Source organism: Prionailurus bengalensis, chromosome X (assembly GCF_016509475.1).
Source record: "Prionailurus bengalensis isolate Pbe53 chromosome X, Fcat_Pben_1.1_paternal_pri, whole genome shotgun sequence".
NCBI lineage: Eukaryota > Metazoa > Chordata > Mammalia > Carnivora > Felidae > Prionailurus > Prionailurus bengalensis.
The window spans coordinates 127,566,713-127,632,377 of NC_057361.1; the positions used below are offsets into that span (position 1 = coordinate 127,566,713).

Here is a 65,665-nt window from a genome sequence, read left to right on the forward strand (position 1 = left end):
GTAGCTGGGGGCGGGGGGGGGGGGCAGGGAGGACGAGAGGCAGAGGCTAGTCCGTTTGATCCCACGTCCACAACACGCTCGTGTGCCACGTCGCAGAGCCACTCAGGTATTTACGTGGAGAAAGCCTCTCTAAGTCTGGAGCAAAGGAACCCACGAGAAACCCCGGAAGCCATTAGGAAGAGCCTGGAAAGCCCGATGACACAGAAACTAAACGCGTCTGCCTGGCCCGAACAAACCCAAAACCACAGTCAAGAGACAAGTGACAGCGCAGCTCGGGGAAAGATTAGCAAGACGTGACTCAGGCCTCGTAGCATTACCCTATAGAGAGAGCTTGAAGCGGTCCAGCAGGAAAAGCGCCGAGACCCGGTAGCTAGAGGCAGGGGGCGCGAGCAGGGAGAAGGAAAGGCAGAGGCTACACCCTTTGACCCCACGGCCAGAACACGCTCGTGCGCCGCCTTGCAGAGCTGCTCATTCTGGAGACAAATGGCGGCCGGTGCCGGGCACTGCACTGCCCCCACCAGCCGGGGACAAGCCACCGCGGAGTCAAACAAACAGCGACCACCAAAGAGACCGGCCCTAGTGGGTGGGTGGGTGGCGGTCGTGGCGCCGGGTGCCGAGCAGCTCCGGGCAGCACGGCCGGGGACCTGGGAGGCCATGTTGCTGGAGAAAGGCAGTGGCTTCCCAGCAGCTAGAGGGCCGACGGCACCCACGGACCAGACGACTGGCAGGGCCGGTCCCGCCCAGACGACCCCCTTTCCCGTCTGCACGCTCCCCCCAAATCCACGTTCTCGGTCTCAGGGCCCAGGGTCCTCCCCCGGCCCCGAGCTCAGGGTGCGGCTCTGTCCTCTGCCTCATCCAAGGGTTCTTTGCATCCCCACTGCCGGGCCCCACTCTGATCTCCGCCCCTCTCTCTCCTACGTGTCCGGACCTATCCGCTCCGGTCTGGGACTTGCCGGGCGCCTGTACAAACCCGACAGACACCTTCTCCCCGCCCGGGCTGTGGACGGTGCCCTCCAGACAAACCGGGGCAGGAAACGCTGACTGCCCCTCGATGGGAAGTCCCCGAATCCTCGAGGGCTAGCAGCCTCCTGGCGTTTCCCAGGCCCGTGGGGACCCGGCCAAGGGGCCATGCCCAGGTAGGGAGGGCACGGGGCACGCACACACCTAGGAGTGAGTCTCAGGTCTCCGCAGCAGTGCTCCTCACAGAGGGGGTCCCGGACCCGTGGTGGTGGCAGCAGCGTCAGCCCGGAGCTTGTTAGAGTCACAAGTTCTCAGGCCCCACCGCAGATCTGCAAGATCAGAGACTCCGGGGTGGAGTCTGGCGTCGCGAGGTTGAACAAGCCCTCCAGGTGTTCCCACGCGGCCGTCCAGCCTGAGAACCACGGGGACGGATGGTTCCTGATGGCACCCACTTGTAGAGAAGCCACGAGCTTTCTCTGCCTCTGCGGGGCCGCCCTTGCTTGTGACCTCCCCAGGTGACAGGCAGGGACAACCACAGCTGGTCCTGGAGAACAGGGTGACTCGGGCAGGACTCTCTCCCAGGGGGACCACACCTGTCAAGTGGCGTGGGAAAGACTGTGTTACCTTCCTGCCGTCCTCATCTGCAGGAGCCTGGAGAGCTCCCCTGGCCAACACCACACTCGCGGGTACGGGCACCAGCTCTGCCCACCTTTTCCCGGGTACCGGGTACTAGGCCTGTGTGTGTGTGGAGGTGGGATCCATGCTTTAACAGAGAACTGTCCCAGACGCACTCAGGGTCGCTGGAACACACAGCGCGCCGGGCAAGGAAGGGGTGGAGGGGGGGGGGAGTGGGGCGGGGGTGCCGCGATCCGGTCCCCGGGAGGCTGGATGCGCCCCGGACCGCACAGCAAGGCCGCTCTCCGAGGCCAGGGCGGGGAGGGGCTGCAGACGCGGTGACTATGCCCTTGGTCATCCCGGTGGGGCCGCCGCCCCCTTCTCCCCTCACTAGGCCCCCGGGGGCCCCGATACACTGGCCCTGGCCATCTAGAGGGCCAGACACCGTCAGGTCGGCCTCGCCCCGGCGGAACGCACAGGTCCCCAGGCCTCGGGGAACGGAGACTCTGGCAGGGGCCAGGACCCGGAGAGGCGGGGGGCGGAGCCCAGGGACGGAGGGCGGAGCCCAGGGACGGAGGGCGGTGTCCAGAAGGCCGGGGCGTCGTCCGGGCACGCCGCGCCCGCCCTCACCGCCCCGGCACCGGTCTCCTCCTGTCCCTCAGCGCGCCACAGGAAGCCCCGCCCCACAGGTCGCGGGGCACCGCCTTCCTGCCCACCCCTTCCGGCTAGCTCCGCCAATGCCCCAGCTCGGCTCAGGACGGGGCCGCTCCCAGGCCGCCCGCGGAAGCCCCGGCCCCGCGGCCTGACGGACGTGTCCCCTGCCCAATCAAAACAAGCCGGTCGCCTGCGCGCCCCTCTGGGCTCGGCTCCCGCGCGCTCCTTTCTAGCGGTCGGGCCCGGTGGGCCGCGCGACGCCTAGACGTCCCGGCGGGGCGAGCGCGACGTCTGCGTGCAGAGTCGCGCAAGTCGTCGTGTCCGTCCACGCCAAGCCCTGCTTGTGTGCTTTCGGCTGGAACTTGGATCTTGAAGTGACGGACCTCACGGGGAGTTCCGGAGAAGCGCCAGGGCGCCTCCCGCAGTTCCCTGGGACCGGCAGGGTGCACATCTAGTGCAATCGCACACCCGGCTTTGGCATTGCTGCCGTCCGAGAGCTGCTCCGTGTGTGCCGCACCCGCGTGTGCGGCCGCGCGTAGCTCTGCACTTTCGCCACGCGTGTAGATTCAGGCGACTCCCACGGGCATCCGCGTCCAGTTGGTTCCCTCCCAAGGACCCCTCCTGTTAACCTTTCGTAACCACAGCCTCCTCCCCTCTGCTCCCTCCCACCCCGCGACCTCCAGTGTTGTGTGCTCGCTCGTGTACAAGTTGGTCATTTGAGCACTTCGGTAAATAGAACCATGATGCGGTATGCAGTAGGTCTCAGTGACTCCGGGTGGGCTTTTTTCCCTTCACTCTCATAATGCCCTTGAGATCCATCCAGATGGTTGCGTGTATCCATAGTCAGTTCTTCCTTCGTATTGCTAGCTACGGTCCTTGGTGTGGATTGACCGGTTGCTTCAAACATTCACCCGCTGAAGGACACGCTGCTCGTCCCCAGTCCTAGGCTGCTGCAGATACCCCCGCTATGGACATTCACATACGTGTTTTCGCGTGATCCTAAGCTTCTGTTTCTTTGGCCTAAATGCCCAAGAGTGCAATTGCTGGGTCCTATGGACATGGATGTGTAGCTTTAAATATTTCATTTAATTTTAGGGTATTTATTTAAGTAATCTCTATACCGAACGTGGGGCTCCAACCCACCACCCCAGGATCAAGGGTTGCACGCTCTTCCCACCGAGCCAGCCAGGCACCCCTGGATGTTTAGCTTTAGGAGAAACTGCCCACTTGCGGGCCACCCTGGCTGTTATCATTTTCCATTAGCACCCTGCACAGTTTTAGAGCGCATCATCGAACATTTTTACAAAGCAACATTATATTAAGCAAGATTGTTAACAATTTTGTCTCTCTCTTCTACATATAGTCTTCTAATGCAATCACCAACATAGTCATTTACAGAGTTTTACAAAGCATATACCCTGGGGCGGGGGTGGGGGGCGGGCAGGGAAAAACAAAAATGAATAAAAATAAAAAGCATACATCCTATATATTTAATTGTGATTTTCTCTTACTTACTTACTTAGCAATAGGTCTTTGAAAACCTTCCATGTCACTAAACAAATGTCTAGCTCATTTCTCTTCTGGCTGCGTGGTCTCTGATGCATGTACTGTATGTATGTACTATATGCAGGTACTACAATTTACATAATGAATCCCCAACTGGATGGTACGTTTACCTTTCCTCTTCTCTCTGCCATTGGCATTAGCACCGCAAGTACCAACTGTGAACGTGTGTCAGCCTCCCTCTAGGATAATTACCTCTAAGTGAAATTGACAGGCCAAAACCTATGGGCGTTTGAAATGTCAATAGATACTAAGAGATGGCCTTCCCCACCGAAAGACCCCACTGGTGGTACACTAGGGCTGTTAGTTCTTTGTTACCTATGTTGCAAATATTTTGCCCCCAGTATGTCTTTTGTCTTCAAGGACAAGGCTTGCCGGTTTGGGCAGTCAAGAAGGTATACATTTTTTTTTTTTTAAGTTTTTATTTTACTTTTATTTTTAATTACTTATTTTCTTTGAAAAATTTTAACGCGATTTATTTCTGAGAGACAGAGACAGAGAACAAGCAGGGGAGGGGCAGAGAGAGAGAGGGAGACACACAATCTGAAGCAGGCTCCAGGCTCGGAGCTGTCAGCCCAGAGCCCCACACGGGTCGAACCCACGAATCGTGAGTGAGATGGTGACCTGAGCCGAAGTCGGACGCTTCACCGACCGAGCCACCCAGGCACCCCAATTTTTAATTATTTTCCATGTTTGTTTATTTTTGAGAGAGAGGGAGAACGCGAGTGGGGGAGGGGCAGAGAGAGGGCGTCAAGAGGATCCAAACCGGACTCTATGCTGACAGCACAGAGCCCCATGTGGGGCTAGAACTCACAAACCGTGAGATCATGACCTGAACCCAAGTCGGAGGCTTACCCGAATGAGCCACCCAGGCGCCCCTGAAGTTTTTGTTTTTAAGTCATCTCTACACCTCCCCCCTTGGGGCTCCAACTTCAAACCCTGAGGTCAGGAGTCACATGCTCTACAGACTGAGCCAGCCAGGCGCCCCAAAGTTACACATTTTTATACCACCAAGGGTATTAAACTGTCAATTGGCGATTTCTGGGTTGCGTATCGTGGGCACGAAGGCCTCCTCCCACGTGTGATGACAGTAAGGAGACTCGGGGTGGTATCGATGAGCCTGTTGCCAAGTCCTCGGTGACCCAGGCTGGTAGGTTGACCCGCTGGGCCAATGGCTGTGGCCCTGGGCGCCGGTCACATGATGCAGGGCTGCCTAGGCTGGGGGCTGGGGGCGGTGCCACTCTGACAGCCAGCCCCTGCCCTCCAGGGATGCCAGTCCAGTTTGGGAGAAAGACCAGCGAATACGGAATGAGAAACACGCATAGGTGGCTTGCGGGTAAGCAAGAGAAATCCCGGGGAAGAGGACGCAGAGCAAATGCAAAGTCAGGGGTGGGTGAGCAGGGATGGGCTAGGGCCGTGGGGAGGAGCTCCCGGGGTAGGGAGGAGCTCCCGGGGTGGGGAGGAGCTCCTGGGGTGGGGTTCCCAGGTGCCAGGAGCAAATGGCTTTCAGAAGGTCAGAGGGCAGAACCGAGACCCCACCTAAAACCCGTGTTGGTGAAGGGTGACCCCCGCGGGACAAAGGCAGGATGGTGCTATAAGGAGAAGTGGGTCTGAGGGAGCGGGGACGAATGCCCCCCTGACTCCAGTCCTAGCAGCCGCGAACAGGGAGGGGCTGCCTTTCCCCCACCCCTAGCTGCAGGCTGAGAGAGGAACTGCTCCCCCTGCATCGGCGTGGTACTGCTGGGCTCCGGGCCGGCCGAGCACATCCACCCTCCCTGGAAGGGTAGCTCACCCCAGGCTTCCGGCCCAGGACCCCCAGAGGCCCAGCGGGACACGCGTCAGCAACCTCGACTTGAAGACACGGCCCACCTTGGTGGAGAATCGGCAGGCCTGTCGAAGACAGGACTGGCCCTGTGGACCTTCCCAGGGTGCAACTCTCAGAGGCCAGAGGACATCGTTTGCGGTCATGGCATTGCGAGCTTGCGGTGTGCCTCGGGCGTGATCCCCATTCACGGCTGTGCCATCCCGCAGCCCTAGCGGCCTGTTCGAGGCGTGATCCCCATTCACGGCTTCTTCCGCACCACTAGCTGGCAAGTGGCCCAGGCGGGGTGTGGATCAAGGACGTCGGGCTCTAGCCAGATCCCCTTCTGTGGGGCTGTGCTCTACGGCGCGGCTCGCTCCCTCACTTGGAGGTCCCCGGGGAACGTGTGGCACACTCAGCATGTCCTGGAGGCTTGAGAGGTGAGCCCAGGTGGCCATCCCCCACGGAAGCCTCCTCGGGCCAGCACACAGCAAAGGGGGCAGGGTGAGAAAGAGAGCCGCCTTCCCCTCTTGTGCTTAACTGGGGTGGGGCGGGGGGGGGGACTTCAAAACCCAGACTGGCATTACCTTTGATTTCTCAGGAGATCAGAGAGCGGCGCTCGTGGATATCTACGCGTTGTTTGCGTTATTGTGATAGAAAGCTACTCCACCTCCCCAAGTCTTCAATGGCCTGTGAGACACAACAAAATAAAAACACAGAAGAGGGAATCAAACAGATAAGAATAATTTTAAAAGCCCAGGCACGGGGCACCTGGGCGGCTCACTCACTAGAGCACGCAACTCTGTGTCTCGGGGTTGCGAGTTCCAGCCCCGCGTTGGGCACACAGAGGTTCCTTACAAGAAAAAAAAAGCACCCAGTCAATTTTGAAAAAGAACTGTCGAAGTCGGGCGCCTGGGTGGCTAAGTCTGTTAAGTGTCTGACTTTGGCTCGGGTCATGATCTCTCGGTTCGTGAGTTCGAGCCCCACGTCGGGCTTTGTGCTGATGGCTCAGAGCCTGGAGCATAGATTCTGTGTCTCCCTCTCTCTCTGCCCCTCCCCTGCTCGTGCTCTTTCTCGGTCTCTCTATAATAGACATGAAAAAGCGTAGGAGTAACAAGACATAGCCTTTGGAATAAAATCCGTCAACAGACGGATGAAACCACAAACAGATGCCACTGAAGAAAGAATTACTGACCTGGAAGATGGTCCTCAGAAATCATCTCCTGCCCCATATCCCCTCGTGGTGGATAAGGTTGCTTCCGCCTTCCCTGAGAAATTGTGGCAGCCCCTCCTCAGAGATCCAGGCTCTGCCTCTTCCAGGCCCCTCATCCTGGCGTCTAGGTGTCTGCTCAGCCCGACCTCTTCCCCGCTTCCCCTCGCCTTAGGGACGGCAGCTTTCTGCCATACGATCTGTTTCTTCAGCCCTCCGGGCCCTGAGCCACCAAATGCTCGTATTCGATTTCGTCTGCTGAGAAACCGTGTCTATTTCTCGTCTCCTTCTCCTGCCCGACTGCTACAGAGTCGGACCTGGGAGTGGTCTCAGAAGAGGGGCCCGCCAAGTGGGGATGTGGGGATGGGTGTGGTCGCGCCCTTGGGCCCCAGGGCAGGGCTCGGGCTCCCTGCCAATGGGAACTGGGCACGTACGTAGCACCCGTGGTCTGCGGGGACCTCTTCCTTCATCAGGCTGTCACCCGCAGTGAACCGGGATGAAGGGCCACCTGCGGGAAGCCCTGAGGAGCCAGCGTGGCTGCTGTACTGTCACGGCGGTAACGACGGCTCTGAAGACTGTGGTGTGGTGATCCCGGAGCGCGCAGAGAAAACAATGGCAACTTTAGTTCCTTACCTCTCAGCTCCAGTCACAGCACGACACGCACAGAACTCCCCCGACAGCCCTAAAAATTCCCTTCCTTCCGTACCTGCAAGGGTTCCTCGTGGTGAAAATTAAACACAAGTTTATCGGTGCGGGTTACAGAATCCCAAAGTCCACTGAATTCCCAGCCTCTCTGTGTTTCTCGTGTGAAAGGTGTGGCCGTGGTTGGAGGAGTGTGGCCCGGAAACCTGGAACTGGGACGTCTGCTTGGCCTCAGTCGAAGCTGAGAGTCGGGATGCCATCAGCCCCTCTGAGGACCCCCATAGTGGTTCAAGTAGCTGCCCCGTGTCTAAGGGACTGGTGTCCCATCGCTAGAAGAATGTGTCATTATCTCGTGTGGGCTTGGTCCCTTGTAATGCAATTCATGTTGTCCTTGAGATCCTGTGCAACATCCCGCTTGCCATTCAGCCCATATGTAGGGTGCAGTCACAGTATGCCCCACGGCTAAGTCTGAACCATGTGGAAATAGCTCACGTGTCAAGAAAAATTCCCAGATGTAACTGGTATCTAACAGATTAATCCTATTTGAACATTTGTGGGAATGGATTCTCAGGCTACCAGGCTAAGGAGGTGAGCTAAGGCACTCACTGGGGTAGATTCACTGATAGGGATGTACTTACTAAATGTTACTGACAGAATGTGGAGCACTTGTAGCTGGTAAGAAATACAGGCCCGTGCTTGTTTGGTTGACTGAACTTGGACTCACTGGTGGCCTGTAGTTGATCGGTTTCAATGCCAGGACTCTCTTGGCATGAGGTGGAGAAGGGAATCTAAAGTGTTACGAGAAAAAGAGAAAAAAAACCCAAGTGTTAGAGATAGAACAACTTGGGAAGTGTTAGAGGGAGAAGATCACGTTGGATCTGAACACTCCACACCCTATGTTCCACAGGATGGTCCAGAAGCAGCTCCTTTCAGTGAAGCTTTGAGAGAACCATTAGAGTAGGAACAGTTGCATCTTAGAAAAGCTCTGGAAAGATCACCATGGGGGCCCCTGGCTGGCTCAGTTGATAAAGAATGCAACTGTTGACCTCTGGGTAGTTAGTTTACCACATTGGGTGTGGAGCCTCGTTAAAAAAAAAAAAAAAAAAAAAAAAAAGATCAGGCGCCTGGATAACCCAGTCGGTTAAGTATCCGACACTTGATTTTGGCTTAGGTCAGGATCTTCAAGGTTCGTACATTCGAGCCCTGCATTGGGTTCCGTGCTGACAGTGCAGAGCCTGCTTGAGATTCTCTCTTTCTCTGTCTGGCCCTCCCCTGTGTTCTGTCTTCTCTCTTAAAAATAAACATTTTTTAGAAAAGAAAAAAGAAAATGAATGAAATAAAACAGGCCAAGTGCTACAGCATGTTTGATATATAGAACTCTAAATGCTCCAGGTATGGGAGCCAAAAATCTGGCTTGAGCTGCTCCAGTGGAGTCACAGACTCTCACCCAGTTTCGAGACCCAGAGTCCCTTCATGGACTGGGAGGTGGGTCCCCTGAGACACACACTGCACCATTGCTCCGGTGGAAACCACAAAGGGATCTGCAGGCCTGTACTCAAGTGACAGGTTGTCCCGGAGAACAGGTGTGCTTGAGCAAGCAGGCCTCCCTCCTTGGCAGGCCACACCTATCAAGTGACATGGGAAAGGCTTTGTTACCTTTCTCCTGTCCCCACCTCCAGAAGTGTGGACAGTTCTGGGATTTACGGAGATCGCTGGTAACTCAAGCACTAACTCTGCCCACCTCTCTTGGATCCTATTCTTGTTGGGGGGTTGAGGGGCTTATTGTGAACCATCTCAGGGGCACACTTTCGATGTGCTGGAACACAGTGGGCAGGGAAAGGAGTGTGTTGAGGAGGCGTGGGGGTGTGCCACAATCTGGGCCCTGGGAGGACGGAAGCGTCCAGAACTGCACCGCAAGGCTGCCCTCAAAGGCTAGGAGTGGGGCACAGCCGGAGAAGGAATGACAGTGCTCCTTTGCCACCCTTGGTGCGGTTGTCGCCTCTGTCTCCAAGTCACCCTGGGGAGCATAACGTCTCTTTTCTCTGCCTGGTCAGGGTGGGCCCAAAGGTGTACACGGGGTCTGCCATGCCCTGGATCATGAGGGAGGCTTCTCCTTGCCCTTTCTCCAGCGAGAGGGCGCAGCTCTGCCACTTGTCTTCGACGAACCGGGAAACTGTGCATGCCTTACAGCAAAGGCAGCTCCGGAATCTTCGGTTAATGCGGGGGGCGGGGTGGTGGTGCGGGGGCGGGGCGAGCCTGCCGCTCCGCCGACAAAGGGACGTGGACCTAGGCTCCAGCACAGCATGTGCCACGGGGTCCTGGAGCTCAGAGGGAGGCTCGGGGGGGGGGGGGGGGCGTATCCCAGCCCCGTGACCCCCGGGAACACGCAAGCAGCCACAGTAAGCCACACTCAGGGGTACTTTCCTTCTTTCAATCCCAGGAGTATATGGCGTTCATAGTTAACGGCAAAGCCTCGGGGAAGAGTTCTACACCCAAGATGGCCGGCCGGAAACAGGCTTCTCGTGCCGATGTGGCGAGGCCAGATTGGCTAGCTGGCCGCCCGTATTTGAACGCTCAGCTGGGTCCCGGTTCAGCTCTGGAGCGGAGCCCCGCCCGCACGCAGGCGCACAAAGCTGCTGCATCTATGGTCCGGAAGTGTGACAGAGCGTCCACCCACTCTGGCCAGGACTCTATGGTTCCTATGCGCGAAGATCGGCCGCCTATATAAGGCATGCGCAGGCGTGGGAGCGCCTCTTTTCCTTCGGCGCGGTGAGTAGTCGTGGTTCTGGAGTTGTGCGTTGTCCTTGCTGGTTCTCTGTCCCGGTTTGAGGCCTGTCCGCGTCTTCTGTTCCGACTTTATCTGTTTCGTTGCAGCCACTGAAGATCTTGGTGTCGCCATGGGCCGCCGCCCCGCCCGGTGGTGAGTGCCAAATCCGTGCAATTTCGCTGATGTGAAGAATGGAGGGAGAACTGTATTTCAACGCTAAAATTAACCGTGGGGTGGGGCCTCCGGGGCACCTTTTCTATATTGCGAACGGACTCCACGTTTTTACTGATATTCCGGGTCGCTTGGGGACTTCGTTTACACTGTCTGTTTCTTTTAAGGTTCAGGCCTTTCTTAAGCGTTTCTTCTGTTTTGTTGGGGTGCCAGATTTACCTTGGCCTGCATGTGTTCCGCCACTTACGGGCTGAAATCGACGGCCGCCTTACATCTAGTCTCCGTCCTGGAAATTAGCCACCTTTTCAGACTCGATACCCTCTCAGGGCCTTTGTGTGCCATCCCCATCTTATTTCCGGGCGACATGCCCGTTCGGCCTCGGTCGCCAAGGGCCGCCCTGACCAGAGGGCTCAGCCACCTCGTGTGCCCTGCAGGGGGCGTCAGATTCTTTTCACATGTGGTTTCGAAGGCGGATTTATTGCCACGTGCCCAAAAATCAGTGGCATGAATTATGTTACTAATTAGCAAGAAATTTGCAGTGCCTTTGAGATGTTTCTCTTATGTAACTGGAAAAGTGCCTTTCCACCTGTTGACCTTATAGGAAGCATGGAACCATAATAATACGGGGTTGAAGGAGATTTTTTGCTTCTATGTTTTCTGTATGAGTGTTCTCTAATTTTTGGTCACTTTGTTTTGACCGTGTTTTGCTTAGAGCCAAATTCCAGGAGTGGAGACAGCTAGAGATTGAGCTGTTGCCCCCGGTCCCCATTCCTGCCCTCCTTTGGTCTTAATTTAAGGGAGTTCTCAAAGTGCTTATTGGGTTCACTTGTGAACTATAAACTTGGATTTCTCCCCTCCCCACAGTTACCGGTATTGTAAGAACAAGCCGTATCCAAAGTCTCGTTTCTGCAGAGGTGTCCCTGGTAAGTAGTGGGAGAGTTCCCAAACTGGTTTGGCTGCACTGACTCAGTTGCCTCCGGTGCCCCTCCCCCACATACTTATCTCCATATTTTTCAGATGCCAAGATCCGAATTTTTGACCTGGGGCGTAAGAAGGCAAAAGTGGATGAGTTCCCACTGTGTGGCCACATGGTGTCAGATGAATACGAGCAGCTCTCCTCTGAAGGTGAGGCCGGATTCGTTGTTAATCCCATCCTTTCTAACTGCTCCCTTCCCCCACCAGACCCAGAACAAACTGCTGCACCAGATTCACCATTTAATCAAGAGTATCTGATGGTGAGCCTTTTTATGAAGTTCACCCAGTCGGTACAGATGTACACTGAGGGCCAGGGACAGTTACAGTAAGTGGCTCTGTCCTATTTTGTCTCACTGCTGCCTCCCACCTGCCCCCAACCTAGCCCTGGAGGCTGCCCGAATTTGTGCCAACAAGTACATGGTGAAAAGCTGTGGCAAAGATGGTTTTCACATCCGGGTGCGGCTCCACCCTTTCCATGTCATCCGTATCAACAAGATGTTGTCCTGTGCTGGAGCTGACAGGTGAGCTGGGTCCTGGGTGTCTGTCTTTTGAGGGGTTTTCCCATAACTTGAGGCTTTTGTTTGCCTTGTTTTTTCCATTGGAACAAAGAGATGGTCTCTCGTACGGGACTCCCCCATAATAAAGCCAAGTTAAAGGTTCCCAAAACAAAAGGTATCACAACTAAGTCTTAGCCTCTGGGTGACAGGTGGAGGGAGGTGCTTTTGAGGGAGAGGCTTTAATCCTGATGATACCCATCTGCCAGCAAGCAGGTAGCTGAAGCAGCCACCAGTTGGAATGCTTTCAGCTGAGCCCAATGACACCTTGTAGGGGCTGCCTAGTCTTTTCAGGTTTTCCATTTTCTGCAGCCAATTAAGCCGACTGTGCTCTTTCCCCATGGGGCCCAGTGTGCAATGGCTGCGAACAGCAGCCTCCTTGGTAGTGTATGCAGCCTGTTGGTTGTACGGGTTGCCCTAAGGGACCTTGGAGACAGTTTTGTTCCAGTGGACATTGAGGGTTGGCCTCATGCTTTCTCCAATTTAGGCTCCAGACAGGTATGCGGGGTGCCTTTGGAAAGCCCCAGGGCACAGTGGCCAGGGTCCACATTGGCCAAGTCATCATGTCCATCCGTACCAAGTTGCAGAACAAGGAGCATGTGATTGAGGCCCTACGTAGGGCCAAGTTCAAGTTCCCTGGCCGCCAGAAGGTAAGTTGTGCCGAAACCTTGGTCCTGCTTTACTTGTCCTGGTCAGTGTCCAGGTTTCCTAATTCTGTTATTTTCATCTTATCACAGATCCACATTTCCAAGAAGTGGGGCTTTACTAAGTTTAACGCGGACGAATTTGAAGACATGGTGGCTGAAAAGCGGCTCATCCCAGATGGCTGTGGGGTCAAATACATCCCTAATCGTGGCCCCTTGGACAAATGGCGGGCTCTGCACTCATGAGAACTTCAGCACTGCCCTTCCCCATTCATGCCCACCAATAAATCCTGCTTCCTGTCTATTTGTCTTTGCATCTGGATTCAATGGTGGTGGGCTGGGAGGGGGACTATAGAGTCACTACCTTGTCTTTTCAGAAGAAGGTTGACGAGCTGGCCAAGGCCAGCAAGGAGACAAACCTAGCGACATGGCCTGGGACCGTCATCCTCTCAATTGTCCGGTTGGGACTTTGACTTGGACCTGCCTAGATCAGAAGCTATCAATTCAGGTTTTCCCTGCCAAGTTCATGCTGTGATTAGTCCAGTATAGTCCAGTGGATGCTGCCTTAGTAAAGTGCCCTGCCCAGTGATGAAATAGGGCTGGTGGCCTAAGGTTGACCTCTGGCTGCTTGTGGAATCTTTCCCCACAGGTCCCAGACCAGCAACATCACTGGAAACAAGTGAATCAGACCAGGCATGGTTCCAGCCATGGTTTTTTTTTTTTTTTTTTTAATTTTTTTTCAACCTTTTTATTTATTTTTGGGACAGAGACAGAGCATGAATGGGGGAGGGGCAGAGAGAGAGGGAGACACAGAATCGGAAACAGGCTCCAGGCTCCGAGCCATCAGCCCAGAGCCTGACGCGGGGCTCGAACTCCCGGACTGCGAGATCGTGACCTGGCTGAAGTCGGACGCTTAACCGACTGCGCCACCCAGGCGCCCCCCAGCCATGTTTTAACCAGCACTCGAGGAGACCTGGTCCTCCAGTTAGCCCTTGAATAGTTTTCCTGTGTTGGGAGTTGTCCAGCTTTGACCCACACCATCCACCGCTCCCGTGGCCTCATTTCTGGGTCCCTCCTCACCACCCTGGCCAGTGTCCCCTGACCTCGAGCTCCCCCAGCTGAAACAGCCCAAAGGCTTGACAATGAGACAGTGGCAAGTATGCAGCTCCCCTGGCCTGGAGCTCCTGGTGTGCTGGCCAGCACTTCTGAGGGCCAGGATTACAAGAGCAGGAACAGGCTGGGTATCGGCGGAGCAGCAGAAACAGGCCTGGGGAGTTCTTAGCAGGCTGGATGGCCTGGGGCTGTGCATGCATAAGGGGATCTGGTTCCAGAGCTGTGCACGGAGGCCCCAGAGCTGCTGTGTACTGCTTCCTGGAGCTGGACTGTGCTGCACTTAATCCTTGTGGCTCCTGAGAGTCCTTTTGTAATCATTACTTCCAGCCATTTATGAAGTTTAAAATGACCTTTATTTTTGACCTTGAGGTGGTTCTAAACCATAAACATTTGTGCTTAAGTGGCTCTGATGTCTTGCTAATGGGCTTTACTGAGCACTGCTCTCTGGAAAAGAGCTGGAGAAGGAAGGGTTCTGTGATACCAACACACCGAATAGGATCATTGTTGACATTTTGCTATGTATCCTATCATGTATCCCCTTTGGCTGCACAACCTTGTAGCCACACAGTTGCTACCACAGTTACATGGTAAATGCTACATATAGATATTTTCTGTAAACCTGAGCCCTGCCAGCCACTGGACTGACCCTGCATGGGGCAAGGCTGGGCTGCAAGAAGGTTGCAAATAATGGGCTTGGCAGCAGGCACAGCAAGCACGGGGGCTGTTTGAAACATTTTCTGTTCTCTAGTTGCTATGTGTATGTGTAAACTGCTTCTCAATCCTTGTATTTGCTGTAGTCCTAATACTGATGTAGATGAATCCTGTGTGCAATGGAAATGGCCCTTTGACGTATCTGCTACACATACGCGATATCCCTACAATTTAGCTTTTTGTTCTCAATGTTTAAGTTCCCTTTTTGTCATAGAATAAAATCTTTGGGTCTGTTGTGATTCCCTTTTCTGAGACCAGTTTAGCCAGAATCACCAGAGCCCTCTCTCCTCCTCCCCCTGCCCCGGGGCCTGCTCTATCCCCACGCCTGACAGTAGCTGGGGACACAGTGGCATGGGTCTAGCCTCAGGGCCCCTCCCTGCCTTCCTCTTCTACATTCTAATGCCAGCCAGGAGCCCGATCAAAGAATGCAAGCCAAACCTAAGAAGAGACAGATGGAGGAGAGCCACAGTCCAGTGGGGCAGAGCTCTAGTCAGATGGAGGAGGGCTGCAGATGACGCCCTCAGAGGAGTCTCTGGACCCCAAAGCCGTCTGGAGCAGATGGCAGAGACTAGGATTTGAGTCCTGAAGGCAGCACCGTCCTCACGTCTGTAGGCAGCAGGCCCAGTTAGGGAAGCAGCAGCAGCAGCAACAGAGCGGCGGCCAGGCCGAGAGGCTGGACCCTGCGTGCCGCCCGGCTCAGCTCCACTTCCACAGGGTAGTGGTCGCTGACGTTGAGGGCCTGGGGGGCGGGCAGCGAGACGGAGCGTCAGTGCCAGGGCTGAGGCGCTTCCCTGGGAAGCCGTTCCCGTCTCCCCCTTTACCTCCTCCTCGGTGAGTCCGAAGCTCCCGGGGAAGTCAAAGGCGGCAGCGGAGCGCAGCAGGCTCTGGCAGCGCTCGCCGTGCAGCACGATGCGGTCATACGCGCAGTGGGTGCTGGCGCGCACCGTGGTGTCCTCCCCGTCAGGGATCACCCAATGGAAGCCTTCCTGAGTCCTCAGCACCAGCTCACCTATGCGCTTTTTGGTCAGCGAGGCGCAGTCAGCGTTGAAGTCCCCAAGCAAGATCATGTCCTGGAGAGGGGGTGGCAGTCAGGCCGGGCCACCCAGCCATCATGTCCCCGGCCCTCCCGCGCAAGCTGGCCCCACCCTACCTTGCTCTGCCAGTGCTTGGAGACGTCCAGAAACACATCATACAGGGCGTTCAGCTCTTTCTCCACGGCCTTCGGACTGGTGTGCAGCGGGACCAGCACCAGGCTGGGGAGGACTGCAAGACCCCGGGGACGGAGGACTCACATCCTCTCCTGGCCACTGCCCACCCCGACTCTTCTCAGTAACCGAGCGCTTAGTAGAGCCAGCCAGGTCCTCCTTCCAGCTCCCAGATAGCAGGGTCACCCCTCTCCCCTTCCTACCCTTGCTGGGGAAGGTGAACTGGGCCACAAAGGGCTCCCGGGCAAAGAGATCATCCTCGTCATTGTACACGTAGGAATCCAGGACCTGTGTCTTGTGTGACCTGGGGGAGCAAGGGATGGGAAGCAGTGGCCTCACATCATGGATTCTGGTTTGCAAGTGGCCACAACCCTCCTCGCCTTTTTCCTAGAACCTGTTTTTTATTGAGCTAGAATTCACATACCTGGAAGTTACCTGTTTAAAACGCACAATTCAGTGGTGTTTAGTACATTCACAGGTTGTGCAACCATCACCACAATCAATTTTAGAAACTTTTTATGGCCCCAAAGAGAAACCTTGCACCCGTGGCAGCCGCTCCCCAGTCCCCTCCTCCTCAGCCCCCCCAGGCAGCCACTGATCTACTGTCTCTGTACACGGATACTGCCTTTCATTTAGCCAGTGCGCAGCCGATGGACACTTGCACTGTCATTTTTACTTTGGGGCCGTTACGAGTGTTCCCATGTGGCTGTGTTTCTGTCCCCCCTCCGCCATTACTTTGAAGTGAATTCTACACATCGTATGATTTCATCTATACAAATAGGCCTCCTGACCTGACCACTCCCCTTGCCCTCTCCATCCTGACCCTAGAGGGCTCTGCCGCCGCCAGGCTGTCCTAAGGACTTCGGGCTGTCTCCAGAAACCGGGCCTGTCTGAGGCCCACAGGGAGCCCCTGTCGTTGGGTCTCTTCCCAGAAGTGTCAGCCAATTCCCAAAGAGGACGCCAGCCTTGCCCTGAACCGCATTCCCAGGCTCACTCCCAGCTGCACCCGCCTCGGGCGGTGCGTGCTGGCGCCCGAGTTCCTGGCGCCTCTCGGCCCTGCGGAGGGCCCCGCCTCTGTGCACAGAGAAGGCAGGCCTCTTGCTGTAGGGACATATGGGCACCAGAGCTGAGTAGGGCAGAGGAGAGTAAGATCCCCAGATACAATCAGTGAGGAGAAAAAGTGCAATGAGAAGGTGAGGGCCACCCCCGGGGGGGAGCACCAGTTGCCCCGGCTGCCCTCCGCGCTTACCGGTAGACGTACACGTACTTCTCCATGTACGTGCTGCGCCCCAGCGAGGGGCTGCTCAGCAAGGTGTAGGACCCGGACTCATCAAATCTGCCGCGATAGGGAAAGCCAGGCTCAGGGACCCTGCGGCTCTGGTCGGGGCGGATCAGACCCACAGAGCCCTCCTCACCGATTGAGTTCTCGAAGCAGGAGGGACATAGCACTGCCAGAAGAGTCCACTACTTCCTGAAGCACCATGATATCACAGCGAACCAGGATCTGCAGGACACCAGGAGGGCCAGCCCCACTCAGCGCCAGCGACCCCAAGGGGAAGGTGTGGTCCGTGGGGAACTGGCACTTTTGTGGCCAAGGGTGCTGTGGCTCTCTGGATGAAGCCCACAGAGAGCACTGAGACCAGAGAGGACCTGGGAGAACACCGAGTGCCACCCCATCCACACCGCACCCATATCACAGAAGAGGAGACTGAGGCCGATGACAGGGAAGGAGCGTGCTCCACATCTCCAGACCCATGTCTCTCGTTGTCCCCTCTCCTCTCGGAAATGCCCCTGGTCAGGTAGGGCGGGGGCTTCGGGCCGTGGGCACAGCTTTCCTTCAGGGATGAACGTACCCGGACCAACGTGTCCATCACATGTTCCCTGGCAGCCTTCGCGAGCGTCAGCCGCTGGGCATTGAAGGCACAGATGCGAAAGGCCTCGACCCCACCGGGCAGGAGAAGCAGGAGCACCGCTGGGTAATGCATGGCTGGGTGTGCGACGCCGGGGCCCTCGAGGGAGCCCAGGCTGTCCCAGGGTGCACTCCCAGCTAGGCTTGGTTCTGCTTCTGGAAGGACATGGCAGTGGGGGACAGAGGAAGTGACGCTCGTCCTGCTGCCCAGCACCAGCCTCCCGGAGCTGCCAGCATTGCAGATCTCCCGCCTTTCTCCCTGCGGACGCTTTCCAACATTGGCACATATGGCTTGACTTTCACGCCTAGTGTGGAGCCCAAGGAGGGGCTTGAACTCGCGACCCTAGCGTCAAGATTTGGGCTCAGATCAAGAGTTGGATCCTGCTTTCAGTCCTTTCGCATATATATCCAGAAATGGAACTGCTGGATCATACAGTAATGCTAGGTTTAGTTTTTTTTGAGGAGCTGCCATACTATTTTCCATAGTAGCTAAACCCTTTTTTTGCATTCCCACCGGCAGTACACAAGAGTTCAACCTCACAGTTAACTCCACCTTTTCACCATCATTAGCAGTAAGAGGATCGCCTTCACACAGATCTCTTTCCACTTGTGAGATGATATCAGCAGAATTGCTGGGTTCAAGGGCGTGTACATTTAAAATAATCTCAGCTATGCCCACTCACTGCAGTGTGTGATGGGGCCCCTTTCCCACACCCCCGCCACACTGGATACCCCTTCTTGTTCCTCCTGCCAGCTGAAAGGCCCCTCTTTCGCAGCGTCTCTTGGTTAATCTTTGTTTCAGATGCACCCAAACTTTGTCCTGTCACTTGGGCTCAGCCCCTTGCTCTGCTCCTGCTCCCTGTGACATTCTCAGTAAGCAACATTAAGTCCCTCTACTTCTGTCTGCCTCCTTCTTTCTGTCACCTTTGTAACTAAACTCAAGGGGTTCGCCACTTGGGGTGCGCCGAATGGAACACAACCCAAGGAAGTGTTGAAAGCAAAGAACTGTTTGCTTCTTGTTACAAGTAAGGTGACAGGGAGATAGCTCCGAAAGCACTGTCTCCCCGTGGGGTTAATTCAGGAAGCTTTTATCCAGTGTATTAGGGGGTGGGGGCAGGGAGCTGGCAGAGGGACTTTTGGTTCAATTGTGCGTGCCTAGCATGGCGACATGCTAGTGCACACATCTGTTGGAAAAATGGTGGAAAACTCTGCCTATGGAAGATTTTATATTATACAACTATAAATTTTATATTATAAAACTAATTTTTTTAATGTTTATTTATTTTTGAGAGAGACAGAGCATGAGCGGGGGAGGGGCAGAGAGAGGAGACACAGAATCTGAAGCGGGCTCCAGGCTCCGCGCTGTCTGCACACAGATGTGGGGCTCGAACTCACGAATGGTGAGATCATGACCTGGCCGAAGTCAGACACCCAACTGACTGCGCCACCCAGGCGCCCTTAAAATTATTATAATGAACTTGGGGCGCCTGGGTGGCGCAGTCGGTTAAGCGTCCGGCTTCAGCCAGGTCACGATCTCGCGGTCCGTGAGTTCGAGCCCCGCGTCAGGCTCTGGGCTGATGGCTCGGAGCCTGGAGCCTGTTTCCGATTCTGTGTCTCCCTCTCTCTCTGCCCCTCCCCCGTTCATGCTCTGTCTCTCTCTGTCCCAAAAATAAATAAACGTTGAAAAAAAATTAAAAAAAAAAAAAAAAAAATTATTATAATGAACTAAAGGTAGTTATTTTAGGACAACTTGGAGGGGGGGCTTCTGTGGTCAGCTCCGATCCAGCCCCAAGTGGCTCACGTGAGGAGCTTCGAGGCGAGACACAACCAGCAAGGGGCTATGGGGCGAAACACCTAGCTAGCTGGGTGTCTCCTTGGCTGGAACTGTTGGTTCTGGAAAACAAATCATATTCCTTCTCTGCTTTTGTCCCTTCCCCTCCTCCCTTCTGCTCATAAGTTTCTGCCCTCTTATTTGAGTAACTTCCCACTGCATCCTAGCTAAGGCTTTGTCACCTTCCCCCTCGGGCTCACTTTCTGCCTCAACCAAGGCTCTGCCTGTCTGTCTTTCTCCCTGTCTCTTCTCTGTTCTCCCCTCTTTGTCACGCAGTCTCTGTGCATCTCCTTCATATTCCTGGCTGGGCTGAATGCCTGTCTCTCCCTGGCCACCTGCTCTGTCACTCATGCTGGTGGTTGGGGGGGGGAAGAGAGGGGCTGCCCTGGTTACTATTCTGGGATGTATGTGGACATTTGAGCAGCCCTGGGTGGTTTAGGGAAGGCCTGGAGGCTCTGGGGTCAAGGGTCCCCACAAGGGCCGAAGGCAAGAAGAACCGGAGAGTGACTGTTCCTGGACTCGGCCCAAAGCCCAACCCAGGCTCCCAACACCAAGCCTTGGCCACAGCCCTGGGGTACCCTTCCCCTCTCACCCCCTCCCCAGTCTGGGGGCAACTTCCTCCCTCCCTCTGCTTAGAGGGCGCCCATACCTATTCAGACCAGCTCAGGTCCACGCGTGCCTTGGCTGTAAGCAGACCAGCAGATCACCACACCCTCAGGGAATCGCAGCAGCTCTCTGGGCAGGAACCCGAGGGGAGAAAGGAGAAAAGAGGAAGAGGCGGCCTTCCCGACCCACCCGTCCGTCCGGGTCAGGCCGTCGCCCCACCCTTCCTGGAGCTTGGGCTCTTCCCCTGGCTGGGCCGGCCCCCCGACCCCGCCTTCCCTGACCCGCCTGGAAGCAGGCGCTGGCAGACGCCCGGAGCTGTGGGTGGATGACAGACCTGTGAGTCACAGAGGGTGATGGAGCCTCAGCATTCCCATAATGAGTGGTTTCCTGTGCCAAGGCCGCGCGGCGAGGAGGAGCCGCTTGGAGAATGCAAACCCGGAGCTGTGCTCTCCCGGGCCCAGCGCTCAGCCCCAGACATGGGCTGCCTCCAGGCATCCTCTGGCAGGGAACAAGCGAGAGCTGGGGCTCGTGCCCAACGTAGCCTGGGCACCCGAGCACAAGAGCTTTCTCTCCACGTCCTCAGGCTGGTTGTCAGGGTGGGTGCACACTCCTAAGTGCTCTGGAGACCCCAAGTGAGCGACAGTCAGCGCGGGAACTGGGCACCACTGCAGTCAAGGCTGGACTGAGGAACTGTCCCCAAGAGAAGGGGAGAACAAAGCTGGCAGCTCGGTGTCCCGTGTGGTCCTGCACTGTCGCTGTTGGGACGACCACGGGACTCATTGGAGTCTGCGGCCTGGCGGCGGGTCCTCACCGATGATTGCAGTGTGGTCCCGTTGTTGGCCGGACCCATGTGCATGAGCACATTAGGATTGCAGTGGTGATGAGAACACTAGAAACACTGTTTTATTCATTAATCAACTTAGTTTTTAAAGTTTATTTATTTTGAGAGAGAGAGAGAGAGAGTCCGAGAGCGCTTGTGAGTGGGGGAGGGGCAGAGAGAGAGGGAGAGAATCCCAAGCAGGCTCCTCGCTGTGAGATCATGACTTGAGCTGATACCAAGAGTCCCACGCTTAAACAATTGAGCCACACAGGCTCCCCAGAAGCATTTTTAAAAATCAGTAAAACTGTGCTTCAAAATTTAAACAACACAGGTGTCTGGTTGACTCCTAAGTGCACCATGTGACTCTTGATCTCAGGGTGGTGAGTTCAAACCTCATGGTGGGTGTAGAACATACTTAAATTAAAAAGGGGCGCCTGGGTGGTTCAGTTGGTTAAGCATCCGACATTGGCTCAGGTCATGATCTCACAGTTTGCGAATTCAAGCCCCTCACTGGGCTCTGTGCTGACAGCTCAGAGTCTGGAGCCTGCTTCGGACTCTGTGTGTCCCTCTCTTTCTCTGCCCCTGTCCCGCTTGCACTCTGTCTCTCGCTGTCTCTCAAAAGTAAATTAACATTTAAAAAAAAAAAGGAATAGGAACACCTGGGTGGCTCAGTTGGTTAAGCATACAACTTTGGCTCAGGTCATGATCTCACCGCTGGTGAGTTCGAGCCCCACGTCAGGCTCTGTGCTGACAGCTCAGAGCCTGGAGCCTGCTTCCGATTCTGGGTCTCTCTCTCTCTCTTCCCCTCCCCTGCACGTGCTCTCTCTCTTTCTCTCAAAAATAAATAAACGTTAAAATTTTTTTAAGAAAGGAATAAAAACAAAACAAAAAGACTGTTTAACAGACATAAGGCTTTCTTCCAGGGTGATAAACATGTTTTGTAACTAGTTAGAGATAGTGGTTGACGGCACTGGGAATGTACTGACATAAAATACTATATTACATATATTATGCAGAGTATTTATTTTATTATATGCCATATGTTGCTGCATATACATTACATATTACATCTACACATATGGTACAAATCTGTACTATTTTAATCCTTTAAAATTATATAATGTAACATGTATAACATCGTATATATGTTGTATATATAAAATACGGTATATAGCAGAAATCGGTATCAAAATACCACAAAACGGCGAATTCCGTTATATAAATTTTGCCTCCATAAAAATAAAGGGGAAAAAAGCGAAAGTAATGTCCCCACCAGCTCCGACCTTTAGCGGTGTCGGCTAATTGTGCTGCGTAGCCCAAATTGCCTCTCGGACCTTTCTGTGCCCGAATTAAGGGGACAAAAAGGAAGCGCGCACTCCAGCGGCTGGGACTCCACCTCGCGCTGGAGCGGGGCGGGGCGACGCCGCCCGCGGGCCCGCCCACGCTGCCGTCAAGCGGCCTGAGAGCGTTTTGCGACAGGCAGCCGGGAGCCGGGCCCCGTCGCTGGCTCGCTTTCCGGCCGGGGCGCGGGGCGCCTGGGTGCCGCCGCCGGCCCCTTTCGCTTCTCCCTGGGCCCCCTGGCTCCTGACCCCGGTGGCGGCTGGTCTGTGACGAGAGGTCGGGCCGGGCCGGCTCTGGCCTGACCTGCGAGGTGACCTTGGTCGAGTCCCCGGTCGCGCGGAGCCGCGGCGCCCGTGTGTGGCGCGGGCCTGTCAGGGACCCAGTTCCCCCGCGGCTGAGGACACAGATCTAGAGCGCCCCCCGCCCCAGGCTGCCCCGTGGCAGGGGAAGCGCCAGGCCGCCTGGGGCGGAGCGGGGGAGCTCGGTCTGGGTGGGGGAGATGCCCCTACGTGTGAAATGGCCGTTCCCCGCGGTGCCGCCGTTCACCTGGACCCTGGCCAGCAGCGTCGTCATGGGCCTGGTGGGCACGTACAGCTGCTTCTGGACCAGTGAGTGGGCCTGAAGCCGAGGCAGGGTCGGCCACGGCTGTCCACGCCCAGCCAGAGTTGGGGTTCGGGGTTGTGGGTGCGGGCCGGGGCTAGTTTGGCTGGGGGGAGCCCTGGGGCCCAGGGACAGCGAGGCCAAGACCCCTCCCCACAGTCCGTCTCTCCCCCCAGAGTACATGAACCACCTCACCGTCCACAACAAGGAGGTGCTGTACGAGCTCATCGAGAACCGAGGCCCAGCCACGCCCCTCATCACTGTTTCCAATCACCAGTCCTGCATGGATGACCCTCATCTCTGGGGTACCTGGCACCAGTGTTCTGGGCACAGGGAAGCATGGAGAGACCCCGGGAGGGCGCCAAACAAAAGCAGAACAAACTCCCTTCTCACAGGGCTCTGTACATAGCTCTGGCACTCCTGTTTCTGGGGTGTCCTGCCCCAGGAGTCAAAATACGATTTGTGGCCCGGTCGGTATCCTCTCCGAACATGATTTGGAGATGGCCTCAGAAGTTTGGAGGGAATGAGCAAGTGGGGGAGTGACTGCAGGGCAAGATGTGACGGCCTCTTTAGTTTGATGCATCAGGCCCGTGGAACCCTCTATCCTCTGTAAACCATTGAAGGTCCCACAGAGTAGTGAAACACATCTGAGAACCATAGGGTGTCCTGGCAAGGAGAGTCTAGGCTACAGGCTGGGAGACCTGCGTCCTGGTTCCAGGTTTGTTCCAGGCTGAGTTTGTACCTTTCAACTCCCCTCATTTGGGAGCCCACTTCGCCACCTAGAAGTTCCTGCTCTGCTGACTTCATAGTCTCCAGTAACCCAAATGGCTGGCTCAGGGGGTGCCCAGGGCCTGTACGGATGACTGCAGGTCAGACTGTCACGGGAAGTCAGTTGGTCAAATTGCAGCCTTTCCGAGCTCACCCTGGTCGGGTCTGTACGTTGCCACAGGCAGATCCCTGGAGACCAACAAGGAGGCTTTAGAGCCGTTCAGTAACCTGCACTCAGGTGGTGGCGCTAACAGTGGGGGGGACAAGTGTACAAGAATACACAGTGTCAAAATATGTCAGTGTGGTAGGCAGGCCAGATATGACTATTAAGATATGGGTTGGGGTGGGAGAGAAGAACGAGTCAGGGACAACCTGAGGGTCCAGCCCAAGGGTCTGTAACATGGCACTTTGGGCACAAATGGTAGAGCTGCTGCCCTTGTTCCTCATTTCCTGAAACTGGGAGCGAACAAGATGCTCCCTGCGGACAAGGCAGGTTGGGTCATGAAGCCTTTCCTTCTCTAGGGATCCTGAAACTCCGCCACATCTGGAACCTGAAGTTGATGCGTTGGTGAGGAGGAATGGGCCCCTCGCAGTGGGCCTGGCAGGCCTCACCCGTCTCTGCCCAGATTTGCCCTCCTCCTGCTCTGCCCAGGAGGCGGCGTCCAGCAGTACAGGCAGGGCACGGGGTGGGGTTCCACAGGCCCTCCTGTGCTGCATTTCCACATCGCCACTGATGTCAGGCACCATGCTGGGGGGACGGCAGGGCATTAGGGTGCAGGAGCCAGGGATGACTGCATCTGTCCCTTCTTCAGGACCCCCGCGGCTGCAGACATCTGCTTCACCAGAGAACTACACTCCCGCTTCTTCAGCTTGGGCAAGTGTGTGCCTGTGTGCCGAGGTGAGCTGAGCCTCCAAGGAGGGGTCCGTGGGCGAGTAGATGCAGGGAGGCACTTCTGGGGCCTTTTTGGGCTTTATTTGCAACGGGGTGCTTCTGGCTAGTGCTTCTGGCTTAGCAGCACTGGGCGTGGAGGGACCCAGCTAGGACACACAGCCTGGGAACAAAGGGAGCCAGGAGCCGCTGCTCCACTGGTGTGAGTCCCAGTTGTATTGCGTGGCTGCCGCAGACGTGGCAGTGGCTGCCGGAGGAGCGATGGCTTCTTGGGGAGCACTCATGCCCTGGGACTGCCTAAGGGTTGTGTGAAGCCGGGGCTCTGGCATTAGAAGTCACGAGGCATTGGCCACAGCCTCTTCCCTCAAGGGTGTTGCTAAGAGACCCGCTGATGGCACTGCAGCGTCATCGGTCTGTGATGGGCGCTGCGGGCTTTGGGGTAACAACCAGGCTTGCGAGGTGAGGGTGTGACAGATGTGAAGGTTCCAGAACAATCATGTGAAGAATGTTGGACTCTGTTCTGTCATCTGGGTAGTGATGTGCTTCCAAATCTGTTCTTCCCAGAGAGCACCCTGGCTTCAGCATGGCTGGTGGCTGTGAGCAGAGCCCAGTAGAGGCAGGGAGCCGGATGAGGGGCTATCGCAGGGATCCTGGCAGCAGAGCATGGTAGCGGGCCTCTGGGGGCCACTACAGACAGCCGGACAAGGGCAGCACTCTGGACACAAAGTTGACGGGACTTGTTGATAGATTGGCTATGGTGGAGGGGGGAGGAGAAGACAGCCCACAGGTGACTCTTGGTGACATCTGACACTGAGCCACTGGGAGGAGGGGATGAGGGGAATGCAGTGTGGCGGTTGGGAGGGGAGGGGAGTTCCGCTGTGCACGTGTTTCATGTGAGGAGGCGTCCCCCGAGGAGGGGAGCAGTCCCGGAGGCAGTGGGATGTGCGGTTCTGGAACGCAGAAGAGCACTTGAGAAGGTGTTGGGGACCCAATCGGTGACAAAGTGGCAAAAGTAGAGGAGAGATGGCAGAGAGGGAGAACAGACAGAGAGCAGGGGCCCGGATGGCACCTCAGAGCACAGAAGGAGAGACAAGCCACCAAGGCAGCAAAGTGTCCTGTTTCTGGTCAAAGTGAAATGTGGTCAAATGCAATGAAGTTACCTCAGTCAAGGGCTTTTAATGCGCACTCCTCCAGGCCCTGAGATCTACTCTAGGCACACAGCTGCCTTGAGCGCTTGCTCTTGCTGCTGCCTTTGGAGGCGACTTCATTTCTCTAAAACACAAGCAGAAGCTACAGTGTTGTGGCTAGCGACCATGGTCTTGTTTACCACACCCCGCTCTCGGACATGGGGACTCTGCTCGGATACTCCCGTCCCTGAGCCTCAGGTCCTCTCTTCTGCAAGCTCGCCCAGACGTCTTCCGTGTGCACGTTTCTGAAATGTTTTACGTATTTATTTGTTATTTTTAATGTTTATTTGAGAGAGAGAGCACGCACAAGCTGGGGAGGGGCAGAGAGAGGGGGGCAGAGGATCTGAAGTGGGCTTTGTGCTGTCAGCGCAGAGCCCAACCCAGTTCTCACAAGCCGTGACACCGTGACCCGAGCCGAAGTCGGACGCTTAAGCGACAGCCACCCAGGCGCCCCCATTTGCTATTTTTAAAGTTTATCCTTTTTTGAGGAATCTCTATACCCAACATGGGGCTTGAACTCATGACGCCAAGATCAAGAGTCACATGCTCTTCTGACTGAGCCGGTCAGGCCCCCTCCATGTCCAATTCTTGTCTTGTTCTTCTTTTGGTCTGCATCCAAGTGTTATTGCACTATTAAAAACCGAAAAGAAAATCTTAGTGCTAAGCACTTTGAGTGAGAGAAGGTGGGCAGGGACAGGTTATTTATTAAACGTATTCGATGTGCAGCCAAGAGCTCACGTGGTAAAGCAAAGGAAGTATCTGGCATGCTTGGCTTTTGTATTCTAGAACATTCCATCCCCCCAGCATAGGCCTTATGATATGACATGAAGTATGGAAGTGGTGTTGTACAAGCTTTTCTTTTTTCTTTTTTCATTGAACTATAGTTGACATGTGTTACATTAGTTTCACGTGTACAACACAGTGATTGGAACTCTGTACATTATGCTGTACTCACAAGTGTGAATTTTGTGACCATACAACACTATCACAACACCATTGACTATATTGCCTATGCTGTGCCTTCCATCTACATGACTTCTATTCATCCCATAGCTGGGAGGCTGTATGTCCCACTCTCCTTCATCGATTTTGCCCATCCCTCCACCCCTGCCCCTCTGGCAACCTCAATTTGTTCTCTGTATTTATGGGTCTGTTTCTGCTTTTTCTTTGTTTATCCATTTGTTTTGATTTTGATATTCCACACAAGTGAAATCATATGGTACTTATTTTTTTCTGAATTATTTCACTTAGCATGATACCCTTTAGGTCTATCCGTGTTGTTGCAGATGGCAAGATCTCATTCTTTTTTTATGGCTGAGTAATTTTCCACTGAGTGTATATGTCTGTGTGTGTGTGTCTGTGTGTGTCTGTGTGTGTCTGTGTGTGCCTGTGTCTGTCTACGTATACACCGCATCTTTATTCATTCATCTGTCGATAGACACAAGGATTGTTTCCCTATCTTGCCTATTGTAAAGCTGCAATGAGCAGGGGTGCATATCTTTTCAAATTAGTGTTTTTGTTTTCTTTGGTTAATAGGAGTGGAATTACTGGATCATATGCTATTTTTATTGTTAATGTTTTTTGAGAGAGAGAGAGAGAAAGCTAGTGAGAAGGGGGGGCAGTGAGAGGGACAGAGAGAGAGAGAGGGAGGGAGGGAGAGAGAGAGAGAGAGAGAGAGAGAGAGAGAGAGAAAGAATCCCAAGTAGGCTCTTCACTGTAGTACAGAGCCCAACATATGGCTCAAACTCAAGAACCATGAGATCACTACCTGAACCAAAATCAAGAGTCAAATGCTTAACAGACTGAGCCACCCTGGTGCCCCTATTTTTATTTTATTTTTTTGAGGAAGCTCCATACTGTTTTCCACAGCGGCTGTACCAATTTACATTCCCGCCAACAGTGCATGAGGGTTCCTTTTTCTCCACGTCCTTGCCAACACTTGTTATTTCTTGTCTTTTTGATACAAGCCATTCTGACAGCTGTGAGGTGATCTCTCATCGTGGTTTTGAGTTGTAATTCCCTGATGGTGAGTGATGTTGAGCATCTTTCCACGGGTCTGTTGGCCATCTGGATGTCGTCTTTAGAGAAATGTCTAGCTTTGTAAATTGGATTATTTGATTTTTTTGGTGTTGTGTAGGTTCTTTACACAGTTTGGATGTTTGGATATTAACCCGTTATTGGAAATATCATTTGCAAATGTCTTCTCCCATTCAGTAGGTTGCCTTTTCGTTTCGTTGATGGTTTCCTTTGCTGTGCTGTACAAAAGCCTTTTATTTTGACGTAGTCGCTAGAGTTATTTTTGCTCTTATTTCCCTTCTCTGAGGAGATATATCTAGAAAAAGGTCGCTAAGGCCAGTGACAAAGAGATTACTGCCTATGTTTTCTTCTAGGAGTTTTATAGTTTCAGGTCTCACATTCAGGTCTTTAGTCCATTTTGAGTTTATTTTTGTGTATAGTGATAGAAAGTGGTCCCGTTTCATTCTTTTGCATGTAGCTGCCCAGTTTTCCCAGCACTATTTGTTGAAGAGATTGTCTTTTCCCCATTGTGTATTCTTGCCTCCTTTGTTGTAGATTAATTGATCACATAAGCTTGGATTTATATCTGGGCTCTCCGATCTGTTCTATTGATCTGTATGTGTTTTTGTGCCATACTGCTCTGATTACTACAGGTTTGCAGTATCTCTTGAAATCTGGGATTGTGCTGCTTCAAGATAGCTTTGGCTATTTGGTGTCTTTTGTGGTTTCATACAAATTTTAGGATTATTTGTTCTAGTTTTGTGAAAAATGCTGTTGGTATTTTGATATAGATTGCATTGAATCTGTAGACTAGGGTCATATAGATGTTGGAACAATATTAATTCCTTTAATCCATGAGCATGGAATATCTTCCAATTTGTTTGTGTCATCATCAATTTCTTTCATCCAGTGTTTTGTAGTTTTCAGAGTACAAGTCTTTTACCTCCGTGGTTAAGTGTATTCCTAGGTATTTTGTTCTTTTTGGTAGAACTGTAAATAGAATTGTTGTCTTAATTTCTCTTTCTGCTAGTTTGTTATTAGTGTATAGAAATGCAACGGATTCTATGTGTTAATTTTGTATCCTGCAGCTTTACTGAATTCCGTTTATTCTAACAGTTTTTGGTGGAGTCTTTAGAATTTTCTACATGTAGTATCACGTCATCTGCAAATAGAGACAACTTACTTTCTTCCTTACCAACGTGGATGCCTCTTATTTCTTTTTCTTGTCTGATTTTTGTGGCTAGGACTCCCACTACTATGTTGAATAAAAGTGGTGAGAGTGACATTGTTGTCTTGATACTGGCCTTCAGAGAAAAGGTCTCAGTTTTTCCCCATGGAGGATGATGTTTGCTGGGGGATTTTCATATAGAAGGCCTTTATTATGTTGAAGTATGTTCCCTCTGAACCGACTTTCTTGAGGTTTTTATCATGAACAGATGTTGCATTTTGTCAAATGCTTTTTCTGCATCTATTGAGATGATCATGGGGTTCTTACCCTTCATCTTGTTAATGTGGTGTATTACATTGATTGATTTGCGCATATTTGAACCATCTTTGCATCCCTGGAATAAATACCACTCGATTGTGGTGAATGATCCTTTGAATGTGTTGTTGAATTTTGGTTTCCTGATATTTTGTTGAGGATTTTTGCATTTACCATCATCAGGGATATCGGCCTATAGTTCTCTCTTTTTTTTGTAATGTCTTTGTCTGGTTTGGGTATCAGGGTCATGCTGGCCTTGTAGAATGTATTTGGAAGCTTTCCTTCCTCTTATATTTTTTGGAATTGTTTGAGGAGAATAGGTATCAGCTCTTCTTTAAACGTTTGACAGAATTCACCTGTGAATCCATCTGGTCTTGGACTTTCGTTTGTTGGGAGTTTTTGGATTATAGATTCAAATAATCAGTCACTAGTAGTCGGCCTGTTCAGCTTTTCTATTTGTTCCTGATTCTGTTTTGAAAGACTGTGTGTCTAGGCATGTATCCATTTCTTCTGGGTTGTCCAATTTGTTGGCATATAATTTTTCATAGTAGTCTCTTATAATCCTTTGTTAAATATATTTTAAAAATTTTTTAATTTATTTATTTTGACAGAGAGAGAGGGAGGGCACACAAGCAGGGGAGGGGCAGAGAGAAAGAGAGATAGAGCATCTGAAGCAGGCTCCACACCAGCAGCGTGGAGCTTGATGTGAGGCTCGATCCCACAACTCTGGGACCACGACCTGAGCTGAAATCAGCAATTGGATGCTTAACTGACTGAGCCACTCAGGCGCCCTTCTTAGAATCCTTTGTGTATCTGTGGTATCAGTTGTTATTTCTCGTCTTTCATTTCTGATTTTATTTATTTGGGTCCTCTCTGTCTTTTTTTTTTTTTAATGTTTATTTATTTTGAGAGAGAGAGAGACAAAGCGGGAACAGGAGAGGGGCAGAGAGAGAGGGAGACACAGAATCCGAAGTAGGCTCCAGGCTCCGAGCTGTCAGCACAGAGTACAACACAGGGCTTGAACCCATGAACCATGAGATCATGACCTGAGCCGAAGTCAGATACCCAACTGACCGAGCCACCCAGGCGCCCCGCCACTCTGGTCTTTATTATTTTCTTCTAACTTTGGGCTTTGTTTTTCTTCTTCTAGTTCTTTTAGGTATAAAATTAGAGTGTTTATTTGAGATTTTTCATGTTTCTTCAGATAGGCGTGTATCACTATACATTTCTTTCTTAGAACTACTTTTGCTATGTCTCAAAGATTTGGGAGCATTGTAGTTTAGTATGAATTTTTATTTCAAGCTGGGTGCAGTTGCACCAGCGGCTCAGAAGGAGATGACACCTCTGAAGCCCACCCCCTACCAGTTAATGCTACCCGAAGTAGGGGAACCAGTGCTCTCACAATGCCCTGAGAAGCTGTGGTGGGTGATTGCTCCTCAACTCCAGCCCGTGAAGAAGCTGCCAGGCCAGGTCCCAATTGGGTTGGGTTGAGACCCCTGGATGCCTCACTAGCACCTTGTAAAGACTCGGCTTTGCAGAGAACAGGTTAAAAGTCCATTTATTGGTGAACTGGCCTGACATAGTCCCAATGTGTGTCTCCTCCTCTATATGATATGGCTTTCCCTACTCGATAAGTCTGTCTGTCACTGTCCACGATATGGACAAGATCGAGGAGATTCTTAGTACGTGTGGTCACAGTGGTCTCCGAGGGACTCCCAGTTGAAAGCCAGTATATAGCATTAGGTATGTGTGTCTGTGTTGCTGCAAATGCCAGGCCACCTGGGTCTAGTGTCATGGTCCCCAGGTGTCTCCAAGGTGAGTGTTATTAGCCGTAGGGCAGCTCCACTCCCCTTCTCTCAGCCTAGCCAGTCTGAGTTTTTCCCAACCCTCAGTGACACTGTGTTCCATCGGATGTTCTCCCTTTTCCAAGAGATCTCGATAACTGAGAGACTAGTTTCAGAGGGAGCAGAGCCCTGTGAGGAGTGAAGGGGTCAGCAGAAGGGAGGGATGGCGGTGGCCGAGGGCTCAGGCAGGGCAGGGAGGCCCAGGAGGGACGGCTGTGGGCACAAGCCTAGCCAAGACCCCAGGAAAGGGTTGCTGTCCAGGATCCTGGGCCCAAGCGAGGCTGGAGATCGTGAGTGGACTTGGTTTGCTCGAGCGGTGCCCTCTGGGCCGGGGGCAGCAGATGGGAGGCTCGCCACAAGGCTGGTGCGTCCCAAGGAGAAAGCAGGCTGCAGGAGCTGGAGAGGGAGGGAGGGCAAGGAGAATGCTGAGCAGATCCAGGAGCCCACAAGGACGCATTCTGTGGGTGTCTGTGGTGCAGTGCCCGAGGCTGTGGCGGGGCCAACAGGTAGAAGGTGGGGTGCAGACTGGCGAGGGAATCGCCAGTTAAGAATGTCAGTTGGAGACTGAGACAACGATGCTGCCTTGCACATGACAGGTAGTTTAGAGAATATTCTGAACAAAGGATGTCGAGGGCACAGCGCAACCGGGGCTGAGTCCCCAGAGAGTTCTCGGAGGATGTCCACGTGGATGGTGTGGTGGAGGATGAGGAAGTCCTTGAGCTGCTGCTTCGTTCCCAGGGGAAGGAGGGAGCCCCGAGAGAACGGGGACTGATGGCGCATGCCTTCTCTTGGCAGGAGACGGTGTCTACCAGAAGGGAATGGACTTCATTTTGGAGAAGCTCAACCATGGGGACTGGGTGCACATCTTCCCGGAAGGTCAGTACAGTTGGCGGGGTTGCACACCGCGCCAGCTGCCAAGCCTCATCTCTGTCCTCTCTCTCCACAGGGAAAGTGAACATGAGCTCTGAGTTCCTACGCTTTAAGTGGGGTAGGCACTGCTGGCCTCGTGTGGCTGGGTCGGACGGTGGCAGATGGGGCAGATGGGTGTGTTGGTTGTAGTGGGAAGGGGGCAGGTGCTGAGACGAGGGCTCGACTGGCAGAGGAGCTGGACCAGGGGAGTTGGTTTTAACCGGAAGACGGCAGGGGTGGCCTGGCTGTAGGCTGGCGCTGAAGCTGTGCTCTTGCTGATGTTCCCACCTCTCCCCGGGGCAGGAATCGGACGTCTGATTGCCGAGTGTCATCTCAACCCTGTCATCCTGCCACTGTGGCATGTCGGTGAGCACCTGTCTTGGGCCAAGGCTGTGGCCTGGGTGTGGGGGCGGGAGAGGAGGGGCTTCCCTAGGTCTTGGGGGTTTCCCCTGGCTGGCAGGGAGAGGGCCTCTGGGGTAGGGGGCCGGGGCTCCATCTGTTCCCAGGTCACCGTGCTCCACCCCATGCCCGCTTCCTGGCCTCTGTCCACTGTGCTGCAGGAATGAATGATGTCCTTCCTAACAGCCCACCCTACTTCCCCCGCTTTGGACAGGTGTGTAGGGGCTGTTGACCTTCGTGTGTCTGTCTGTCTACTGTGTGCGTCGTGTCTCCCACTCAGCACTGCTGAGGCCAGATTCAGGAGCTGAGCTTGAAGCTGCAGCAGGGGGACCGAGTGGAACAGAGAGAGAGGGACTCCCTGGCACCAAGGCCAGTAGAAGAGAGCAAAAGAAATCAGGGTGGGTGGAGGCGGTGAGCCCTGGGGTTTGGATAAGACAGGACATTCAGAGCATGGACCGCAGGATTTGAATGGCACTGAGCCTGGCCACTTTGTCTTAAAGAGGGAGAGTGGCCGTGAGGGAGCATGCAGCAAGTTAGGGGAAGGACTTGGCTCCTCGCTATCTGGGGTGGTTGGGCCATGGCTGTGGGCACTCTCCCTGTTTCTGTCACCCACTGGTGGCTGGTCTCCCTGCAGAAAATCACCGTGCTGATCGGGAAGCCCTTCAGCGCCATGCCTGTACTTGAACGGCTCCGGGCAGAGAACAAGTCGGCCGTGAGTTGTCTCTCTGCCCTGCCACCCCCCACTTCCCTTTGCCACCTGGCAGCTGTCTTAGCCTCTCCCGGCACCCTCAGCCTCCCAGGGCTCCTGGGCAGAGCTCCCTGAGGACCGCAGGCCAGCCTGAGTCCTTCCCCTCAGGTGGAGATGCGCAAAGCTCTGACGGACTTCATCCAGGAAGAATTCCAGCGCCTGAAGGTCCAGGCGGAGCAGCTGCACGGCCACCTGCAGCCCGGGAGATAGACGGTGCCCTCACTTTCTCCTGCAAGGGGGCGGCTGGCCCCCAGGCCCGGGACAGAGGCAGCTCCCACCCAGGCCCTGGCCACCGGCCGCCGGCCGCCAGCGCTGTCTCCAGGCTCTTGCCCTGCACAGAGCTGAACTGGGGGACGGACTGATGTTTTGAGCAGATATGTTCTTTTAGACAGATTTGTGCACAACCCCAAACAGGGATCATGTCCCAGCTGGTGAGCATTCCCTCTGCTCTGAGCTGCTTCGGTTGAAGGAAGGGTTTCAGCTACTCCTCCCACTTGGCCACTAGAGGAGGAAAAAATTTCGGCAGGGACCTCCTTCCTCTCCCAGGGCTGGCGTCAGGACGGAGGGTACTTGAAGGGGGGCAGGTGGCCAGGCCAGAGGTCCGCACAGGACTTCATGAGGCCCTTGGCTTGGCATCCACCCGATAGGCCCGATCCAGGAGCTGCCTCAGCACGTCCTCAGGGACGGCCGTCGGCCACCTCTTCCTTCCGCCCACACTTCCCACAGGCGTGGGGTCCTCAGGCAGGGCCCAGCTCCGCGCCGCGAGCAGAAGGGCAGCCTTTTGCTAGAAGTGAAATCCAGCTGGATGGAGCCTGTGGCAAGGGCCCGAGACCCAACCACTCACCCGTGTGCCGGGGCCCAACAACTGCTCTGTCTTTTCCACCTCCCTGGCATCACCAGAGACCCCTGGGGCCTGGGTTTTCATGTTTTGTAGCCAATAAAGCATCTGTGTCGTGTTTTACCTCTGGCCTCGTCATAAGGGTGGGGATGGGGGGAGGTGACCTGCTGGAAGGCTGAACCCTTAGAGCAACCAGGGCCCTTGAGCAGATGGGCGTCAAGCTCTCAGTGTGCACCAGTCACGTAAAACTTCAGTCGTTACCTGTAATCCGCATAACAACCTTGCAAAAGTAGGGATTAATCTCATTTTGCAAAGGAGGCAGAGCGAAGCTAATGGACTTGCTTCCAAAGCTGAATCGAGTAAGGTAAGAAGCAGCAGATAGCAATAGAATCCTCCCCAGGCTTGTTTCCAGGTGGGAGGAGGTCTCCAAAGGGCCCAGCAAGCCTCCACGAGCCACAAGTGCTTTGAGGGGAGGTGGGAAGCGGGACACCTTGATGGAGCCGGAGACCCTTGAAAGGAGCAAAGACGGGTGGAGGCACTCTCTGTACAAGCAAAAGCAAATCCTCTGCAGGAAAGTGAGCTCGGTTTAGGTCTCCAGTTCATCCACAAGTTAAACTGAAGCCAGAAGACTTCACAAAGATCACCAAACATAGAGGGAAATGAAGCATTGTACTTATGTCAGCAGGAACAAGAACAGGTTGAAACCTGTGGGAACTTCTGAAATTGACAGGGTCAAACAGAATATGCAAAATAATAGAAATGTGGAAGAAAAAAAAGGTAGAACCTGATCAGGACGGCAATTGTGTGTGAATCTACTTATTTCAAAGTAAGAGGTTTGGGGGCACCAGGGTGGCTCAGTCGGTTAAGCGTCTCTTAATTTCAGTTCAGATCATGGTCTCCCTGTTTGTGGGATCGAGCCCTGCATCTGGCTCTGCACTGACAGCACAGAGCCTGCTTGGGGTTCTCTCTCTGCCCTGCCCCCGCTTGCATGCACTCTCTCAAAATAATTTTTCAATGTTTATTCTTTGAGAGAGGGGGAGAGAGAGAGCACGAGCAACGCAGGGACAGAGAGGGAGACACAGAATCTGAAGCAGGCTCCAGGCTCTGACCGGTCAGCACAGAGCCCGGCGTGAGGTTCAAACTCAGGAACTGTGAAATCATGACCTGAGCTGAAGTCGGATGCTTAACTAACTGAGCTGCCCAGGCACCCCAAAATAAACATTTTTTTTAAAAAAAGGAGTGCCAAAAGGTTTTTTTTTTTTTAATTTCTTTTAACGTTTATTTATCATTGAGAGAGCATGAGCATGAGCATGGGAGGGACACAGAGGGGAAGCAGGCTCCAGGCTCCCAGCCGATCAGCAAAGAGCCTGATGCGGGGCTCGAACTCACAAACCTCGAGATCATGAAGTTGCCCCAGGCGCCCCAAAGGTTTTTTTTAAAGTAACCAGAAAGGAAAAAAATCACTTGCGGGGAGGGACACATACTGTTGGCTAATTTCCATTTGCAGGTCCAAATGTAATACCACTTTTTCATATATGTCCATTCGAACAAACAACTACAGATATTTACCATATAGAGGTTTCTGCAATTAGGTTTTTTCATACAAATTATTTTTCAGAGTAGTTTTAGGTTCACGGCAAAATTTGGCAGGGTGCCTGGGCGGCTCAGGTCATGATCTCATGGTTCGATGTGGGTTCGAGCCCCACATCGGGCTCTGTGCCAAACTCTTACTTGGAGCCTGGAGCCTGCTTCAGATTCTGTGTCTTCTCCTCTGTCTTCCCCTCCCCTGTTGCGATCTGTCTCACTCTGTCTCTCAAAAATAATTTTTTTTTTAATTTGGCTTGTCCTGTGATTGTGAAATCTACAAATACCATTCACCGTATTAACCAAATAAAGGAAGAAAACCCATGTGGTTATTTCAATAGATACAGAAAGAGTACTTGATAGAATATTCATAGTTTAAAAAAATTTTAGCAAACTATAAATAGGAGGGAGCTTTCCTTTTTTTTAAGTTTACTTTTGAGAGAGCTTGTGTGTGCACAGCAAGTGGGGAAGGGGCAGAGACAGAATCCCAAGCAGGCTCTGCACTGTGAGCTCAGAGCCCGATGTGGGGCTCAAACCCACAAACCATGAAATCATGACCTGAGCCAAAATCAAGAGTCAGATGCTTAACCGACTGAGCCACCCGGGCACCCCTTACCACAATTTTAAAACTCAAAATTTAAAATTTTTTTCAACGTTTTTTTATTTTTATTTTTGGGACAGAGAGAGACAGAGCATGAACGGGGGAGGGGCAGAGAGAGAGGGAGACACAGAATCGGAGACAGGCTCCAGGCTCCGAGCCATCAGCCCAGAGCCTGACGCGGGGCTCGAACTCACAGACCGCGAGATCGTGACCTGGCTGAAGTCGGACGCTTAACCAACTGCGCCACCCAGGCACCCCTAAAACTCAAAATTTTAAATGTATATTTATTTATTGTGAGAGAAGAGAGAAAGGGAGAGAGGGAGGCACAAAAAGAGAGAGAGAGAGGGAGAGAGAGAATCCCAAGCAGGCTCCGCCACAGCAGTGCGGAGCCCGATGTGGGGCTCAAACCCACCAACCGCGAGATCATGACCTGAGCCGAAATTAAGAGTCGGACGCTTAACCGACTGAGCCACCCAGGCGCCCCTAAATAATCAAGATTTTAGAAATAATCTGATCAATATAACAAGTTGATTCTAAAGTTTATATGCAAGCACAATGGCCCGAGAAGAGCCTCTTGAAAGAGAAGAATGAGCAGGTGTCAGAGTTTAGTATGAAGCTATGGTGCTTGAGACACTGTGGTGTTGGATAGACAGATGGACCACTGGCATGGCATGGAGACCCCGAAGCTGATCCACAGCCGCATAGACGCTTCTTATCCCCCAAAAGCACTCTTTCAAGACACTGGGTAAAAGGATGTTTGTCTCAATAAACAGTACTGGGACAATTGGACATCTTTATGGAAAAAAAGAAAGTTGACTCCTACCTTCACACTATCCATAAAAGTGTGAAAAACAAGACAACTTCTAGAAGGGAATGTAGGAGAATATTTCCATAATCTTGGAGGCAGGGAAAGGTTTCTTAAACAGGAAATTAAAAACATTAATCATAAAGGAAAAAATGGCAAATTTGACTTTTGAAAATTAAGAAGTTTGGTTCATCAGAAAACATCATTAGGAGAGTGAAAAGGGGTGGGAGGTACCTGGCTGGCTCAGTTGGTGGACCACCTGACTCTTGATTTCAGGGTCGTGGGTTTGAACCCCACATTGGGCCTGGAGCCTACTTAAAAATTTTTTTTTTTTTAAAGAGAGTGAAAATGGGGCGCCTGGGTGGCGCAGTCGGTTAAGCGTCCGACTTCAGCCAGGTCACGATCTCGCAGTCCGGGAGTTCGAGCCCCGCGTCAGGCTCTGGGCTGATGGCTCAGAGCCTGGAGCCTGTTTCCGATTCTGTGTCTCCCTCTCTCTCTGCCCCTCCCACGTTCATGCTCTGTCTCTCTCTGTCCCCAAAATAAATAAAAACGTCGAAAAAAAAATTTAAAAAAAATAAAAAATAAAAAGAGAGTGAAAAGGGAAGCGATTTGTAACACACATAAGCAACACAGGGCCCTATGCAGAATATGTAAAGAGCTCATAAATCCTCATAAATCAACAAGAATAAGATCAACAATGCAACAGAAACATGGGAAGATGGACAGAACAGGCATTTCACAGGAGAGGAAACACAACGGGCAGGGCTGAAAATATATATACTACGTGAGTTTCCTGTAGCCACAGTAACAAAGTACCACAAGCTGAGGGGGCTTAAAACAACACAGATGTATTCTCTCCTGGTTCTGGAGGCCAGAAGTCCGGGGTCAAGGCGTGGGCAGGGTTGTTTCCTTCTGAGGGCTCTGAGGGCGAATCCGTTCCCGCCCGCCTCCTAGCCTCCGGTGGTGGCCAGCGGTCCTTGGTGTCCCTTGGCTCCTAGAAAAGTCACCCCGATCTCTGCCTTCACCTCCATGTGACCTTCTGTGAGTCTGTGCGCCCCTTTTTCTCTTCTTAAAAAGGCCCCAGCCATTGGCTTAGGGCTTGCTCTAACTCATCCAGCATGACCTCATCTTAAGTAATTACATTTATAAAGACCCTATTTCCAGATAAGGTCCCATTCTGACGTTCCAGGTGGGCGTGAATTTTGAGGGATGCTATTCAACCCGGTACATATACCGTATGACCTGGCCATTCTCCACCTAGGTGTGTGCCCACCGGAACACGAGACATATACATAACTGCAGGCAGCACCGTTAGCCATACTAACCAGGGTAGGAAACCACTCAGATGTCCGTCACCAGGGGAAGGCCTCAATCACTGGCAGAATATTTATCCAGGGGAATGCCACGCAGCAGTACTGCTATCATGCAATGATTCGCATTAACCTCCCATTGTTGAGCAATCATGATGCAAAATATAATACTGAATAATTTCACTTACATGAAGTCCCCAAATAGACAAAACAAAGCCATCATATTTAGAGATGCATGCTTAACTGGTGCCATGGTCTGAGTGTTTGTGTCATCCTACACCAAGTTCATACGTTGAAACCTAGTGTCCTAATGGTATTGAGGCAGGGCGCGAGGAGGTGCTGAGGTCTTTAGGGTGGAACCCTCACGATTGGGATTAGTGCCCCCCCGAGGGGCCCCAGAGAGCTCCCCGGCCCTTTCCACCAGGTGAGGATACAATCAAGGCCCGCAACCTGGAAGAGGGCCCTCGCCCCACCCTGCTGGAACCCCGACCTCGGACTCCTGGCCTCCAGAGCTGTGAGCTATAAATCTCTGCTGTTTACAAGCCGCCGGTCTGTGGTATTTTATCATAACAGCTGGAACAGGTTAATGCAATTAGTAAAATGATCAGGACCAAAGTGATGACCACAAAAGTCAGGTCCGGGCTCACTTCGGTGGAAATGAGATGGAGGTGATTAGAGAGGAGTGCAGGCATTAGACACATGGGCACATATATACGTGGTCAACCTACTAAGAAAAAGCAGAGAACGGCAAATACCAAATTCAGGCTAGCAAGGACTTCTGTGGGGAGGCAGGAAAATGGGATGTGGGGACCCAGATTCCTGCCAAGGAGTTGGCAGTGGCCTGTGAAGTCTGGGGCAGGGTTTATGAGGATTCCTTTTATTGTATGCTTCATATACAGGTAACATATAACAGGTGACACATATACATGTAACACATGTAACCTGTGTAGCATATAGATATTACACATGTCTTGCTTCATGTCCAATATTCTATTAAACAATTTAAGAAGGGGCGCCTGGGTGGCCCAGTCACTTAAGCTTGATTTCAGCTCAGGTCATGATCTCACAGCTCAGGAGTTCGAGCCCCGCATTGGGCTCTGTGCTGACAGCACGGAGCCTGCTTGGGAGTTTCTGTCTCCCTCTACCTCTGCCCCTTCCCTGCTCATGCTCTCCCCCTCTTCTCTCTATCAAACTAAATAAATAAACATTTAAAAAAATAAAACAATTTAAGAAGACATAGGGATGATGAGGGCCCAGAAGGGTTCTAATGAATTATTGAAGTTAAAAAATTTTTTTTTAATTTTTTTAACATTTATTTACTTTTGAGAGAGAGAGAGAGAGAGAGAGAGAGAGAGAGAGAGAGAATATGAGCAGGGGAAGGGCAGAGAGACGGAGACACAGAATCCGAAGCAGGCTCCAGGCTCCAAGCTGTCAGCACAGAGCCCGACGCAGGGCTCGAACTCACGAACCGCAAGATCCTGACCTGAGCCGAAGTTGGACGCCTAACGACTGAACCACCCAGGCGCCCCGAATTATTGAAGTTTTTACCGTAAAGGTGGAGGAAGCCCACAGAGAGAAGATGCTCATTGGTGCTGTCAACATTTAGTGTGAGTGACTCAGCTTAGATGTCACCTCCTGGTCAGAGCAGCCTCAAGCAGGTGCCCCTCTCTGTGCCTCCCTCCCAGCCTCATCCCTCCCCATTTTGAACATCCATCAGCCTGTGTCATGTCCTGCTGTCCTGCATCTTCTCTAGACCAGACTGGATTGGGAACTTGGGGGAGGGGCGGTGGGGTCCAAATCTGACTCAGTGCCTGCCCCATAGCAAGTGCTTTAGGAAGCCTCGAGGGTCACCACTCCAAGGACCCCTGACAACTCAGAGGAATAAAAGCAGCCACAAGCAACCTTCCCCCCTAAGGATGAAAGCATTTCACCAAGAGACTGCTGGCTGGCAACGTCGCATTTGCAAGAAAGTCATTGCCTTCAAAATTTATTTAAACAGCTCTTTTTGTATTCTTCGGTTTGCTTATGGCCAGTGGTTCCTCTTATCACTCTGTGTCACCATTCTCCTGGTCCCCAAGGCATCCATCCCTTTCCCTTGATACCTTCTGCTCCTGTGGCACCATTCTAGAACTTTCCTCCCAAAATATGGCCCTTGCTGGGTCTGTCCTGAGCCTGGAGGACTTCACCACACTGCGATGCCATTTAGGGACCTCGACCTCGTTTCTTTCACCACTGGGTGCCAGCCCAGGCAGGCTCTCCAGGACTTCCGTGAGTGACCAAACGAGGGAATGCAGCTGAGTCCCAGGGTCGTGCTGTGTGCTGGTCCCTCGTCTCCCTGGCTGCCCCAGCTCTGGCTCTGGCTCCAACTTCTCAGTTCCAATGCTCCCAGGACCCCTGCCCCCATGCTGGCATCATGACACCTGGTCAAAACATCAGTCCTGGACCAACGCTGAGGCAGCAGCCTCTGGTCTGTCTAGCCTTCTCTCTCTGCCCCTCCATTACTCTTGCCAAGCTCCCATCCTCTCCGTCCCAGAGACGTGACAGCCTCCTCTTGGTCTCTGCTAGTGCTCTCATCCCCTCTAGTCTGCTCTGCTTACCACAGCCAGATCAGCCGCTTAACAAAAAATAAGATGGGGGCGCTGGGTGGCTCAGTTGGTTGAGCGTCCGACTTTGGCTCAGGTCATGATCTCATGGTTTGTGAGTTCGAGCCCCGTGTCGGGCTCTGTGCTGACAGCTCAGAGCCTGGAGCCTGCTTCGGATTCTGTGCCTCCGCCTCTCTCTGCTCCTCCCCCACTCAAGCTCTCTCTCAAAAATAAATAAACCTTAAAAAAATTAAAATCAAATCATGGCACTGGGGCTTCTGGGGATAAAGTAAAGCTCCAGTGCAAACGTCTCCCCTCAGCTGGCCTGAACATGGCCACTTGGGGGCCCCACAACACCCCAAATTTAACTGTCCCTGGTTGACTCCGTCTCTCAGTCCTCAACTGAGAGACCCAAGAGTCACCTTCGGACACCGTCTTCCTCAACCATGTCCTATCAAGTCCACCTCCTCTCTCTAGGCTCAACTGCCACTGTCCTAGTCGGAGCCACGCTCGTGACAACCATGACTACAATCTCTTAAGCAGTTTCTCTGACAAGCAGAGGTAATCAGTGAGCTGGCCTGGGTGTTTGAAGGGCAGCGGTGTCTGGACATAGTGTCTCGCTGTCCAATCATGAGCGCCCGGCTTATTGCAACCACAAATGGTGCCTCAGCAGACCTTTTTGCATGTGCGTCTCCCGGCTCAGGTGAGTATTTCTGTTGAATGGACCCGTATGAGGAAAATTGCTTGGTTGAAGGTCATATACATTTTTCAGCTTGTTAGATGCTGCCAAATTATCCACCAAATTGGTTCTACCAACTGACACTCTTACCACTGTGTAGGTGAGACTCTATCTTCTAACATCCTTGATGACAATAGGCATTATCAAACTTTCTTCTCAATTTTTGTTATGAAAAATGTCACACATATAGTGTATTAGTTTCCTAGGGCTGCCGTAACAGATCACCATAAATTGGCAGACTTAAGACGACAGAAACTTCTCTCCCAGTCCTGGAGGTTCCAAGTCCAAAATCAAGGTACAGGCAGGTCCATGCTCCCTCTGAAAGCCCTAGGGAGGAAACCTTCCTTCCTTTTCCAGCTTGTGGCCAGTCCAGGGGTTCCTTGGCTTATGGCTGTAAACACTCTAATCTGTCTCCATTGTCACGCGGCCTTCTTCCCTGTGTGTCTGTCTCTGTGTCCAAATTTTCCTCTTCTTATAAAGATACCAGTCATTGGATTTAGAGCCCACATGAATCCACCATGACCTTATCTTGATCACATTTGCAAAGATCCTATTTCCAAATAAGGTCACGTTACAAGTTCATCGGATGAACATGAATTTCAAGGGGTCACCATTACATCCAGTACATACAGCAAGGTCAAAAAAAGCTTACAATGCCCACCTGTAGATCCACCCCTAGGTTGTGCCATTAACGTTTTACCACTGTTGGCTTTATCACAAACCTATCTCTGTAGCCACACTTCCCTACATTTTATTTTTGGTGCATTTCAAACTAAGTTGCAGCCATCATTTCATTTCCTCCTAAATAAATCGGTGTACATATCCCTAACGGGACTTCACTGATTACAGCTACCAGGTTTTTTTGTCCGCTTGTTTCTAATAGTCACCAGTCTGAGAAACCGAACATGGCACAGAAAAAGATAAAAGTCTTCCAATTCGTTTTAGGCGGTGTCTCCCATCTTCTGACTCTAGCTGTCACTCTGTCTCTTTCCTCTCTTTAAAGGAAACTTCGAGAAAAGACAACGACCGTGTCTCCTTCCTCCCATTGACATCGCTCTTGCCAAAGTTTCCAGTTGTTGCTAAGTCCAAGAAACAGTTTTCTATCCTCATCTTACCTGCTTCCTGGCAGCAGTTAACTCTGACATTGTTCAGCTTGGTGTCCTTGAAACCACGCTTCTCCCTGGGTTTTCCCCTCCTCCTGGATACTCCTCCGATCTCTTCTGGACCCCCCTACTCCCTGCCCATTTTAAGTGCTGGGGTTCCTCTGGACGTTATCCGGGGCCCTCTTCTCTCCTCATCTGTCTCAAGCAGAATCCATCTGCAGGAAAAGAAAGCACTCTTGCAATTTTAAGCGGAAGGAATATTAAAACCGAGAGACGCGAAGCCCTGCCTGTGAAGACCTACCAAGCGTAGCCGTCCCAGCCCCGCCCTAACTCGCGATGGGAACCAGGAGCCGGCCGAGCTCGGCCCTGCCTCCTTTCCCACTTGGAGCGTGCGCACCCGGAGACACGCCCAGCCAATCAGTGAACAGGAGTGGCCGTGAGTGGCATGATCTTTGTCCAATCGTCTGCGGTCCTGGGGAGCGGGCCTACTCGCGAGCCAATGGCGGCGGGGGGCGGAGCTCAGGGGGGGTGACGGTCACCTGATCTGCAGCGGCGGTGGCGGCCGAGGCAGCGGAGGCCGAGGCTGTGATGGCGGCGACTGCAGCGGCTCGGCTTCAGGCGGGGACGCGGCAGGCCCCAGCGCTCTGGCAGATGCGGTGGCTACTGCTGGTGCTGGTGGCGGTGGCAGAGGCGGAGCAGCAGGTGCCGCTGGTGCTGTGGTCGAGTGACCGGTGAGCGTGGCGGGCCGGGCCGGCGCAGGCTGTGCTGCGCGCCGCGGCGGCTGAGGTGCCCTCGCCCGGCTCCGGGGCTGTCCTCACGAGCGGTGGCCGAGTGGGGCAGAGGGGGACTGTCCAGCCAGATCAGAGCTCGGGGCCCCACGCATCAAGATGGGAGCCCGTGAGCTTCAGATCCTAAGTCATGCGCCCCCACCCCCCCCTTGACAGCACCTCTTCTGTCCCCTGCCAGGGACTTGTGGGGTCCTGCGGCCAACACCCACGAGGGCCACATCACCAGCGACATGCAGCTCTCCACCTACTTAGACCCCGCCCTGGAGCTGGGCCCCCGGAATGTGCTGCTGTTCCTCCAGGACAAGGTGCGCCCGCCCCACCTCTCTCTCCCTCAGTTGTCAGGAAGAAGTCAGCCCCCCCCCCCCCCCCGCCCCCGGACACCGAGGCCCATTCCCCAAGGGAGGCTTCAGTGACCTTGTGCCAACTGTAGGGACGTGGGACTCCTCTCTTGGGAAGAAGACCTGCAGGAGAAGGTTCAGTGGGAAGGACGGGGGCCCTGAAATGGCACTGCCTCGATTGGGTGAAGCAGGGGGTCAGAGGGCAGATGTCTTCTGAGTACCAAGTACTTACCTGAGCTACTCTGTGTGGTGGGGATTATTGACCCTGTTTACAGATGACAAGACTTCTGTCCAAGGATGGCAATGGCAAATGACACAGCTGATGGGTGACAGAGTTGTGATCCTAATTTTAATGATCATAATTGAGATGATCGAAAATGATCACTTATTGACTGCTTCGTAGGCACTGTGCTAAGCTGATGTCATTTTCTTGGTTTTACTGCCAGGGAAACTGAGGTTGGTAGAGGTGTGACAATTGGCTGGTGGTCCGTAGCTTATGCGCACCACAGTTGGTTCCTGTCTGAGTCTGCCAGAGGACCCCTCCCACCATGGCTTGTGCTCTAGCACACAGTTTTCCCTCCCATGCAGGTTTCTCTGCCTCCAAAGCAGGCAGATGGACCATAAGAAGATTCTAGGGCAGTGGAGACTTGGTATTTGGGAGGTTACCAAGCCTCTGCTTATTCCTTCCTTGGTGGCGGCCTGTGTGGCTCATTCCCCTTGTGGTCTCCCCCTGTTGCCCTGTGGGAAGACAGTGATGGCCATGCTGGCCCGTAGTCCTGTCAGGAGGTGGTAAATAATGTAGTTAGACTGCAACTCAGTTCTAGTTCTACTACTTGCCAGACTCTGGACGTGCGAGAGAATCAGAGAATGCCCGTTTCCTTATCTGTAAAATGAAGACACCACCTCTGTCAGAGGGCTGTGAGGAGCAACTCTGATAATCTATGTAAAACAGCTCCCTGCAGTCCCCTTATGGCATTCACACGTTCATTCATTTGCCAAACGTGGACTGCCTAGTATGTACCAGGTATTAAGTGTTGGGGACAGAGCAGTGAGCAGAATAACCCAAGCCTCTACCTGGCAGAAGCTGACGTTCTTGTGAGGGCAACAGGTTAATGCTGAATTGGTGTATGATATAATGTCAGTGCTGTAGTTTTCAGAGAAGGAAGCAGGCCAAGGGGAAAGAATGACTGGTGATGCTGTTTAAGGGTGATCAGGCAAGGGCTCCCTGACAATATCCGAGCAGATACCTAAATGGAGGGAGGGACAGAGCCATGTGGGTATGGGTGGGAGGGCTTCCTGGCAGAGGGAACAACAGGTGCAAAGGCCCTGGGCCAGGAGTGCTCTCCGTGAGCCCAGAAAGAGCTGGTGTGGCTCAAGTGGAGTGTCGTGAGGGAGAGAAGGGGGTAGGACATGGTCAGCCAGGTAGCCAGGACATGAGGGGGAAAGGCTTGCTGTAGTTCTAAAGGTGGCGGGAAGCTTTGGGGCAATTTGGGGGCAATTTTGAGCGAAGACTATCGGGAGGACACAGTGGTGGTTACTGGGCTTTCAGAATGAGAGCCCAGGCGGCCAAACAGGGTCAGGATCCCAGCCCAGAAGAGAGAGGAGGCTGGGCAAGTGTGTGTACTAAACAGAACGAGGTTAGAGAAACTGATTAAGATTGCCTCTGGGCCTAACTGGGAAAAGCCAGAGGAAGCTGGGAGTTGGGGTGGAGGGGCAGGAGTTGAAGGACATCTGTAGGTTGGAGAGGAATAGGGAGGGGTCAGGGTTACTGTGTCCGGAGAGCTCAGAAGACTCAGAAGACTTCGGCCTTCTTAAGCGCATTCCATCGTCTTCACCTCTCTCCTCCCACCAAAACGAGGCAGGGAAGGAGGTCCTTGCCCTTGTCTGAGAAGGGTCCCGGTCCAGACCGGACATAGGCGGCGTTATAGCCGTTGCGACTGAATGCAGCTTCTCGTTTTCTCTGACTTCCGCCCTGGGGATGGGGGGCGCTGCAGTAAATGCTCCTCGCTGCCCCCTACCCCTCTCCCAGCTTCCCCATTCCGTACCCAGTTCCTCATCCGAAGGTAGGTGGCTGACTCTTAATCCTGAGGTTACCACAAGTCAGCTGCCCACAGATTTCCTCCCAACCCCGTGACCACCACCTATGTTTTCTCATCCTGCCAGGAGGGTGCCAAACGAAAAAAAAAAGAACCTTCCTTTCCCCCACTCCCTATCCCCAAGCGTGCCTTTGTTCAGTCTTTTGACCAGACCATAGCTGGCTCTAAATGAGATTTGGCTGGCCCCACAAACGCACACGGAAGCTGTGTGCCCCTTCCCTGGCCCCACCTTCGGAGGCATCCTCTCTGCTTCTCTCCTAGCTGAGCATTGAGGACTTCACAGCATATGGTGGCGTGTTTGGAAACAAGCAGGATAGCGCCTTTTCGAACCTGGAGGTAAGCGTCCCCTCCCAGCCAGGGGCCACAGGGGCTGTCCAGCACTCTCCCCCACAGCACAGGAAAAACCGTCCCCTTAGGAACCAGACATGCAAGCTTGGGGGTAGAAAAGCCTGAGGTGTCGGGGGCCGGGAATGTGGGGTGTTTTCTTTCTGACCCCGGATAAGATGCCGGTGTGGGTGTGCCTTGCTAAAGAGGGCTGCCGCGGAGGTTTGGGGGCTGGCACGGGCCCACTGGTCCCTTGCTGACTTGTCCTTTTGCCTCCCCCCGGCCCCCAGAATGCCCTGGATCTGGCTCCTTCCTCTCTGGTGCTTCCTGCCGTCGATTGGTATGCGGTCAGCACTCTGACCACTTACCTGCAGGAGAAGCTTGGGGCCAGCCCCCTGCATGTGGACTTGGCCACCCTGCGGGAGCTGAGACTCAATGCCAGCCTCCCAGCCTTGCTGCTCATCCGCCTGCCGTACACAGCCAGGTGTGTCCTAGCCCCGGGGCCCAGAGAGCAGCGAAGCTCTTGGCCAAAACATCAGTCCTCCTGTTCAGTACCTTGAAGCCCTATCAGAAGGTGCCTCATATGTCCAGAAGAGGCGGGAAGGGCCTCTGGTCGGTTGTGACTCAGGAGTTAGCGCCTGCCCCTGAGTGAGGCCCTCTAGAGACGAGGCAGATCTGGGCCCTGCTGGTGGCAGCTAGCTCCCTTGGCCAGGACACATTCACGGAGCAGCCGGCGGGGCCTCGCCCGGGTCTGTGAAGCTGGAGGAGAGGGGCAAGGGCAGGGCCACGCAGTGAGCAAAGGTGCGGGGGGAGGAGTGACCATGGCTTCCAGAGCCCCCGGCTGGAGTGTGCGGGGTGAATGGGACTAGTAGGGGAGGATGGTGGCATGGGGTGGAGGACACACTGGCGGAGTAGGGGGCAGGTGTCCCCAGGCGGTGGGGAGCTGTTGGCATTGCAGGGGCTCAAACGCTCTGCTTCTCTTCCACAGCTCAGGTCTGATGGCGCCGAGGGAGGTCCTCACGGGCAATGGTGAGTGGGCTCAGGGAGGGCATGCGTTTGCCAGCCTCATTCAGCCCATGGCTGCAGAGAGCTGGCTCCAAGTTCCCCAGGCCCTCTTCATTCCCAGGGTGCCCCCCCCCATTTCTCAGAATGATTGGCGGCTGAGCAGAGAAATGCGGCCCCCAGTCCTCACCCCTCTTCAGCCAGCTCGAGGTGTTGGGACATCTAGGGGCCTTCTGTGTGGGGGGGCCCGTGGAGTCCGTCTCCACTCCAGAAGCGTGAATCCTAGAGTTTTGGGTTTAACAGACCGGAAGTGTTTCAAAAAACAGTTCTGAGGACTTCCCTTTTGCTATGAAGGATGATCGTTCCCCCCAAAAGGTCATTGAAAATGTCTAAGTGAACCTGGAGTTTTCTATATCTCTGTCTTTTCTTATTTATTTATTTATTTATTTATTATTTTACTGTTTATTTAGTCTTGAGAGACAGACAGACAGAGCGTGAGCAGGGGAGGACAGAGAGAGAGACACACACACAGATTCCGAAGCAGGCTCCAGGCTCTGAGCTGTCAGCACAGAGCCCGACGTGGGGCTCGAATTCACAGACCACGAGATCATGACCTGAGCCGAAGTCGGACACTTAACCGCCTGATCCACCCAGGCGCCCCTTTTCTCATTTAATTTAGTTAGGGCTTGGCATTAGAGAGCCAACTGCTGAGGCCGTAGGTGTCCCCGGGGGAGGCTGGGGGTGCGTGGGATAAGAAGCAGCTGCTCTTAGGGACCCGTGAGGGACCCTGAAAACGTGAGTGAAGGGTGATAGGAGCCAGCTCTGTGAGGATCTCGGTGTCCCACCACACAGGGTGTGTCAGTTGCCAGGGGTGGGAAGCTTCACAGTGCAGACATCTGGTGGTCCCCACCCCAACACGGTAATCCCACTGGATGTCGTCAAGAGAGGCTGCTCACATGGCACATGGAAGGGCACAGCCCCGTCTCCATTGTCTTCTGCTGTGGGACTGGCAGCCGGCTTCTGGCAGGTGTTGGGGCGTTACCGTAAGTAGCTATCTGCGACCTGGTTCTCTGCTCTCCCCCTCGCTCCTCAGATGAGGTCATCGGGCAGGTGCTGAGCACACTCAAATCCGAAGACGTCCCGTACACCGCGGCCCTCACGGCGGTCCGCCCTTCCCGGGTACGTAGTGTGTGCTTCTGCAGGGGCCCTGGAAGCCGGGGGCAGAGGCAAGTGCTGAGTGGGCCTAGGTGTGTGGCTCCGAGGGGAATGCCCTGGGGGGGCCGGTTTCTTCCCTGGGCCTATGTGGGGGGACAGGGATGAACCAGAAAGTGACGCTTTCTCTTTCCAGGCTGCAGCCTTCCATCTGGCCCAGTGGGCCTCACAGGCTGGCATATTTGGACAGTATGTCCAAGTGTTCCTAATCTGGAGGGACTAGGAAGATCACAGGGGCTTAGGGGTCCGCCCGGGAAGAGCTTCCTGGAGGAAGGGCCTCCGAGTATGACCAGTGCAACTGCAGATACTAGAGAGGGTGCCCAGCGGGGACAATGAGGAAGGCCACTTGATTCTGGGCCATGCTCTCAGCTCCACTGAGACAAGGCTTGTGGGTTGTTTGTACAGGTGGCCCGTGATGTAGCCATGGTGACTGGGGGGCTAGGTCGCCAGCTGCTGCAAAAACAGACAGCGTCAGCTGTGGTCCATCCCCCTGTGAGTTACAATGACACCGCCCCCCGGATCCTGTTTTGGGCCCAAAACTTCTCGGTGGCATACGGGAACCACTGGGAGGACCTGACCTCCCTCACCTTTGGGGTTCAGGATCTTAACCTCACTGGCTCCTTCTGGAATGACTCCGTTGCCAGGTAAGGGCAGAGTTCCTGTCACTGCAGGTGGGTGCATGTGTATGTTGGGGGGGAGGTTCCCTGTGGGAAGCAGGTGAGATTGTGGGGTGGGGCAGGTGGAGGGCTCTTGGAGTGGGGCTTGCTCAGAGTTTTGCCTCTCCATGCCTTCTAGTCCTTGCCCAGAACCTTGGTTGTTAACACTTCCCAATCACCAGGGAACCTGACACTTCCCCACACCCCCTTCGCCTTAAACAGCCTCAAGGTGACTGCCCGAGGGTGTATACCAGGCCTGAGTTAGTTCTAGGGCTTCTGTACCCTCGCTGCGTGGCTGGAGAGACCACCTTTATCCCCAAAGCCCAATCCGGGCATCTCAGCAACCCCGAGGGGACCTGAAAGGAGGGGCAGTAGGCTCAGGGAAACCAGAGGAAGGTGCTTTTAGCTGCAGGTGGGGGACCTGGGTGCTGGTTTCTGACCTAGATGTGACAGGGCCTTAGTTTCCCCATTTGTCAGGTTGGGACACTGCCTCTTCAGGTGCTGTGAGTACCCGGGGCAGCATAGGTAGAGTGGACTTGAGGAACTTGCTCTACTGCTGGATGTTAAAGGCCCCCCAGAGCCTGACAACTCCCCTCTTACTCTGGCCCCGCAGGCTTTCGCTGACCTACGAACAACTCTTTGGTACCACCGTGACATTCAGGTGAGTCCGAGGGGCAGTTGACGTGTGGGCAGGCTGGCATGGCTCCGGCCTTCCCGGCTGCCTGACGAATCCCCGGACGGCCTCTCCCTCAGGTTTATTCTGGCCAACCGCTTCTACCCGGTGTCTGCCCGCCACTGGTTTACCATGGAGCGCCTTGAAATCCACAGCAACGGCTCTGTCACCTACTTCAACGCCTCCCAGGTCACAGGGCCTAGCATCTACTCCTTTCATTGCGAGTACGTCAGCTGTCTGGGCAAGAACGGCGACCTCCTCGTGCCCCGCGTGCGGCCCTCTCTCTGGCAGATGACCCTTCAGCACTTCCAGGTAGGGAGCGCGGGGCCCGGACTGTGGGGAGCAGCGTACCTGGGGGAGGCGGGTGGGCAGCGGAGGCCTGATGGCTCCCGGCATCTCTGGGCCTGGGCTTGGCCGTGTAGGTGAGGGTCCTGTGCCCACAGTGCTGCCATTCTGTGGGATCTGGACCAACCCACGAACTTGGGACCCCCGGTCCTCACGTGGGGCCACATGGTCCTTTCTGTCCCCTCCCAGATCCAAGCCTTCAACGTGACAGGCGAGCAGTTCTCCTACGCCAGTGACTGCGCCGGCTTCTTCTCCCCGGGCATCTGGATGGGGCTGCTCACTTCCCTGTTCATGCTGTTCATCTTTACCTATGGCTTACACATGATCCTCAGCCTCAAGACCATGGACCGCTTTGACGACCACAAGGGCCCCACCATCTCTTTGACCCAGATTGTGTGACCCCGTGCCCGTGGGGGGTTGCAGGCACGATGGTGTCCAGGTTGTTGCTTTCCCACCTCGAGGCACGCTGGACCAAAGGGCTTCCCCTCTTCCTACCATAGCATGAACCCCCCAGTTCCCCTCGGCCTGTCTTGTTACCCGTTCAACACGCTGAGGGGCTCTCCACCCTCCATCTACCAGCAAGGTGTACATAGTTCTTCGTAGATAGGAGACAGATCTCCCAGGTCCAGTCATTGTAGGGGGAGAGGACATGAGTTCTGGGACCCCCTCTTCCCCCTTATTTATTCTCATCTCTCCACCTTCACCCTTTGCTGTTTATAGTGCTTTTGTGTATCAAATGCTCCCTCCCCAGACTTTACGGGGCTCCCTGCAGCAGCTAGAAGCTGAAGGTTCCCTGAGTTTGGGGCGGTGTGGAAGTACTATTTAATTGTCCTGCTTGGCTGGTGTCATTGTCTTTTGGTGATGTTGTGCTAATAATAAGCAGTACACTGGGGTTTATTTCTGTGGCCTGAGAAGGAAGAGACCTCCACAGCAGCTGGGTTGGGTGTAATCATTGGTTTTCTGGCATGTACCCGCCAGGAGTGCCTGGCAGGAGCCTGGGGTTCTGGGTGGTTTCCTTCCTAATAAAATAAAGACAGGTTGCCATGCTTAGGCCTCTTGTCACTCATTTCTGCACCGGGCACGAGGGGATGCGCTTGGCTGAGGGCTGCAGGAGGAGGCGCCCGGATGTAGCTGTAACGGAGTCAGGCCAAAGGGAAGGCCGGAGGGTCTTCAGCAAGCCCTTAACCGGCGAGGGTACGGAGGGGCTGAGGCTCGCGGGCGGGGAGGGCGGGGCGGTCCGTGCCTGTGGGGGCGGGGAGGGGGGGGGAGAGACCGTCGTGACAATAGCTGCCTTCGCGTCCCGAGGGGGCCGCCCCCGGCTGCCGCAGCGGCGCGCGCCCGCCGCACCCAGCCTCCTGGGGGGCGGGGCGGGCGGCCGGGTCGCGCGCGGCTCCCGCGCACGAATCCCTCGCGGGCCGCAGCACCGGCCGCCGGCCGCCCCGCCCTCCCCGCCCCTCTCCTTTCCCCTCAGGGCTCTCGGCGAGCGACGCCGCCCGCGGAACCGCGCTCGTGCTGCCTCCCGGACCCCGGCCGCCCTCCTGGGAGGCGAGCCAGGGAGGCGGTGGCCCCAGCTGGCGCGGCGGGACGCGGGGAGGGGCTGGGACTCTTTGACGCGGCGGAGGGGTCAAGCGGCGTCGACTGCCGCCATCTTTGGTCCAGTGCGGCGGCGGTGGCGGCGGCGGCGGCGGTGGCGGCGAGGACTGTGCTGAAGGAGGAGGAGGAGCGACGGGCGCTGGCAGCGAGGCCTGACCATGGACGAGGAATACGACGTGATCGTGCTGGGGACCGGCCTCACCGTAAGTGCGGTCTCAGGCGCCCGGGGTCCCGTATCGTCTCGTCCTTCCTGCGGCGCTGCCGCCCCCGACCGCCGACCCCATCTTCCCGTCATTGCTGTCCGAGGCGCTCGGGTCCCCAAAAAGACCGCCCGTGCCCACCCCACCACCGTCCGCGACATCGTCTTTCTCCACCCCCCGTCGCCCGGTCTGCAAGAAGCGGCCCTCTACCTAGCCGCCCCCTCGAATCCCGGGCTCGACCTCCGATCCCCCCCTTCCTCTGTATCCAGGCCTCCTGGGCCAGAAGATGCATCCCCCACTCGGCCGGAGTCCCCCCTCCCCGCCGTGCCCCCGACCCCGCCCACCAGGCCCCCAGCCATCATCCGCACCCCTCGCCCACACAGCATCCCTCCCACATCTTGTGCTAATTCTGGTGCGGGTGAAGTACAAGGTCCCTGGGTAAGGGGGCCTCACCGGGGCGGGCCCTCATCCTGCGTTCCTGGCTTCTCAATGCGGCCCGGGGGCCCAGGGAATGTTCCAGAAGGAACAGCATTGGGGCCAGGGAGCACATTCCCGCTACCCTACCACGGTTTCCCATGGAGATTCCAGGCTGAGGAGTATTTGCAGCCTTTGTCCTTGGCCTGGTGACAGAAACGAGTGAGGGTGTTTATCTTCCCTCTTCCCCCAGACCCTGTTGGACTGCTCCCCTGGAGAGGCTCCTCTTTCTCAGTCAGGGTGTAGAAGCCCCTCCTGTGGCTGGGCACACGTACACACAGGGTCAGCCGCTCCTGTCCTTTGAGGAAAGAGCAGCCCAGGGTGGGGCCTGAGATTGCAGGCCGGTGTCGAGCCTCTCTTCACTTCCCTTTCTGGTGCCCTTCGTTGTTCAGCTGGATCTCCTCTGAGGCTCATTGTGGGCTTTCTGCCTTTTAGCGTGGTCCTACGTAGATAGATGGCTTTCTTGTCATGGCCAAGGCCATCCCTGTGTCTGCTGGGCACTCTTTCTCTGGACACCATCCTTATTTCTGTTTCCTTGTTCAACTCTGCTCAGCAAAGTTGTAAAAGGGACTGTGGTCAGATGAAGCTGTCACCCCGGCTTTTAGGGGAGCCAGCCAGCCAGGGGTGGAAGGAGCTTCCGCTGGAGCAGGGTCTCTGTAGGTTTGCTCTCCCGTCAGGTTTAGGGTGGGGAACAAATCAGGGCGGCTGTTGGGAATGTGGGCAGAGGGAAATGCAGCAAGTGTTGCCCCCTTCTCCAGGAATGTATCCTGTCCGGCATCATGTCCGTGAACGGGAAGAAAGTGCTGCACATGGACAGGAACCCCTACTATGGGGGAGAGAGCTCCTCCATCACGCCCCTGGAGGAGGTGAGGCTCCTGGGCCCAGGCCCATCCCCCGTTGCCCTTTCACAGAAGCTGCCTGAGCAGCTCCATAGATTCTCTGGGAAAGGGGGGCAGGGACCAGACGGGGTGGTCCTTGAGGCGCCTCTCTTTCTCCTGTTTGCAGCTGTATAAGCGTTTTCAGTTGCTGGAGGGGCCCCCCGAGGCCATGGGCAGGGGCCGAGACTGGAATGTCGACCTGATCCCCAAGTTCCTCATGGCCAATGGTGAGAGGGATGAAAAGAGGTGTCGTGGGAGGTGATGAGGACGGCTGAAGAGGGGCAGGCTCTGGAGGAGGGGTGGCCGTACCAGCTAGGGAGCTTCGGGAGGGGGGAAGCTGTGCCAATGTTGTTTCTTCCCCACCGCCCCACAGGGCAGCTGGTAAAGATGCTGCTGTATACAGAGGTGACGCGCTACCTGGACTTCAAGGTGGTGGAAGGCAGCTTTGTCTACAAGGGGGGAAAGATCTATAAAGTGCCATCCACTGAGACCGAAGCCTTGGCTTCCAGTGAGTACAGGTTCCCTGGGCCAGAGAATTATGGTGAGGGGCAGAGCAGGGCGCCCAAGGTCACATTCCCCACGCACTGCCAGAAGCCCCTTGGTCTGGCCGCCTTCAACTGCCCTGAGCCTCACAGCGGAGGCCAGGAGGGAAGTCCACACGCAGAACGGATGTGTGGATGGTTGCTCCTTCTGGAAAGACTTCAGCCTCTTGACCGGGGCTCCACGTGTCCCGTGAAACATCCCCAAGTGTTGGAGCTGGGAGGATCTGTAGAGTCTGTCCAGCCCAATCCTCTCTTTGTACAGATGGGGAAACTGAGACCAAGAAGGGCAAAGGGGCTCATGTAAGCTTACACGGTGGTCGTCAGCAAAGCTTGGCTGGGAGCTAGGGCACCTGCTTTCTTAGCCCGCCTGCTGGGAAGGAGGGCTTCACGTTCTGTGGGGTACAGGCTTCTCGCATCTGCCTCCACAGATCTGATGGGCATGTTTGAGAAACGGCGTTTCCGCAAATTCCTGGTGTTTGTAGCAAACTTTGATGAGAACGACCCCAAGACCTTCGAGGGTGTCGACCCCCAGAGCACCAGCATGCGCGACGTCTACCGGAAGTTTGACCTGGGCCAGGACGTCATCGACTTCACTGGCCATGCCCTGGCGCTCTACCGCACTGATGAGTGAGAGGAAGCTGGCGTGGCAGACCCCCTCGTCTGGCTGCACCCTGCCCTCCCCACTCCTGCACGCTGCTCCCTCCATCCGCCCTGCACGTTTCTCGTAGTCAGCCACATGTTCACCTGTCAGCTTTTTTGTTCTTTTTGCGCATTTATTTGACCCGGAGCCTTCCCCAGGCCGTAGACGGTGGTGGGGAGGCTGGCCTGGTGCTTGGGTGGGGGTGAGCTGGGGTGCTGCTGTTGGAGCTTCTTCTCTTGACCCCATCCTCCCAGTTACCTGGACCAGCCCTGTCTCGAGACCATCAACCGCATCAAGTTGTACAGTGAGTCCCTGGCTCGGTACGGAAAGAGTCCTTATTTATATCCGCTCTACGGCCTCGGTGAGCTGCCCCAGGGCTTTGCAAGGTGAGGTGGGTTTTTTCTGTTGGCAGTACTAAGTAGGACCAAGAACGGAAATGGCCTTGAGGATCTTTGTGGCATTCGTGCCTTCCCGTCGTGGTCTAGTGTGCTTTATACTGCACGTGCTCGGGTGCTGGGGCGGGGGGCGGTGTGCCACAGCAGGGCGTGGAGGTACAGGGTTGAAGGACCAGGGCTTCACCAACAGGGCCTGCCTGGCTCCCAGCCACGTTCAGGCGGCACCACGGCTGGGCCTGGGGCCTTGGAACCTCAAGTCGGAGGGCTTCCCCAGAGCCCTTTGTTCTGCTCCCCAGACCATTCCCTTGAGGAGCCATGCCCTTAGGCTTCTCTCACGGTAGTCCTTTGCAGAGTGGTTTGGGTGGAAACCGGAGAGGAAGGAGTACTCCGAATTCAGTCCTGAGTCTGTGGCAGTGACAGAGGTGGGAAGAACCACCAGGTCTACTGAACTCTGCCTGCCTAGGGCAGCCTTCTTTGTACCCCAGGACTGGTTTGGAGGCGGGGAGTGGACAGCACAGGGGCACCAGTCCCTGTTTTCTCCTGGGAAGGAGACTCCCACCATCACTCTCCCCACCACAGGTTGAGTGCCATCTATGGGGGGACATATATGCTGAACAAACCCGTGGATGACATCATCATGGAGAATGGCAAGGTGGTGGGTGTGAAGTCTGAGGGAGAGGTAAGCCTTCTCCGTGGTGCAAGGATGGCGGTCTGGGTGGGGCTTGGCCTTCTCCTTAGAGGCTCTCTCCCCGGTGACTCGGCCTCTGCTGGGTCTCTCCGTGGGTCCCCTTGGGCTGCGGACCAGGGCTCCGGAAGGAGTCCACATAGCCACTTCTGTTGGTGAGAGGTAGCTCTCAGACCCGCTTGCCGTGTCAGGGGTCCAGGGAGTGTTCCCCATCACAGGGTCTGGGTAAAAGGTGTTTCCCAGCGCTGCATTCGGGGGCCAACCTCCCCGAGGTACAAGATGAAGCTGTACCGCTCAGAGGAGCACAGTGCCAGCCCTCGCTGTGGACTCAACCCCACAACCACCTAGGGGAGTGTTTGGATAGGCCTTCCGGTGTTTTCACAGGTGGCCCGCTGCAAGCAGCTGATCTGTGACCCCAGCTACATTCCAGACCGGGTGCGGAAAGCCGGCCAGGTTATCCGCATCATCTGTATCCTTAGCCACCCCATCAAGAACACCAATGATGCCAACTCCTGCCAAATCATCATCCCCCAGAACCAAGTTAACAGGAAGTCAGGTAGGCTAAGCCCCACGTGACTTCCTCTAGTGTGTTCTCTTTGGGGTGGCTCTGCCTCTCCCCGTAATTCTTGGAGCTCTCTGCCTGATCCCTCCATGGAAGGATGGGGACCCGCATAGCAGGCCCTGTGACTTGGGGCCCTAGGGATTGGGTGGCTTGGGCTGTGCTCTGTGAGGGTGGCAGTCTGGATGCTGCCTGCTGTGCCGGACTGGGGAGGAGTGGGCAGGCAGGCCCGAATCGAGCCCAGCTTCCAGGGGCCCTCTGTGCCCGTGTTAACGGAGCCCCTTCTTGCGGGCAGACATCTACGTGTGCATGATCTCCTACGCACACAACGTGGCCGCGCAGGGCAAGTACATCGCTATTGCCAGCACCACGGTGGAGACTGCAGAGCCGGAAAAGGAGGTTGAGCCTGCCCTGGAGCTGCTGGAGCCCATTGACCAGAAGTGAGGGGCTGGGGGGCTGGGGCCGAGGCTGGGGGGGGGGGGAGGAAGGGAGCCGAGGAGCTGGGGGAGGGGTGCAGAGGCCACGGGGAGTAAGGCTTGTCGCGAGGTCTCCTCCCTCCCCTCTGTGTACCCCTCAGGTTTGTGGCCATCAGTGACTTATATGAGCCCATTGACGATGGTTCCGAGAGCCAGGTAAGCAGGCTGTCTTGGCCCCAGCTCCTAGCTGCCTACCCAGGGCCCCTGCCCAGCTCACCCTGGCTCTGGGTGTTTTCAGGTGTTCTGTTCCTGTTCCTATGATGCCACTACACACTTCGAGACAACCTGCAATGACATCAAAGACATCTACAAGCGCATGGCAGGCTCCGCTTTTGACTTTGAGAACATGAAGCGCAAACAGAATGACGTTTTTGGAGAAGCTGACCAGTGATTGATGCCCCTCCCCCACAGCCTAGCCCTTGGTGCCCTCTCCCCTGACCTGAGTCGGTTTTCCTCCAGGGCTGGGGAGATGGGCGTGGCTGGGCACCCCTGTTTCCAGCATTCTCTGCTTCCCCCACCACATTCTACATTCCTGTCACCCACCTCATTGATTCACTGACCAAATCCTTAACCTTAGTGATGGTTTGGGAGACGGGGGGTTGGATAGCATCCTCTTTCTTGGCCCTTCCTTATTCTGGGAAAAGAGGGTTCTTTCCCTTGTGTGTGTCTCTTCCCCCCTCCACTCCTAATTCTTCTGCTCTGTTTGGGAAGAACGTGGAGGAAAAGCTGACTTCTGTCCCCACTGCTCTTACCCCTACTTGTAGTGGCCTTTGGAGATGCCCCCTGCCTCCCCCCACCAGCTCTCTTGCGTGTTGGAGAGAAGGGGCCCTCCCAGCACAAAGTTGCATTCCGCCCCCCCCCCGCCCGCCCCGCCCTCGTTAATTTATTCTAATTTATTAACTTCGGCCCCCCTGATTTGGGAAGGGAGCAGAGTGCCTCTGCCCGCAGCCTTCTGGTGTGGCCTGGGAGGGGGGAGGGCTTGCGTGCAGCCCGGTTGGAGGTTGATCTTGCTATTTTTTGTTGCTAGTTTTGTGTTTGTGTTCTCTGGCATTTGCCGAGAGAGAAAAGAGATGTGAGCAAAGCAGAAGGAGGTGGGAAAATGGATCCAAACCCCAGTGCGCCCTGCCCCAGCCCACAACCTTTCCCTTAGTGGTGGGAAACCCTTATCCTGCAAAGTGAATGTGTCCCCTTCCCCGACCTCTAGTGTATTTCACAGAAAACCTCTCAATAAAACTGTGTTGAAACCCGAACCCAGGTCTTTCGCTTTATTTCCAAAAAACGGGTGCTGGTGGGGCCTCTGCTCCTGGGGCTGTTTTGTTGTAGCAGTTCAGACTCTGGCTTAGTTTTGCTCCGGATGGGAGTGAAAGGGGACTTTCTTCATCAGGGAATTAGCTGCTAAACCAAAAGGGCCCGTCCGGAGGAAATTGGTCACACCGGCTTACCCAAGGCCACCCAGCGAATTGGTGCTGGCACCAGGACTGCAGTCCCTTAGGGTCAGTGGGGGGGGGGGAGGGGAGGAGAGGGAGAAAGGAGTCCGGCATGGGGTAGGGGGTGGAAGTAGAGGAAGTGGAGAGGGCAGGGTCCCTGTCTCCAGGTCAAGGAGGAGGACACCCAGGCCCAGCTTCATGGCCTGGGTTAAAACAGGAGACTGGGGCCCAGTCTTGGGTGGGGGTGGGGGGTCAAAATCGAAGCTGTGGGAACCGGGGTGGCCTCAGGGAGGCAGCAAGGGCGCGGGGCAGCGGTGTGGGTCTGGCCTTGGGCTGGCCTCAGCATTAAGGAAGAGGAGGGTCTGGGGGCCCAGGCTTGAGGTCAGCTGGCTGAAGCAAGACGGGGGACCCAGCCTCGGGCCAGGGGGTAACGTCATCAAAGGGATGACGGGGAATCTAGGAAGCGAGCGACTGGGGTCCAGCCTCCGGAGGCCGGCGGGAAGGGGCGGGGCGGCCGGCGGGGCGGGGCGGGGCGACTGCGCGTCCCCTGGTGCCTGACGTCACCGCGCGGGCGTCAGCTGACTGCACGGCCGCCGCCGTCCCTGCAGCCTCTGAGACTCCAGCAGGCCGCTGTCGTCGTCGTCGTCGCCGCCGCCGCCGCCGCCGCCGCCGCCGCCATGGCTCAGTACAAGGGCGCCGCGAGCGAGGCGGGCCGCGCCATGCACCTGATGAAGAAGCGGGAGAAGCAGCGCGAGCAGATGGAGCAGATGAAGCAACGGATCGCCGAGGTGCGGGCCCGGCCGGGGCCTCTTAGAGCACGCGCGCCGCCCGCCGCCCCGGCCCTCTGGGGCCCCGCGAGACCCTGGGCGGCGGATGCAGAGCGCAGGCGGCGAGCCGGGGCCGGCCCCTTGCTCCCGCACCTCCAGCAAAATGTAGAAACGATCTGGCGACAGTCTGCTCATCTGTAAAATGGGCCCAGGAGGCGGAAACGAGCTAGCTTGTGACAAGCTCCCAACAGGAGGGAGCTGTAGTCGTGGCTCCGTTGGTGGCATTAGGGCTCCCCTCGCGTACACAGAGCGTCCTCACCCTGGCCCCTCGGCCCTGAGAACGAGGCCTCTGCCCTGATCCCATGGATGCCAGGGAAGTCAGGCCCCACAGGCCGTGGCGCATCCACAGGCCACTGAGGCTCATTCCAGCGCCCTTTGCACCGTGACAGAGGCAGAGTCCAGCGTCCGGGGTGCTAGCGGTTCACTAAGGGCTTTAATGAGTGGTCGGTGGCGGCGGGCTGGCAGGAAAAAGGATTCCTCTGCTTGGGCCTTTTGGGGAGACTCGTCTGCAGAGCGGGGACCCGGGGTGAGAGGGGAGGGCAGGCTACGTTGGGTACTGTGGATGCCAGGCCCAGGGAGACAGCTGTGCGCCGGGGCCCGGCGTGGCCTGGCTTCACGCTGGTGCCCAAGCCCTGCGGTCTTGGTGCGGGCTCTTCAGCCCGTGGAGTTGCATTTCTCTGCTGGCCACCTGCGTTGGAGGCCACCAGCCAGAGAACGACCTGTGTGGTACCGAATGGGGTGGGGCTGGCCTGGAGCGAGGTCTCATGGGAAGCTGTTGGCAACATCTAGAGCCCCTTGGCCACTCTTCACTCTCTCCTGTCACCTCTCGGCTTGGGTCTCCAGACCTTCAGCTTAAAGGCTGGGTATGAAAAACACCCAAGGCAGGTAGGGCCTGTGACCCCAGGGCCACTGAGGGAACTCTGGTCCCCAGCAGGAGACATGGAGGGGCCAGATCGGCACACAGGTCGCAGGAAGCCACTTCATTTGGCTCCCTCAGCACTGGAAGGGCCCTTCATGGCCCTGTGGAACCTCCCATTGATCGAGGAAAGGGGACATGTCTTTCCCAGGGTCACATTATCGTGAGCCCAGCGGCAGATCTGGGGTTAGAGCCCAGCTCCCCGCTTTCCCGGTGGGGTGGGGGGGGCCCTCACTGCTGTCCTCCCTCTGCCACAGGAGAACATAATGAAATCTAACATCGACAAGAAGTTCTCTGCGCACTACGACGCCGTGGAGGCGGAGCTCAAGTCTAGCACCGTCGGTGAGCGAAGCGCACACCCCCCCCCCCACCCCCACCCCCGGATCCAGAGCCCTGCTGCTTCCCCGCGCTGGGCCACCCACCCTTATCCTCGCCTCTCCTCACCTCGTAGGTCTCGTGACCCTGAATGACATGAAGGCCAAGCAAGAGGCGCTGGTGAAGGAGAGGGAGAAGCAGCTGGCCAAGAAAGAGCAGTCGAAGGAGCTCCAATTGTGGGTCCTGACATCTCAGCCGGCAGCCCCCCCTCCCCGCCCCGGCCCCAACGTACAGCTAGTGCTTGGGGGTGGGCCGGGCGCTTCCTGCCCCGTGAGAGTGGGCCTGCCTGTCTGCAGGCAGCTCTGGGCTAGGGAAGGGGCCTCAGGGTGGGGACGTCGCGCATGGTGTGCTGTGCCTTGGTAGGAAGCTGGAGAAGCTACGAGAGAAGGAGCGCAAGAAGGAGGCCAAGCGGAAGATCTCCAGCCTGTCCTTCACTCTGGAGGAAGAGGAAGAGGCAGGCGACGAGGATGAGGAGGTGGCTGTGTATGAGGAGGAGCTGGAGAGGGAAGGTAAGGCTGGCTCTGGGAAGCCAGGCCATAGCAGAAGAAGCATATCCGTTACCCCGTCTCGACGGCCTGCTCCGTCGTGGTCCTGAACCTCACACATCGGGTGGGAGAGGGAGCGGCCGTGGGGCTTGCCTCCAGGGGCAGAGTGAGTCAGGGCCCGGCGTGTGGCCGCTAGGCAGGGCTGTGGGCTCTTTGGTGCAAGACGCCGACGCTTGATCAGGAAGTCTTCAGAAGCTGCCCTTCGTAAGTGCCCATGAAGGATGGACCGAGGAGGGGAGAGGATGGCCTTGGGGCAGCCCAGCAGAACCTTCTGCGACGATGGAGTCGTTCGGCTCTGTGCTGCTAGCTGGCCACTGAGCACGTGGCTTGTGTAACTGACGCCGAGTGTCCGTTGTTTGATTCATTTCAGTGTAAATTGATACAGCCACAGACATTCAGGACCTCAGTAGAGGTCTCAGCCGAGGGACCAGGGGGTGGCAGGGACAACTCGGGAAGGCTGGGGAGCAAGGATGAAACCAGCATGGGGGGCCCGTGTGCCACGTACCTGTTCTGAGCCAGCGCCGAAGCAGACAGATAGAGGCAGGGCGCCTTTCCTCTCCTTGGAGTCACATGGGTGAGCGCGCACCCTCTGAAGGGCCCGGGTCCAGCCCAGGGCGGGGAGAGCGTCTCACGGTGGGAACAGGTGAGCCGGGCCTTTAGAGCGAGGGGACTTCCACGAGCAACCAGAGGTGAGGCGTGGAGGGATGTATTGCGTCCAGAATGAGTGTCGCCAGCAGCAGAGCCAGCGGGAACGGACACAGTTGAGGACGTGGCAGGGCTTCCCGGCGGGAGGGATCTGAGGCGGGGGATGGTACCTCACGGCGTTGTCGCGGCCCCGTATGGTGGCTTCAAGAGGACCGGCTGACGCGGTAAGGAGAGAGAGCCCGAGCCTCCTGGGTTTCCCTGTGTTCACGAGCCGCAGTCAAACATGCTGAAGAGAAACCAGTGAAGATAACTGCAGTCCCGTTTAGTAATTTTGTTTGTTTATTTATTTATTTTGAGAGACAGAGGTAGAGAGCAGGGGAGGGGCGAAGAGGTCGGGGGAGAGAGAGAATCCCAAGCAGACTCCGCGCCGCCAGCACGGAGCCTGACATGGGGCTTGAACCCACGAACCGTGAGATCATGACCTGAGCCAAAGTCAAGTGCCGGATACTCAACCGACTGAGCCCCCTGGGCGCCCCAGTGCGGCTTCGTAATATAAGTGTTGAGTAGCATTCGATACTGTGCATCGTCGCGGCAGGGAGCACTGTGGTGGACGGCGCGGATCTGGGGGGAGGCCGTGAAGTTCAGTGTGTGTCACTGGGGCTTTGTGAGCACTTCCTTCCCCACAGTGGTTTTGTTTGGGGGGCCCGGCGATGAGGCACTGGCGTGGGATTCTTCTCTGGGTGATGCTGACGTGCAGCCGGGCTCCGGAACCGTGCTCCTAGGAGCCTGTAAGACCCTTTCAGGGGGTCTGCGAGGTCAAAAACACTTCCATAAGCGCGGCAAAGCCTGCTCGGCCTTTTTATCCTCCTTCTCTCTTGAGCGTGTGGTGTGGAGCTTTGCAGAGGCCACGTGACATGTGATGATGTCATCACTCCAACAGCTAACAGAACGTGGGCTTTCCCATTTCCGGGTCTTCACTGTTTCTCAGGCTTAATTTCAAATTCGGTGACTACCCAGAGCTACGGCCCCCAGAGGCGAGAGCTCTCCGGGGTCCTCGGTAACTTGTAAGGAAGAGGGTTCGGGGTGCTGACACCAGCAAGTTGTAGTTCCTTCATGTCTGAATTAGGGAAACTGAGTCCCAGAGTCCAAGATGTTGACGAGCCTGGCCTGAGCCCTAGCGGGGCTTCTCCTTCCCTCTTCCCCTCCGGCCCCAGTGTTAGTCGTCGTGGGACTTTGGGCTTCAGTGTCCTTATCTGGGAACAAGGAGTGCCACACCCCTTCGGGGCCGTCGTGAGGGTTAGGTGATACATCAGGTGTGGGCCCATGATGAGCACGGCTCCCGGTGCGGAGCGGGTCCTCCGCAAGCATCCACCCTTCTGAGGATGCCCCGTCCCTCCGTACAGAGGGCCCTTTGCTCCCTCACACACCAGCACCGATGCCTGAGGCGCCTGAGGTCGCAGCTGATGGGATGTGAACACAGTCCCCGAACTCCTGTCCAGCTGCTGGCAGTGGAGAGCGAGGCGAAGGCCTATTGGCAAAGGTGCTTTTTGGGTCTCCATAGTGCTGTGGACGAGACAGTGCCGGCCACTGTGACTGGGAACCCACGGTGGTGCCACGGCGCTCCGGGGAGCCTCCAAGGAGGTGGTGTTTGAGCTGAGGCTGCAGAGACAGAGGGCCAGGGTGCCCTGGCAGTGGGGCCCGTCATGCAGCCGACTGCCCTGTTTCCTTTTGCTCCAGAGATCACTGCAAAGAAGAGGAAATTGGGGAAGAACCCAGATGTGGACACGAGCTTCCTGCCCGACCGAGACCGTGAGGTAAGAGTGGCCTGCTCCCTGGCTCGGGCAGGGGCTTTTTCTCAGGGAGTGGGGTCCTGCTCGCCCCCCAAACAGCCCTGGGCCCCCCTCCTTCATCCCCCTCCTCTCCCAGGAAGAGGAGAACCGGCTCCGGGAAGAGCTGCGGCAGGAGTGGGAGGCCAAGCAGGAGAAGATCAAGAGTGAGTGCCTGCCGCGTGGGGTGCTCGGGGTGGGCTGCCTCTCCTGCCGACAGTTGTCGGGGCAGAGGCCTCAGGTCCCAGGAACTTGCAGGGGGCAGGGACGTCTGCGTCTGGAGGCCAAAAGGCAATTCTGCTTTGTAGGTGAGGAGATCGAAATCACCTTCAGTTACTGGGATGGCTCCGGGCACCGGCGGACGGTCAAGGTGGGTGGTGGGGAGCATGCACAGCCCCCTCCCTGGGCCCCCCCAGGGCCCAGCCTCCCTCAGGTTCAGTGGGAAGGAGCTTTCAGTCCTGACTTCAGAATTTCACAGGCCCTTTCCTGTGGGAGGACCCCGGGGAGCCTGGAGGGGCAGGGAAAAGGGCCTGTCCCTCGTGGGGGGTAGCCTGGGGCTCCTAGGTCCCCGGCAGGGACCTCTGGGCCACTGTCTTCTTAAGAGCTCTTCTCCAGGCTTCTGTCTTGTGTTACCAACCCCTTGCTCTTGTGGATGCTCGTCCCCGGGCCGCTCCTCCAGATGAAAAAGGGCAACACGATGCAGCAATTCCTGCAGAAGGCCCTTGAAATCCTGCGCAAAGACTTCAGCGAGCTCAGGTGCGCGTGAGCTCAGGAGCACGCACAGCACGTGTGTATGCTTGCGCATCTGGAGCGCAGGGTCCCAGGTGCCGGAGCCCCAAAGTCTGGCTGCTGCTCCTTGGGTGGGAAGGTGGCATTCTGGGCACTGTGTTCCTGAGCCAGAGGGTCAGGTTTCTTTTCCGTTCGTGTCACCGGGGACAGCTTAGGTGGGGGTATCTGTTTTGGTTCTTTATCCCCGAGGCGTAGGGTGGTGGGTGCCCATCCTGGGCCCGCCAGACCTCGCAGCCTGCCACGAAGCATTCTGGGTTGCCACCGGGACCACTGCCTCCCAGCTCCGGTGCCGGGGTTTCCTTGGGTGGCTGCTCCCGGGCGCCCACAGCCTCGTGCTTTTCTCTCTCAGGTCAGCGGGGGTGGAGCAGCTCATGTACATCAAGGAGGACCTGATCATCCCCCACGTGAGGCCCTTCTCTTCCCTGCAGCTGGGGGCGGGGCGGCCGGGCGGGGCCGTGGACTGTGGGGTGCCTCGGGGCTTCTCGAGAGGGCACCTTGCTCCAGCCTGGCCCTCTCGCTCGGGCCGGCGGGGGGGCTGCGGGGGGGGTGGGGGGGTGGGGGTGGCTCGTCAACCACGGCTCTCTTGCCTTCGCAGCACCACAGCTTCTATGACTTCATTGTCACCAAGGCCCGAGGGAAGAGTGGTAAGTGTGCCCGGCCCGGCCCCCTGCCTTTGAGTTCTCTCCTGTGTGGCAGGGTGGCAGCATGACCCTGACCTTGGGATGGCTGCTGCTTCCCTGCAGGGCCGCTCTTTAATTTCGACGTTCACGATGACGTGCGGCTGCTCAGTGACGCGACCGTGGAGAAGGATGAGGTGTGGAGGGGGAGGAAGAGCGGAGGGACGGGGTGCCCGCCCTCCCCCCCAGTAGCCTTGAACGGCCCTTCTCCCCGCCTCAGTCACACGCGGGCAAGGTGGTGCTGCGGAGCTGGTACGAAAAGAACAAGCACATCTTCCCTGCCAGCCGCTGGGAGCCCTACGACCCCGAGAAAAAGTGGGACAAGTACACGGTGAGCGGCACCGGGCCGGGAAGGCTGGGCGGGGGTCGGGCTGTGCGGGCCATTAGAGGATGGAAGGCCAAGGCCTTCCGGCCCCTGCTCCGCTCCACCTCCCTCTTCTGTGCTCTTGTGCTCACACCAGATCCGGTGAATGTCGCCGCGCCTCCGGCCCCCTCTGCCCCCTTCCCGGGGCCTCCGGACTCCGGGCGCTGCCCCCCACTGTCCCGGTCCTGACGTGAAGGGCCGGCTGGCCCCTGCCCCTGCCGTCATCATTTACTGCCTTTTTCTTTTACAGTAAATAAACACGTGTCCGAGTCGGAACACCTCCGTTGTGTTTTGTTTTAAACATTTTCTGGAGGAAAATTCACCGTTTTGACCATTTGAAGGTGTCCAATTCAGGGGTATTTAGTCCATTCACAGTGTTGGGCAACCATCACCTCTGCCTACTTCCAGAACATTTCTGTCATCCCTCGAGGAGACCCCGTGCCCATGCACAGTCCCTCCCCCAGTCCCTGGTACCCCCTTGTCTACTTTCTGTCCACATGGGTTTCCCTCTTCTGGAAGTTTCACATAAGTGGAATCATACAGTATTTCTGGCCTTTGTGTCTGGTGAGAAAGTGTGTATCTGGTGCAGGTGGGGGTGGGAAGGTGGAAGAGGAATGTGAGTCTGGGGGGGGAGAAGGCGGCATCTGCAACCCACTGGGGCCTGGGCGGACCCAGCTGTCCTTGCGGCCAACCCGCACTCCCCAGGGCACTTACATGGCATTGTGGTTCCTTATTGTGGGTGGGAGGGGTGTCCCCCCCCCAGGCGCGTGGGCCCCTCTGTGCCTCGTAGCTCCCCGCTCCACAGGGGACGTGACCGGCCTGTGGCTCCCAGCGCCCTCCGTCCCTACCAGGGCTCTGCAGACACCCCTTGGCCCCCTGGTGCCGCTCCCTTCCCGGCATC

At 55.5% G+C, this 65,665-nt stretch overlaps 6 protein-coding genes, 1 long non-coding RNA gene and 1 other non-coding gene across 14 annotated transcripts; 6 read left to right on the forward strand and 2 right to left on the reverse strand.

Annotated features, from left to right (window-relative positions):
* The first annotated feature begins 10,201 nt into the window (after positions 1–10,201).
* RPL10 (ribosomal protein L10) lies at positions 10,202–12,860 on the forward strand. Of its 2 annotated transcripts, XM_043571287.1 has the most exons (6): positions 10,202–10,365; positions 11,248–11,306; positions 11,401–11,508; positions 11,741–11,879; positions 12,400–12,562; positions 12,650–12,860. In XM_043571287.1, the coding sequence occupies exons 1-6, from the start codon at positions 10,343–10,345 to the stop codon at positions 12,800–12,802; spliced, it is 645 nt and encodes a 214-aa protein (XP_043427222.1). In that variant the 5' UTR covers positions 10,202–10,342; the 3' UTR covers positions 12,803–12,860. The 2 variants fall into 2 exon arrangements, with proteins under 2 accessions (XP_043427222.1, XP_043427223.1); XM_043571288.1 differs by lacking the exon at positions 12,650–12,860 and having other exon boundaries at positions 12,411–12,519.
* Positions 12,219–12,351, forward strand: LOC122478124. Its single transcript, XR_006295874.1, has one exon. It is a non-coding gene; the product is annotated as a small nucleolar RNA SNORA70 (small nucleolar RNA).
* A 1,143-nt stretch (positions 12,861–14,003) lies between the features above and the next one.
* DNASE1L1 (deoxyribonuclease 1 like 1) lies at positions 14,004–20,188 on the reverse strand. The gene is made up of 8 exons (XM_043571286.1): positions 19,975–20,188; positions 17,439–17,650; positions 17,001–17,089; positions 16,835–16,921; positions 15,789–15,889; positions 15,531–15,643; positions 15,202–15,450; positions 14,004–15,119 (listed from the first exon to the last, which is right to left on the reverse strand). Exons 2-8 carry the CDS (start codon positions 17,568–17,570, stop codon positions 15,006–15,008), a joined length of 885 nt encoding a protein of 294 aa, XP_043427221.1. The 5' UTR covers positions 17,571–17,650; positions 19,975–20,188; the 3' UTR covers positions 14,004–15,005.
* A 2,012-nt stretch (positions 20,189–22,200) lies between these two features.
* TAFAZZIN (tafazzin, phospholipid-lysophospholipid transacylase) lies at positions 22,201–33,895 on the forward strand. 5 transcript variants are annotated; one of them, XM_043571532.1, is made up of 10 exons: positions 22,201–22,700; positions 22,869–22,997; positions 23,983–24,028; positions 24,273–24,358; positions 31,675–31,755; positions 31,826–31,867; positions 32,092–32,154; positions 32,349–32,401; positions 32,822–32,899; positions 33,044–33,895. In XM_043571532.1, exons 1-10 carry the CDS (start codon positions 22,592–22,594, stop codon positions 33,143–33,145), a joined length of 789 nt encoding a protein of 262 aa, XP_043427467.1. In that variant the 5' UTR covers positions 22,201–22,591; the 3' UTR covers positions 33,146–33,895. The 5 variants fall into 5 exon arrangements, with proteins under 5 accessions (XP_043427467.1, XP_043427464.1, XP_043427462.1 ...); XM_043571528.1 differs by having other exon boundaries at positions 22,231–22,700; positions 32,295–32,401; XM_043571529.1 differs by having other exon boundaries at positions 22,224–22,672; positions 32,295–32,401; positions 32,822–33,895.
* A 6,117-nt stretch (positions 33,896–40,012) lies between these two features.
* Positions 40,013–42,902, reverse strand: LOC122477969. The gene is made up of 2 exons (XR_006295800.1): positions 42,799–42,902; positions 40,013–42,712 (listed from the first exon to the last, which is right to left on the reverse strand). It is a non-coding gene; the product is annotated as an uncharacterized LOC122477969 (long non-coding RNA).
* A 115-nt stretch (positions 42,903–43,017) lies between these two features.
* ATP6AP1 (ATPase H+ transporting accessory protein 1) lies at positions 43,018–50,981 on the forward strand. Its single transcript, XM_043571455.1, has 10 exons — positions 43,018–43,228; positions 43,464–43,590; positions 45,981–46,055; positions 46,334–46,527; positions 47,032–47,072; positions 48,139–48,224; positions 48,663–48,901; positions 49,527–49,574; positions 49,667–49,898; positions 50,121–50,981. The coding sequence occupies exons 1-10, from the start codon at positions 43,086–43,088 to the stop codon at positions 50,328–50,330; spliced, it is 1,395 nt and encodes a 464-aa protein (XP_043427390.1). The 5' UTR covers positions 43,018–43,085; the 3' UTR covers positions 50,331–50,981.
* A 384-nt stretch (positions 50,982–51,365) lies between these two features.
* On the forward strand, positions 51,366–57,623 carry GDI1 (GDP dissociation inhibitor 1). The gene is made up of 11 exons (XM_043571623.1): positions 51,366–51,727; positions 52,957–53,064; positions 53,204–53,303; positions 53,450–53,584; positions 54,047–54,245; positions 54,513–54,644; positions 55,233–55,332; positions 55,723–55,894; positions 56,193–56,337; positions 56,475–56,529; positions 56,612–57,623. The coding sequence occupies exons 1-11, from the start codon at positions 51,683–51,685 to the stop codon at positions 56,762–56,764; spliced, it is 1,344 nt and encodes a 447-aa protein (XP_043427558.1). The 5' UTR covers positions 51,366–51,682; the 3' UTR covers positions 56,765–57,623.
* A 727-nt stretch (positions 57,624–58,350) lies between these two features.
* Positions 58,351–65,040, forward strand: FAM50A (family with sequence similarity 50 member A). 2 transcript variants are annotated; one of them, XM_043569806.1, is made up of 13 exons: positions 58,351–58,588; positions 59,801–59,885; positions 59,995–60,094; positions 60,282–60,427; positions 62,846–62,922; positions 63,035–63,101; positions 63,243–63,304; positions 63,614–63,690; positions 64,073–64,127; positions 64,319–64,367; positions 64,467–64,537; positions 64,621–64,731; positions 64,862–65,040. In XM_043569806.1, the coding sequence occupies exons 1-13, from the start codon at positions 58,478–58,480 to the stop codon at positions 64,868–64,870; spliced, it is 1,020 nt and encodes a 339-aa protein (XP_043425741.1). In that variant the 5' UTR covers positions 58,351–58,477; the 3' UTR covers positions 64,871–65,040. The 2 variants fall into 2 exon arrangements, with proteins under 2 accessions (XP_043425741.1, XP_043425740.1); XM_043569805.1 differs by having other exon boundaries at positions 58,363–58,588; positions 64,467–64,731.
* Positions 65,041–65,665: the final 625 nt, after the last annotated feature.

Coding starts and splice junctions, on each gene's coding strand:
- GDI1 (XM_043571623.1), top strand. CDS start 51,683: ATGGACGAGGAATACGACGTGATCGTGCTGGGGACCGGCCTCACC. Junction 51,728..52,956: donor TGCTGGGGACCGGCCTCACC/GTAAGTGCGGTC, acceptor CCCCTTCTCCAG/GAATGTATCCTGTCCGGCAT. Junction 55,895..56,192: donor CCAAGTTAACAGGAAGTCAG/GTAGGCTAAGCC, acceptor TCTTGCGGGCAG/ACATCTACGTGTGCATGATC.
- FAM50A (XM_043569805.1), top strand. CDS start 58,478: ATGGCTCAGTACAAGGGCGCCGCGAGCGAGGCGGGCCGCGCCATGCAC. Junction 63,305..63,613: donor GGCACCGGCGGACGGTCAAG/GTGGGTGGTGGG, acceptor CCGCTCCTCCAG/ATGAAAAAGGGCAACACGAT. Junction 64,128..64,318: donor AGGACCTGATCATCCCCCAC/GTGAGGCCCTTC, acceptor TTGCCTTCGCAG/CACCACAGCTTCTATGACTT.
- DNASE1L1 (XM_043571286.1), bottom strand. CDS start 17,570: ATGCATTACCCAGCGGTGCTCCTGCTTCTCCTGCCCGGTGGGGTCGAG. Junction 16,922..17,000: donor CTGCTTCGAGAACTCAATCG/GTGAGGAGGGCT, acceptor CTATCGCGGCAG/ATTTGATGAGTCCGGGTCCT. Junction 15,120..15,201: donor TCGGACTCACCGAGGAGGAG/GTAAAGGGGGAG, acceptor CCCGCCCCCCAG/GCCCTCAACGTCAGCGACCA.
- RPL10 (XM_043571287.1), top strand. CDS start 10,343: ATGGGCCGCCGCCCCGCCCGGTG. Junction 11,509..11,740: donor CGAGCAGCTCTCCTCTGAAG/GTGAGGCCGGAT, acceptor CCCCCAACCTAG/CCCTGGAGGCTGCCCGAATT. Junction 11,880..12,399: donor TCCTGTGCTGGAGCTGACAG/GTGAGCTGGGTC, acceptor TCTCCAATTTAG/GCTCCAGACAGGTATGCGGG.
- TAFAZZIN (XM_043571527.1), top strand. CDS start 22,592: ATGCCCCTACGTGTGAAATGGCCGTTCCCCGCGGTGCCGCCGTTCACC. Junction 22,998..23,982: donor GGATGACCCTCATCTCTGGG/GTACCTGGCACC, acceptor TTCCTTCTCTAG/GGATCCTGAAACTCCGCCAC. Junction 31,868..32,091: donor GTTCCTACGCTTTAAGTGGG/GTAGGCACTGCT, acceptor TCCCCGGGGCAG/GAATCGGACGTCTGATTGCC.
- ATP6AP1 (XM_043571455.1), top strand. CDS start 43,086: ATGGCGGCGACTGCAGCGGCTCGGCTTCAGGCGGGGACGCGGCAGGCC. Junction 46,056..46,333: donor GCGCCTTTTCGAACCTGGAG/GTAAGCGTCCCC, acceptor CCCGGCCCCCAG/AATGCCCTGGATCTGGCTCC. Junction 46,528..47,031: donor CGCCTGCCGTACACAGCCAG/GTGTGTCCTAGC, acceptor TCTCTTCCACAG/CTCAGGTCTGATGGCGCCGA.